The sequence below is a fragment of the Geotrypetes seraphini genome, chromosome 12 (genome assembly GCF_902459505.1).
Source record: "Geotrypetes seraphini chromosome 12, aGeoSer1.1, whole genome shotgun sequence".
NCBI classification, from domain to species: domain Eukaryota; kingdom Metazoa; phylum Chordata; class Amphibia; order Gymnophiona; family Dermophiidae; genus Geotrypetes; species Geotrypetes seraphini.
In genome coordinates this window covers 4222155-4272651 of record NC_047095.1, presented here as the reverse complement: position 1 = coordinate 4272651, position 50497 = coordinate 4222155, and the positions used below count along the sequence as shown (strand labels likewise).

At 41.9% G+C, this 50497-nt stretch overlaps 1 protein-coding gene across 7 annotated transcripts; it reads right to left on the bottom strand.

Annotated features, from left to right (window-relative positions):
• Nucleotides 1-2069: 2069 nt before the first annotated feature.
• On the bottom strand, nucleotides 2070-49875 carry LHX9 (LIM homeobox 9). 7 transcript variants are annotated; one of them, XM_033917133.1, is made up of 6 exons: nucleotides 45684-45948; nucleotides 44075-44378; nucleotides 42328-42530; nucleotides 38849-39207; nucleotides 9883-10079; nucleotides 2070-4587 (listed from the first exon to the last, which is right to left on the bottom strand). In XM_033917133.1, exons 2-6 carry the CDS (start codon nucleotides 44252-44254, stop codon nucleotides 4531-4533), a joined length of 996 nt encoding a protein of 331 aa, XP_033773024.1. In that variant the 5' UTR covers nucleotides 44255-44378; nucleotides 45684-45948; the 3' UTR covers nucleotides 2070-4530. The 7 variants fall into 7 exon arrangements, with proteins under 7 accessions (XP_033773024.1, XP_033773019.1, XP_033773022.1 ...); XM_033917128.1 differs by lacking the exons at nucleotides 2070-4587; nucleotides 45684-45948 and adding exons at nucleotides 7733-9191; nucleotides 49723-49875; XM_033917131.1 differs by lacking the exons at nucleotides 2070-4587; nucleotides 45684-45948 and adding exons at nucleotides 7733-9191; nucleotides 48501-48611.
• Between the last annotated feature and the right edge of the window lie 622 nt (nucleotides 49876-50497).

Here is a 50497-nt window from a genome sequence, read left to right as displayed (position 1 = left end):
CCTTCCCCATACCTTTTTAACTTCGGGATGAGCAGCCACCAACTTATTGCCCGTGTCAGCTTCGACGCTCACTCTGTCATTTCCTAGGTGCGGGCCCTGGAAGTGACGTCAGAGAGAGAACCGAAGTTGACGTGGGCAGCAAGTTATTGACTGCTCGTGCCAAAGTTTAAAAGGTATGGGAGAAGGGACATGCATGCAGCAGGGGGAGGAATGGGAAGGGGGTGGTGCCTCGAGCAAGATGGCACCCACGGTGGGCTGCCTCCCCTCGGCCCCCTCTTACTATGCCACAGGATCCAGTTGTGCAATAAACAAACAAAGGAGCAGGGATGGACCATGCACCTTCCAAATAGAAGAAACCCAGAGTGTAGTTAATAATTGTTTATTAAAAATCCACAACCAGGTCAAAGGGCCAATAATGAAACAACATACATATCCACCTGTTTCAGGACTGCATATATAGTTTCTAGTTCTAGTGTCTCTATTTTTGATATACCGTTTATCATACAGGTATCTAAACAGTTAACAATAAAATAGAATATAAAAATTGAAAAAATAAAATAAAAACATGGCTAACCTAAAAGGAGGGAAGCACTTACGCATTGACGTACATGATGCGAAAGCAAAACAATGGGGAGAGGAGAATTATTAAATACATCGAAATGGAAAATAAAGGGAGGCAAAATGGAAAGGGAAGTACATTTGGGTGGAGGGATCGCTACAAAAGAAGCATTTTGATTGTCAAAGAGGTTCTACAAAAGAGGAACAATTGTTGTGGAAATCAGGGGTTTACAAGGTTTAGGCGTCTTGAAAAAGGGAATGTTTTGAGTTTGATTTTACATTTATCTAAAGAGTTTTCTAAACGAAGGTCGACAGGAAGGGCATTCCACAAGGTGGGAGCTGTAATAGAGAAGATGGATTTGCAAGTAGTGTAGAAGAGTTCTCTTATCGAGGGGATGATAAGTAGATTTTGATTACTAGATCGAAGAGTCCTACAAGTGACTTCTAACTGTTTATGAATCCATTCAAACTTTATTTAGCTTTTTGTGACTCCAGAAGTCAGCGTTATTAGCTGAAACATGGATCTATGTTGTGTTTGTTCCTGTGACTCTTTGCCTTCTGGTGGGTATGTATGTTGTTTTATTACTGGCCCTTTGGCCTGGTTGAGGGTTTTTAATAAACTTCTTTTACTCATAGGCTCAGACACTCTGGCTTTCTTTTGTTGGGAAGGTGCCTGGTCCTGCCTGTTCCCTTTTGGTGTCCCCCTTAGACTAAGCCCCAGTAGAGGTTTCTACCACGGCCCGGAGCACTAAATGTTCTGACGCTGCTCCGACACTCATAGAATTCCTACAAGCGTCAGAGCAGTGTTGGAGCATGTAACGCCCCGGGCCACGGTAGAAACCTCTATCGCAGCATAGTAAAAGAGGGCCATTGTTTGTTTTGTCCCCTTTCAGGGTCACTTCTCCATTTTTTGCTATCCGTGGTCAACTTGTCACCCAAACACACTGACCCAAAGCATACTGACAACTAATGAGCTGACTGGAAAGGTCCAATGCCATTAAGTGCTGACATAGGATGGCATTGATAACAGCTGAAGTTTGGGGGTTTTTCTAATCAAGGTAATATAGTGAAGTGGGGGATTACATGTATACAGAAACCAATCAGAACGTTTGCAACTGTTCGAGGGGGTGCTGAAAAGTTATCTCAATCGAAAGGAGAATGGCATGGATATGGTTCAATCAATGATCTGAAACAATGTCAAAAAACACATCATTTCATTTCTGCAGACCGGCACTGAACGAAATAAGATAACACTCTTTTCAGCTACAGTGGCAAAATAACGCTCAAAATTTAGGAAGTTGGTTGGTTGGGCTGAGAACTTTTCAACAATCCCTGCACAGTGAGCTGGGAGCATGGAGAATTTTCTTTAGCTTTTGATCTAGTTTTAAAACAGCAGTTAAACATTTAAAAACCTTTGAAAGTAGGAACGTAGAGTATCCCAGGCTATAACGTGTATCTAAACATATACTATCTGGTTGCTACCATAACAAGAATAATGAAGAATCCATTTCTTCGCCAGCAGAAAATATGTTATTACTGATTGATCTTTATTTATCAAGGCCAACAAATGAAATTCTGTGAAACTCCTAAAGAGTCACACTGTACATGTAGAATATATGTAGGTGACATATTTATCATTCTTTTCCACAAATGCCATATATTTCAAACAGAGCTCGTTCTTATATTGTTAAATTATTTAAAAAATAATAATTTTACTGCAAGGATTTGCTGGAATGTGATAGAGAAAATCTTGTTGAACATAATGTTTTGGATGTATTGCTTATTGGGAATAATTTTCAAACACTTACCCTCCCCTTTGTACAAAGCCAAGGTAGCGGCTGCCGCATGGCAAACATTCCGACGCCCATTAAATTCCTATGGGCGTTGGAGCGATTACTGTAGCAGCAGCCGCTTTGCAAAATGAGTTAGAGGGGCATTTGCAATAGGATGTCTAGCCCAACTTTGGATGCTTCCACAACGACATCCAAAAGTCTGGTCAGTAAAGCGAGCATTTTCAAAACCACAAGACGCCTATCTTTTTTCTTTCTTGGGGGGGGGGAATTGCTCATCTAGATATTCTGGCCCTTAGGATGTCTATCTTTTTTTTTGGCCATTTTTAAAAATCAAAATGTACAAATTCAAAATGTCCAAAAGGATCCTACGTGGATGTGGGAGGGGCCAGCATTTTAATGGATAGGCCACATAGACATGCCAAAGGAGCAGTAGGGAAGCTAAGGGGGTTCTGCTGTGAAGTTCACTTAAAGGGTGCCAGGTACACATTCACCATAACCCCCTTATAATATATAGTGAGCCCTCCAAAACCTACTATGCCCACCTGACTTCCACCCCAATAGCCCTTATGGCTCCAGGTATCACCTATATTGCAGAACAGTAGCTTTTGGGTGGGTTTTTTGTGGGCTCACACTTTCCACCATAAATGTAATGGGTAGGGTGGGATATGGGCCTGGATCCCCCTCTCTATGGTTCACTACACCACCCTCCAGGCTACTCCAGACACCTGCTTGTGGCTCTACTAGGATTTCCTATAATATCTGAAGCTGTCATAGAGGCTGGTATGTACTGTTTCGCTTATATCTATCCAGTGGTTATCTAAGGTTGGTTACCTTTTTTGACCCTTATGCACTTTTAAAACAGGCCTAATAGCACCCTGGATGTCTTCAAAAAGGTTTAATTATCCCTGCAAGAAATTCAAGTCCTAAGGCTGCCCTAATCCCGCCCAAAACATACCTCTAACGTTCACCCCCCCCCCCCAAGATGTAGACATGCTGGAGGGAAAATCACCTGCAAGATGTCTAAGAAGCCAGTTTTGAAAATCTGCACTTGGATGTTTTGGCGATTAAAACATCCAAGCTCCACTTTATGCTGTTTTTTGGATGTCTTTCTGTTTTGACAATGAGCCCTTTAGCAAATATGTGCCTTGGCATTATGGTTAGATTCTATTACTTTTCTTCCCCTTTTCCACTTGTGTGGATTGTGCATTCTGTCTGAGTAGGCTGCTGTTTCAAAAATTTGCTTACTGCACGATGGATTTAGCATAAAGTCTGAGTTTATCAAGTGCAGTGAGAAGATTAAGGGGGTGTCACAGATATGGTTCCCATAGTCAAATCTTTTTACACATCAACTGCACATATAAATAAAAATGCAAAATGAAAGGAAACATTACAACCAGAGAAATCATATTTCAAACTGGGCAACACTACTGTTGCCAAATCATTTGAACCTTTTTTTTTTAATTAGCTTTGTGCACACTTGCTTTCTCAAGAGGTTTATGATTCCCAGTCAGTCTAATATTGTATAATATGTTCAGCAAATATAATGTTTATTAATGAAAGCTGTTTACTCTACAGGAAACATCAAGGAGAATTCATCATACAGAAATGTACACTATAGGGAAGAGATGGAAAAGTACATGCAGAAGTTTCTTCTGTTTAAAAATATTTTCTAAAAAACAGAAACAATAGTTCTAGAATCATTCGCTAACCATTTCTAGGGTCTTAATTATGAGTGACAAGTTCGCTGAAGTTACAAAAAAAATGCCATTGTACAGGAAAGACTAGAACACATCAGCAAGCAGGCGAAAGGAATGTATTTGGGCTTTACTTTACAAGAGTTTGTGTTTGACAAATGTGATTTATCTTTTCTTTATTTCATTTTAAATATAGATTGGGAAGATGCCAGGTTGCTCTGGTTTTTGGCACAGCTTTTCTCTAAATGCTGTTTGGTACTACACAGTTTAAGCTGTCACTTCAGTTTTCAATCGTACACGAGAAAGAACAAAACTGCATGGTTCAGTAAACATTCAGAAAAATAAAAAGAAATAAAGTTGTTGGTTTGTTTTTGCTAATTTTTGGTTCAATAGATTTTTTAAAGGTATGATTATCATAACCTAATAGTGTCTTTGTCTTCACTGCAGTAGGTTTCCGATCAAACTTTTCCCCGTCTTTAAATACTTTAGGGAATTTTCAAACGTCGGGATGTGTGGCTGTAATGCCCCAAGATTTGTTCTCCCTGAAAGAAATCATAGTGACAATTTATTAAACTACAGAGCAACCTGGCTTTTAGGGGTCTGCAATTTCTAATTGGTCTTACAATTATTCATCTGTGTTCTATAAATCTAGCATTAATTCTCGAGTCATTTCATGATCATTATTTCTTTTGTTTCCATGCAAATACTTTAAAGGCTGCTTTAGGACTCTCTCCTAGTACAAATCAATGGGGCATTACTTTTCAAAATCAAACCTAAACTGCATCGGGGGATCCTTTTACTAAGCAGTATAAGAGCATTTTACCAAAGGCCGGTGAGGTAAATGCTCCGACGCTCATTTGAATTCCCATGAGCGTCGGAGCATTTACCTCACTGGTATAATGCTCTTATGCTGCTTAGTAAAACCCAGCGTGTATGAGGTAAGGAGTAGAAGCCTATAAAGGAAAACAGATTTGAAATGAATTAGTTTTTTTTAAATGTGTGTTCTTGAAATACCATTCATTCATGTACTGTAAACAAAAAATACAATGATAGAAGGCAATTTGAATAAAAAGAAAAAGGTGGTGGGAAATAAAACGCCTTAGAATCAAAATGGTTTGTTCACACAAATTTAATAGGAATATGTCACAATTGTTTGGTCCATAAATATTTAGGGGAAATAGTTTCTATACAAAGAATTTATCAATAAACAAAGAAACATGGACAAGTTTTCTAGACTAAATACTGAACTATAAACACGAAGGTCAATCTAGAAGAATCTTGAATGTACCAGCTATACCTGAAAGAGTGCACAACTGCTTTCTATGACATGTTTGTCTTCCTCTAACAGAATACACCATAAAAAGAGTAGAAATTAGAAGAAAAACAGTACAAAACTATTGAGGTGTCAAAAGGGCTTAACGCTTAAATTAACAAATAACACATATATATCCTGATTTTTTTTTCACAAACATACTCCCAAGTTCATCTTATAAGGCACATATTAGAACTGAGTTTTTAATTAGTCTACTTCATAAAGTAGATCCATAGTACCATCTATTGTTCTGTCAAAGAACAAATGTGTTTGTCAACATTTATACCTGTAAAAGTGTATTACTGAGATGTCAAACTTAAGAAAGTTATTCTTGGTCTGGCAAGTGGTAAACAAGCGCCCATGATGTTGTAAACCAAAATCGGTCAGGATTTGTCTTGTTTTTAGATGATAGCGATATACTTGTAAATATATGATGGCAAATGCACCTTTTCCCAATTATGGTGCTAATGTTGATTGCGCTGTCCTTTTCTTAAAAAATAAGCTGCTTCTTCTGTGCTAATTTTCTATAAACCCTGAGCAAAAGTTACAATAATGCACTTCAAAATGGATAGCAAGCTCTCGTTGTGGGGTAAATTCTACAAATGGCGCCCAAATTTATGCGTCGGGAAAAAAGAAATTCATGGAAAGCACTATTCTATAATGGGCACTCTGGGCACAGCGCCCTTTCTAGAATAGAACTTCCGAGCATTAGGCACGATGACTTCCGCCTGCTGAAACCTGATATAAATCCTGGCATGCAAGTCGGGAGCGTGACCTCAGTATTCTTGATCAGTGTTTCTCAACTCGGTCCTGGAGTACCCCCTTGCCAGTCAGGATTTCAAGATAGCCACGATGAATATGCATGAAATAAATTTGCATATAACAGAGTCGGTGTATGCAAATCAAGTTTATGCAAATTCAGTGTGGAAATCCTGAAAACCTGACTGGCAAGGGGAGTACTCCAGGACCAAGTTGAGAAACGCTGTTCTACATCACTGTACCTAAATATTGGGAATGCCCCTGCTCCGCCCATGTCCCTCCCATGGCCACGCCACATTTGGGATTACATACGAGACATTTTGGGCATGCAGCATTAAAGGAGGGGCTGCTGAAAAGTTCTCAGTCCAACCAAGAAGAGAATGATGCAGAGCCACGAAACTTACAAGTTACACTTCTCCCTCCCCATTTGTGGTTTCGGCAATCGCGATTTCACATATTCACGATTTTTGGGGGAGGGAAAAAAAGAAAAAAAAAACCATAGTTTAGCCTTCCCCCTGGCATCCTGGGCTCACCTGGTGGTCTAGAAGGCTTTCGGGGCAGGAGCAATCTTCCTAAGCTCCTGCCCAGTGTAGATCGCCAATAGGAAATGGCTGCCGTGAGCTCCCGCCGTAGTCTCGAGAGACTACGGGAACTCACGGCAGCCATTTCCTATTGGTGATCTGTACAGGGCAGGAGCGTAGGAAGATCGCTCCTGTCCCGAAAGCCTGCTAGACCACCAGGTAAGGCTGGGATGCCGGGGGGAAGGTGGGGGTGGGTCAGAGCCGGACCAGAAGATATTCACGGAATTTTACCATTCGCAGTCTGGCTCTGCCCCTATCCCCCGCGAATCCAGGGGGAGAAGTGTATTCTACTCTTTTCTTGACAATTTTTGTTTCAATGATATGAAATTAAACAAAAAGGACTCCTTTTACTAAGGTGCGCTAGCGGTTTTGGTGCACTAGCGGTTTTAGCGCGCACGCGCTAAACGCTAATGCCTCCATAGAGCGTGCATATTTTTCATTTAGCGCGTGCTAATCTTTAGCTCGCGCTAAAACGCTTGCGCACCTTAGTAAAAGGAGCCCAAAGTGTCAAGAAAAGTGTGGAATAACTTGTAAGTTTCATGGCTCTGCATCATTCTCTTTGTGGTTGGGCTGAGAACTTTTCTGTGGCCCCTCGTAGAAAAATGCATAGGTAGATGCACATGTAAACCCAAATTGATGCCAAGTAAGTACCAATTAACACCAATAATTGGGTATTAGCACCCAATTAACTAATTAGTTTACATATGCAACTGAGCTTCACACCCAAATTTGGTCAACCTATATAGAATCAAGGGATAACTGGCCACACGTGTTCAGGGACCCAAAAGAGGGAGATTTATGAGGTCTCAAGAAGTGGTATGTTTATGCAATTATCCTACACCAGGGATCTCAAAGTCCCTCCTTGATTTCCCCAATGAATATGCATTGAAAGCAGTGCATGCACACAGATCTCATGCATATTCATTGGGGAAATCCTGAAAACCCGACTGGATTGCGGCCCTCAAGGAGGGACTTTGAGACCCCTGTCCTACACCATTCACTTAAAAAACTGTTTTTGAAGCATTTCTTTGATTATATGAGTGTCCACAGTTCTACTGCTGGTTAATTGTTACTAAATTGTACAGATGATTATTCACCACTCCCCAGACCATTCAGATTTAAGACTAAATTTAAGGAAAAAAATGTTTTTCTAAAATAAGATATCTATTCAAATCAGCATCTGCAAGGCTTTTGAGTTTTGTTTGCTGCAAACTTCTAATTCATAATGAAAGTTATCTGAAACATATTTCTTTATTTAATTTTAAAAAAAGTGTTGTTTTTTTTAAAAAAACCTCATTATTAGAAACATTAAATAAAGGGCTAATGACTCGTATGGTAAACAAAATGCAGGATACAATCTCATTAAACATCTCTGGAAAATTCTGACTATAATGAATAAAATTTGCTAAACAAGAGTCTTGAATACCTTAATAAATTATATTTTCCTTATTTCCATCTGCCCTGAAAAAATATTTTATTTTATTTTTTTTTTTAGAAAAATAAGTCTATTATTCACAGGCACCAAAATAACTAAATACAGTTAGTGGTTGGAAAAAAGTAAAATCAAACTGTTGTACAGACATTAAACCCAAATCAGTTATATGTAGGTTTTTATACTGGTTCAGATCCAGTATATCTGATGGGCATGATTCAATATTCTCATTTTTAAGGGTTCAGTCTGCTATTTCTTTAAGTTTATTTTCAGGAGTTGTCCTTAACTAAAGTAAACAGTATAAATAATCAATCTCTTAACTATTTATAAAAATATAAAGTAAAAAAAAACAACAACCAAGGATTGTGAAAGAATAATAGATCCAATGCAGTGCAGATATGAAAGCATAAGATGAATTTATGTTGGCATTACCCCTGTATCCCAATTAGCATTCCAGTACTTGATTGGGTATATAGACATTTTAAAGCTAATTTTTTCAAGATTCTGGAAATAAGTAACATACAATTTTAAGAGGCACTTTTTAGAATGCTTTAGAGATCTATAACCTTCCACTGAATAATTTGGTGAATTATTGAATAAAAAAAAAAGTCTGAATACAATTTAAACACAATAAATGTTTATTTCTATACAGACATTACTGTAAACTCATTTACCAAGTGACTGCAGATGCTTTAAACCAAGATACTTCCTTTTCCAAATATGGTGCGGGTAAAAAAAAAAGACCTTGTAAGCAAGTGTAAAAATTAATAATAATAATATAATAAAAATAAATAAAATGAGATGTTAGAAAAGGTTCGTTAAGGTAGTTTGTGAGGGGCTCCCGGATTCGTGGCTGTCCATGTTAGAGGTCACAGCTGTCACTACAGTGATTGTGGGATTGGTCAGGTCTGTTAAAGTGGTCGCAGTGCCGGGTGGAGTGAGAGCGCCGCTGTCTGCCGAGGCGGAAGGCGGCAGGGACGTGCCATCAGCCTTATCAACTCCCCCATTCTCCTGCCGCAAAAGGTTCCGTCTGAATTTGGCTCTTGCGTTTTGGAACCAAACCTGCAAACCAATCCCAATTGAAATCCGATGTTTGCTTTGTTTGTACTAATAGATCATGCTAAGCACACTATAGCTGCATTACAAAGCGATCTTTTCTCTCTCTTTCAGTTTTCTATAATACAGGCCGAGGGCTCATAAGCAAATCATTTTGCACAGGAAACATGATGGAGCTAAGTGGTGCAGGTTGTGCCACTCACTCTGCCAGCCCTTACACCTCACCCACTATAATTTATTCCATGCTTCCTCCAAAGCTGTTGCAGTGGCTGTATCTAAAGTTCAAGATTAATTCAAAAAGTTTAAATGAAGAGCAAATTCAGCAAGTGAGTGATGTTGCTAAATTCGTGGCCATAATCAGTACTCATAGCTACAACAGAAACATGTGGCACCGTTTTAGCAGCCAGATTTCCTGAGATAGCTCTATCAGTGGCAAGGATTTACTAATTGATAAATTACGCCCGTTAAGACGGTTTTGCTTTGGACTCAGACTAAGGATCAATGTAACGGTCCTAAAGGCTTTCTAACACCCAGTGGTAAACCTAAACTTCAACAGAGAGTAATGAGGTACATTCAGCTTGATTTATTCCAGGAACTCATTCTTGCCCAGTGTTAAAACTAGCAAAAAGTACAGGACACAAAGGGGGGGGGGAGGGGTTATGAGAGATCAGTAAAGACAGACAGGGCTGACACCTACCTGCAGAACTCTCTTTGTTAGACCAGTTTTCTGAGCGAGCTGCTTTAAATCCTTGGCGTCCGGATTATGGTTGATGGCGAAGTAAGACTTCATGGTGCGGAGCTGGTGGTGCTTAAAGGAGGTGCGCATGCGCTTTGTCTTCTGGGAGGGAGGGTAAGACTGCTCTCTATCCAGTTCCGTTTCATTCTCGTTGCATCCTGCCAGAGAGCAAAAGAACAGTTTAGTCCCGTCTCTGGAAAATATAGAGACTTGTCCAGCTCTTTCTTATTTCACTCCACACTTAAGGAGGCTGTGCACAGGGCTCTGATCAGAATTATTATTAAGTTTCAAGTTTATTAAAATTTGATAAATCGCTTATTGCATACTAAGCGAGTAACAATTAATATTTAAGATAGATCAAGAATCCATTGTACATCATTAAGGAGGGTTAAAAACAAACAGACAAAACAAAGTAAGAGAGAACAGTTACAATTAGGCACAAACCATGTGTAAGGATTAGACTGCTGGACCCAAGTGAAGGAGCTTGCCCGATACTGGAGGTGTTCAGCGTTCACTGGCACCCACCGAGCTGACTCCTATGTCTCTTGACTGGATTTTTAGTGGTTGATATAGTCGGCTTTAAAAAATGAGCCAGATCCCTAACAATATCACAGGGAAAGATTCCAGTACCCCGCCCGGACACACCAGAGGTACCGGACTGAAACAGAGAGTGAACAATTCATCCAATCCACAAACTGGTTCAAACATGCTTTTTTCATAGACTGTTTAGTAAAAGGTGTTTCCTGAGCACACAACCTTGGAAGAAATGTTCTATACAATGAATAGTATAAGGCATTCTCTGGATTCATACTTAATCAAATATGTATTTGAAAGCTTTCTATAGAATAGAATGTTTTGCTTTTTTTTAATAAAATAATCTAGTTCCCAACCCTGTCCTGGAGGACCACCAGCCAGTCAGGTTTTTGGGAAAGCCCTAATAAATATGCATGATAGAGATCTGAATATAATGGAGGTGACAGGCATGCAAATCTGCCCCAGGCATATTCATTAGGGCTATCCTGAAAACCTGGCAGGTGATCCTCCAGGACAGGGTTGGGAACCAGTGATCTAGACAAATCTGTAGACACCAAGAATATCATATGCAACTTATTATATAAGGCTTTGTTTGTAAGACTACAGAACAATTTGGCCCTGATTTTTTTAAAATTTTGCCTAAAGTTAGGTGCCAATATTGGCACCGATTCTATAAAACCTAGACACCTAGTACAGAATCACACTTAAGTGGTGCTCAGCATCCTAACATTTAGGTAGCCTCAATTTATGCCAGGGCTTTCTTCACCTAAAGTTAGGCACCAATATCAGAGCCTAATGGAACATTACTAGAAAACACATCCATGACCCGCCCCCTAACCACGCCCACATTTAGTGTAGGCGCTGTAGGCTAGGTGCCTCCTTTGTACAGAATCGTTTTTCAAGTTAGGTGCCTAACTTTCAATTAAGTCCAACTAAAGTTGATTCTGAGGAGTTGAGTGCCAATATCGGCAACGATTAAGCAGTATTGGTCTTTGAGTGTTGGTATGTTTTTTTAGGATGACTGTAGAGTTCTATCCTATTTTTAATGGCGTTCAGTTACTATTTTATTGAGTTATTTTATTGTAAACCGCAATGAATTGTGCTGCAACTAAGGCGGTACATCAAGTTTCATAAACGATAAACGGTATTGATAAACGCGCCTAACTTTAGGTGGACTTTATAGAATCAGAGCCTTTGGGCTCCTTTTTACAAAGCCGCGCTGGGGTCTTAACGCGGGGAACAGCGTGCTAACGTGCCACGCGCGCTAGCCGCTACCGCCTCCTTTTGAGCAGGCGGTAGATGTCCGGCTAGTGCGTGCTATAGCGCGCGCTAATCCGGTGCGTGCGATTAAACCGCTAGCGCGGCTTTGTAAAATGAACCCTATGCGTTTCTGGAAAGGTGAATTCTGAATGGAATAAACCAAATTGAACTGTTAAATGAAATCTACATTATGAGCACTGGGTATTGTTGCTGTAGACTTCGGATGGCCACAGAAAGTGTTCCATATCAGATAGAATTAAAATTTCACTAAAAATCATATACCTATGTTACTCAGACAAGGAAAGCATACATGCCCCTTCCTCACATAAACTAGACAGGTCAGCTAGTCTGGGACAGATTCTTACAAGGCTTTTGCAGTGCACATGCATCTGAGAGACATCATGAAATATATATAACATTATCAGATGTTTTCATGCATTCATTAGGAGACAAAAAGCAAACATCTATATTGCTGCTAATATATACCAAATAGAGGACTACATTATGCACATGCTTTTGTGCTAACATTTAGCCCATCATCCAGGCACAAATGGGGAGCTAAATGTAGACCATCCTTCCCTACCTTACCTGATGCTAAACATGTGATGAACAGATTAAAGGCCAGGCCAGGCATATACTCTCTGCTGATATTTTCAGCTCTCTTCAGTGGTAATCAAATCTGTCAGCTGATTGTGGGATTTATTATCAGATGCAGAAATCAAAACTTAGTACAAGGTGACTGCTGGGAAACTGGCAGAAATCTTATTCCTCTTCTACAGTCAAAAGTTGCAGAGTGTAGTAGAAAATATCTAAACTGTACGGGTTGATTTTTTTTTTTAGTTCTGTTGGTTTTGACCCTAATGATCGATACCAGCAGTGCTCAAAGGGCCTGTTAGGCTCCTCCCTAGCAGTCAGTCCAGATTTCAGGCTCTCCCTAATGAATATGCATGACGTGCACATTAGCATGAATTGGATGCACTGAATGAAATACAGTATCTGGTTTACATGTACTGAGGGCCGTATTCTATATATGGTGCCCCAAAAATCAGTGCCAACTAGAATGGTGCTTGGTGCAATTCTATAAAACGTACACACATCTTATAGAATTGCACCAAGCATCAGTGGGTGTCATAACTTTTAGGTGCACCCATTTAGGCCAGGGGAAAACAGGCTTAAATACTTGCCTCTAAGTTGTACGCGAATCCTGCATATTCTCTATCAATGTGCTTAACGTTTAGGAACGCCCGCAATCCGCTCATGTTCCTCCTCTGGCCACTCCCCAATTTCAGATTCGTGCACTAGAACTGATGCTTACCATTTTATAGTGCCTACCAAGTTCTATGGGTAGCTTCTAATTAGTGTCAATTAGCATCAGTTATGAGGTAATTGGAAATTATTGGTGCGATTAGGCTTGTTAGACAATGAAGTTGTGCATGCAAATCAGCTGCGTGCACCAATTAAAAGGTGTCATATACAGAATTTGGGGTTAAGGGTATCCTGAAAAACCAACAGGCAGGCTCAGGAAGGGATGTGGAAGGCCAGGGCTGATTTGAGCACCTCTGACCCACAGTATATGTTAGGAAAGACAGAACAACTGTGCACATCTGGACTCAAATTGTTGGCAGATATTCTAATTGTAGGAATTGTACAAAATATATACTATACATGAAGAGTAAACATACAATTGAAGGAGAACCGGGCTCCCTTCCCCGCTCCCCTTTGGGATAATTGCTTGTTCACCAAAAGTTATGAAAAAAAAACTTGTCAAGTAAATAAATTTGTGTCATCAGAGGTTCTCTTTACAATTTTAACAGAGTAACTTTCCCAGTGATTAGAAAAGTTCTGAAGGAGAATTGATTGATTTGGGAACAGCTTGAAATTTACCACAGAAAAGCAAAATTGCTCAATTCCTTCCATCTCTATTTACAGCAGGAGTGTTCAAAATCTTATTGTAAACTGTCAGGCTTAATGAGATCTTTGATATGTTAGAAAACTTGGGCCCCGGTGCTCTAAAATCACAGTTAAAATCCTGTGGTTTGCTGTGGTGCTGGTAAATTGTCCAATTTGAAGACAGCGATCAATGTTCAAACAACTTCGCATACAAATAAGTTTTGCAGAGGTCTGCCATAATCCCATCAGATCGGTCATAGGAAAAAGCGATTGACACATGCGCAGAATAATGACATCATAGGGATGCATGAGTGTTAATCATAGACGTGTCTTTTTGTAGCGCATCATTGGCGCACATCATAAGAGAAGAGGGCAGAGAACTAACAACAAACCATGCAAATGTGAAAACGCAAGATATATGTATATGTTTCTTTTTAAACTTCTTCGGTAGGACATATGCAATCAGCAGCCCCAGAGCAGCCGATATATGCTTTTAACAGATAAGAACATAAAAATAGCCTTAATGGGTCAGCCCAATGGTCCATCAAGCCCAGTAGCCCATTTTCATGGTGGCCAATCCAGGTCACTAATACCTGGCCAAAACCCAAGGAGTAGCAATATTTCATGCTACCAATCCAGGGCAAGCAGTGGCTTCTCCCATGTCTTTCTCAATAACAGACTATGGACTTTTCTTCCAGGAACTTGTCCAAACCTTTCTTAAAACCAGCTACACTATCCGCTCTTAACCACGACCTCTGGCAACGCGTTCCAGAGCTTAACTATTCTCTGAGTGAAAAAATTTTCTCCTATTAGTTTTAAAAGTATTTCCCTGTAACTTCGAGTGTCCCCTAGTCTTTGTAATTTTTGACAGAGTGAAAAATCGATCCACTTGTACCCGTTCTACTCCACTCAGGATTTTGTAGACTTCAATCATATCTCCCCTCAGCTGTCTCTTTTCCAAACTGATGCATGAGACATGCCTTTAATACACACGCATGAGACACATGTGTATATTATATGGTCCCCAATCCCATAAAAAGTATTTTTATGAATTTCCATATGCAATCGTGGCCCAGACCTGCCAGTATTTGTAACACACATGTTTCAATGCTACCAGCACCTCCTGACCTGTCACTAATTTTGGATCAAAGACCAGCACTTCATTTTGTGCATCCTCTAGGCATCGGTCTGAGGGCTAGATGCACTAAAGTGTCTGATCGTCTAACGCTTATCGCTAAACTGGTTTGACTGGTAAAGCGACTGATTGTATTTGCCAACTCAATGCCCCAAACTGCTCACACCGTGGTTTTCCATTTGGTCCTACATTCTCCAATTCTGGAATGCAAATGAGGTTATTAATATTAAAACAAGATATCCAATCGATGCCAGAATCGGGTCATTAGGACCGACCCAGAAAAGCTAACAGGAAAAGCTAAAAGGTCGCCCATAGGAGGGGCCTTAGGCGCCTGGACCAATCAGGCCTTAGGCCCCTCCCCGGTGCATCCCACAATGCACCGGGAAGAGGCAGGCCCACCTCATTTCGACAGAGGTGGGCCTGCCGGATGGACGGTAGGAAGACGCGGTAGGCCGGCCAACATTTAAAGTTAGCGGGGGGGGGGGGGTCCGTGGAGGAGGGGTTGCAGGGTTTGTTTGGGGGGGTCCAGGGAGGGTGCGGGTGTTCCGGCATGAGGGATTGGGCACCGTCCTGCCAGTGATCTTCGGGGGGTGTTCTGGCAGGAGGGATTGGGCATCCCTCCTGCCGTATTCATTCAGGGAAGTGGGGGGACTGGTGGCCGCTATACTTATTGAAGCAATGAGATCTCTTGCCGCGATAAGTGTAGAGGCCGCGTCTACAATAACCTGATTGTCTAACCGGTGTCTGTAACATGGATGTCAGTTACAGAATCAGGTTTATTTTAGGCGGCCTTAGGCCCGATTCTATATAGGACATCCATCGGCTTCTGAGACCAGGCATCCTATACAGAATCTGGGCCTATCTGTATAACATGGGAACACCCATCTTTGCCCATGATACAACCCCTCCTAATAATGGCCTTCTTTCATCAAGCTGCATTATGGTTTTTCATTGCCGGCTGCTGCGGTAAAAGCTCTGATGCTCATAGAATTCCTATGAGTATTAGAACTTTTACCTCAGCAGCCGGTAATAAAATACCCTAACGTGGCTTGATAAAAGAGGGACAATATATTTTAAAATAGGTAACGTTATTTACACATACAAACAGGCAAATTACTTCACCATGAGCATTTCAACAAATTTATTTCATACACTGGTTTGTTTGTTTTTTTAAATGGAGTTAAATGAATATTATGAAAAATAAAATATATCCTGATAGATTGCTATATATGAGGGCTGATTGAAAAGTAATGAGACTGCCTCTCTTTCCAGGAAGTAGATTTGGCAACGTTGTGCTTGTTCTTGTGAAGCTCATATAACGACATTTCTGAACCTGCAGTTGAACTGCCGTAGTCTTCATTGTTGGGTCATAGTGAGAAGAACTTTTTACATTTCGTTGTGGCGGATGAGGTAGACGTGTCTGTGAAAGTATGCTAGAGGTATGTGATTAAATTTTGTATTAAACTTGGAAAGAGCGGTAATGAAACTCATGAAATGTTATGGCAAACATATAGTGGTGAAACAATTATCCATGCTGCAGTATTTCAGTTGTGGAAGCACTTCAAAGAGAGTAACATGCAAGTGACCAAAGCATGCTCTGGGAAGCAGTGGCGTAGTAAGGGTAGGAGGCGCCTGGAGCGGTGATGCCTGGCTGCGCTCCCCGCACCCTCTTCTCTGCACCCCCACTCCTGTGCCTCCCCCTGCTCCTCCCCCCCCCCCCATTCCACACTTACGCTCTCCCTCCCCCTCATACCTCTTAATCTTCGCCAGCACGTGTGGCTTCTGTAAGCATTCTCCTTGTGCCAGCATTGGATTCCCTCTGACATCACATCCTGGTCCCATGACCTGGAGGTGATTCAGAGGGGAACCTGGCTGGCATGAGCAACAGGCAGAAGTTGATCGCGCTAGCGAAGATAATACAGAGCTATGGGGTGCAGGAAGGGATGGCACAAAGGTGGCACGGTGTGACATGGTGGGGCAGAGAGGTACCAGCACCCCCTCCAACTTGGCACCCAGGGCGGTCCGCACCCCCCATGCCCCCCTTGCCACTGCTAGGAGCTCATGCACTATGGTTACAGATGTCAATACTATCAGAGCTACAGAGATTTTGCAAAATGACAGAAGGCTAACTTTACGCAAACTTTTGGCTTCATTTGTTTATGTTTATTTGTATTTATATACCGCTCTTCGACTATAACATCAGTGTGGTGTACATCAATTTAAAAAGGAAAGGAACGCCAAATCATGAAACAAAGATAAAAAGAAAAAGAAAAAAAAATTAAATATAAATATAAGTAAATTAATAAATAATTTAGGGGTCCTTTTACTAAGGTGCACTAACCGATTTAGTGTGCGATAAATGCTAATGTACCTATAGAATAAAATGGGCACGTTAGCATTTAACGTGCACTAATCTTTAGCGCGCGCTAAATCGGTTAGCGCGCCTTAGTAAAACCAAATCATAAAAAAGAAATTAACACATACTTAAAACTAAAGTAAAAACAAATGAACTAAGAGGAAAATGCCAATCCAAATAAGTAGGTTTTTAGCTTGGCTCTAAATGTAATATAAGTAAGTTCACCACAAAGTTCATTAGGAAGTGAATTCCACAAGAAAGGTACTGATGCAAAAAAATGCAGAATTTTGAGTTAACCTAAGTTTAACCAGGTGAAATGGTGGCATTGTCAATCTATTTAAATTTGATGACCTCAGTGATCGCGCAGGTTTATATGGGACAAGAAGTTTCGCAAGATAGTCAGGTTTAACACTTTAAAGGCCAAGGCCAATGCTTTAAACATCATCCTGAATTTTATTGGTAGCCAGTGATATTCCTTAAACTTTGGGGTCACATGATCATATCTACGAGCGTTTGCAATAACTCTAATCGCAGTCGCAGTGTTCTGAACTGTCTGCAATTTTTTAATAGAAATTTGAGGGAGTCCTGTATACATGGTATTACAGTAATCTAGTTTCGATGTAACCAATGCATATAAGAGGGATTCACAACAAGGAGTGTCTATATATGATTGTATTGAACGTATCATACGCAAAGAGTAGAAGCAAGATCTGACTACCGAGACTAACTACGGATGAAAGGTCAAACTCATATTCAAATGGACTCCTAAATATTTTATAGATTTTTGAAGTTCTATAGTATGGGATCGCAAAAGTGGAGACTCAACCAGGGATTCCTTAAGAACCAGTAATCCATATACCAGTTGTTTTTTTGTGGATTTAGTATTAATTTGTTTTGTAGCATATTATTTGAATGGGTTCTACATATTGTGACATAGGAACTGAAAATGCATTGTGTGTGCACCAGGTGGGTACCTAGAAATCTCATAGAAGAGCTGATGCAATGACAAGTTAAAGTGAAAGACATTACAGCTGCAGCGCTAAAACCAATGTCGCAAAACAATCTACTGCCCGTCTTTAAATGTATTGAATGTGAAGGACGCTACTTTGGAATGAAAAATGTTCAGATCCTATGGAGCCATTTGATTCTAAATTTTAAAAAACAAATAGTCTTATTACTTTTCAGTCAGCCCTCGTATTTATTACTGCAATTAACATTTTCAGGGCAACTCTATAAATTGGTCTCTCAGTTTAGGCACCCCAATGCCATGCCATCTTTAAAGCTTCTCTTGTAGCAGAGGTTCTCACCCTAGTCCTCAGGACACACCAAGCCAGTCGGGTTCTCAGGATACTCACAATGAATATTCATGAGGGAAATTTGTATGCACTATCTCCATTGTATGGAAATCTAGCTCTTGCATATTCAAACATGCTCATTTCGTTCACATAAATGTATTGTCTTATAACTAAATCTTCATGAATTTGTAAAAGTATCCCAGAAATACTTACTATATTTTTGTTCACATAAATACATTGACAAATAACTGTGTCTTCAATACTAACATATGTTGGCATTGATACGCCATGTGTAGGTGTGCCCTCCTACTCCATGCCAATAGGATGGTATGCCTAAGTGTGCCAAGTGATGCATGTAATGTATAGTTCTCTATAAACTACCCATGTAACTATGAGACAGGCCCATGGCCTGTCCATGTTCCACCCACAGTCCACTCCCTTACAATTAGGCACTATGGCACATATAGAATAGTGCCTAGTGTACCTGTCAATCAGTAGCACTTTTGATATGCCTAAGTTGCATGTATCTCTAGCAGCCAGCTTATAGAATTGTTCAGTATGGTTTTCTATTTAAGGACTCATTCATTCAGGCGGAATTTTCCTTCATAAGGGGAATGAATGGGGAAAAAATCCTTAATGGGAAGGCTTGCTTAGCAAATATACATGAAATTCAATCTGTGGTCTGATTTTCTACTGCTTTTCATTCAAAACCAAAACATTTTGCCATTAGGGTCTAACATAAAAGTCTGTTCACATAGACCAGTTTGGGCTATCTTACAGAAGGGCAGAAAGTCTATATCATAGACCCATCCAATCTGCTCTTCCATACCATCCACCATTTCCTCCTCTCCCTAAGAGAGCCCACATGCCTATCCCAAGCTATCTTGAATTCATATACAATCTTCATCTCAACCACCTCCATTGGGAGACTATTCCTAGGGTTACCATATGGCTCCAGAAAAAGGAGGACAGCTTGAAACATCCGAGTTTTACTTCCATTGCTTTCAGTGGAAGTAAAATCCGGATGTCTCAATTTGTCCTCCATACTTCCACTGCTTTCATTGAATGTAAAACCTGGATGTCTCAATCCATCCTCCTTTTTCTGGAGCCATATGGTAACCCTGACTATTCCACACATCTACCACCCTTTCTGTAAAGAAATATTTTCTTACATTAATTCTGAGCCTATCAGTATTGTTTAAACCAGCCTCTCTGTGTTCCAAAGTTTCCTCTAGTTTAAGGATGGGAATTTTGTCCAGGATTTCAATATAGAAAAAACAAAATATGACAAGTTTGAGGTTTGCCCTCTCTTTCATTTGGTTCAAAAATAATTTATATGGTCTCCTGTCTCCTTCAAAATCAGGGAATACAAACTGCTGCCACTGTTTTGGGACTCATATTCCTGCAATTAATACTTCAGTAGTACTCCATTAATTTAAAAAAAAAAAAAAAAAACCTCACTGAGGAATAAAAGCAGGATTGAAGAAAACTCTTGCAGTAGGGGAAAAAAGTGACTAAATTGCAACAAAATCTTTTGGCAAAAAACTGATTATGGCCGGGTAACTTATCCAGCGTCTGTTAAACTTAGACTAGAAATTGAGGATATGTTACATATATATATATATATATATATATATATATATATATATATATATATATATATATATATATATATATATATAAAGGAAGGTGGTCTGATATGCAGTGTTTCACATCAGTGAGAAAAGGCCTTTACAGCTTTAGTCTACTCTTGGACTAGCTGTTCTTTGATACTGCCACTAGAGGTCACTGACATTCTTTTCTTAATGTTTTGTTAATTATCCATTTCTTTTGTAGTGATGTTTTTTGTTTGACATTTTGGTGCACAGATATATTCTTCTGAGTGACTATTCTACCTGTAAGCCATAAAATATATTTTATTCCACTTTCAATACAAATCCACTCTGCTTGTGGCAAAGGAAAGGGTATTCCTTTATATTCTAGAATATGTACATGAATTGCAATCAGTGGCGTAGTAATGGGGGTGCGGGGGTGGTCCACCCCAGGTGCGGTCGTCCTAAAGGCATGGCACCCCTCCTCCTCTCTGCCCCTCCCCCCCACTCCTCTCCTTGTCACACACGTGCGCACCCCTTGCCTTCCCCCATACCTTTTTTTCTTCCCCAGTGTTAGGTTGCTGCCCGCATTGGCATCGGCGCTCTCTCTGATGTCACTTCCAGAAAGTGATGTCAAAGGGCAAACAGACATGCTATTCACACCGGTGAAGTAAAAAAGGGTGACGGGACTAAAGCGCATGAGACAATTGCTTGCGGACAAATGAACTGAGATAAATGTGTGTAGGACGTCAGCGCACCAAATTAAAAGTTCAATTTAAAGTGCTCTGAGGGGTATTTGGGGGGGAATCCCACACACACTTTACTTAGAAGTGCTGGCACTGTTGTTGGGGGTGGGGGGAACCCCCCCACACACACACACACACTTACAGAGGAAACTAGTTTTTCCCTAAATCAACCCCCCTAAGAGCGCTTTAAATTTAACTTTTAATCCGGCTCAATGACGTCCTGCATGCATTTGTCTCAGCTCATTTGTCCACGCACGATTGTCCCACACGTTTTCATCTATGAACTGTTTAAAAGATATGGGGAAAGGAAAATGGCATGTGCGCACCAGGAAGAGGTGGAGAAGACGGCAGGGTGAAGTCCACCGCCACGGGCGCCGCTCACCCTTACTATGCCACTGATTGCAATCCTGACAGTGCTCTTACGTTTTTGTTTTTGTTTTTAAAAAAGTGTCTTTAAATATAAATAAATGGTCCTTTTACTAAGCTGTGCCAGTAAATACGCTCAACACAGGACTTTCCCATGTGCTATTCCCATTTCTAGCACAGCCATAAATTCAGCCATTTCCAATTATTTCTTTTTCTGGCCATGCACTAATGCTAGCATTAGCATGTGGTCACTTAACAAAGGGCTTCTGTGTTTAGTCAGTATGATTCAGTTAGCGTGTGCTAATGTTGGCATGCTAGTAGAATAGCTCTTCCATGCCCATCTGCCCCAGCACATCCCCTCTCCCAAATAAACAAATACCATGAAATTAGTATGCGCACCTGACAAAACTAATTTAAAATGCTTTAACGCATCCTGCATTAGGCCATTTTCCCATATTAGCCATGCATTAGCACGCAACGTATTTTAGTAAAAGGGCCCCTACGAAAATATGAATGTGTTCCAAAAATGCATCCTTGGGAAATTCTAAAACACGTGTTCCTTAAAACATCTGGATTAATTTCACGTTAAAAGAAAATCATGACAGCAAGGGCCTTCTGGTAGGTGTGAGTTGGGTATCGGTATGGAAATCAAGGCCAAACCTACTTTCTTTCAATGATCATTACAAAGTCTACTACTAATATTTATCATTTCTAAAATGCTGCTAGGCATACGCAGCACAGTACATTAAATCATGCAAGAGACATTTCCTGCTCAGTAGAGCTTACAATCTAATAAACAAACAAGCAGGACAAGTAGAGGGTTAGGGAGTTTCTCAGGCAGGCATGTGTGTGCTTTAAAAGCGAGTGGGGTCAGAAGTTAAAAGCAACCTCGAAGAAGTGAGCTTTTAGCCTGGATTTGAATACTGCCAGGGACGGAGTTTGACGTAATGACTCGGGCAGTTTGTTCCAGGCTTGTGGTGCTGTAAGCGAGTAAGAACGTAGTCTGGAGTTGGAAGTAGAGGAGAAGGGTACAGATAAGAGGGGTTTGCCCGCTGAACAGAGTTCGCATGGAGGAGTGTACGGTGGGATAAGAGAGGAGAGATTCTAAGGGATCCTGTTATTAAACTGTGGTAGAAAGTGGCCTTAGCATGTGGGTTTCTCCTACACGCTAAGAACAGTTTTACCGCATTTTAAAGACAATAAGGGCTCATGCGCTAAACCTGCACTAATCAATTAGCGTGTGGTAATTGATTAGTGCAGAAATGGCCACTCTCTGCCTCCAAATACCCCCTCGATGATAAAAGTTTACACTTTTACCGTGCAATTTGCGCAGACTGATCAGGGAATTACTACAGGATGTCTGACAGCACCCCGCAGTAAGCCCTTTTAAATGGCAATAAGCGCGCAGCGTAGTTAAAAGGACCCCTAAGTAATCTGTAAGTATACTGCCTTTGTCCAGTTAAACTGACTGTATACTATGGATGAATTTCTTCAGAAGGACATATAAATATACTATGGGGTCCTTTTATCAAGGCTCGGTAGGGGTTTAACGCACGGAATACCGTGCGTTAAACCGCCTGCCGCACTAGTCGCTAACGCCTCCATTGAGCAGGTGTTAGTATTTTTTTTAACTTGCCGCAGGGGTTAGCGCAGGATGAAATGTCCGACACGCTAACCCCACTAGCGCGGCTTGATAAAAGGACCCCTATATCTTAACATTTAAACTGAGTTCTGTAACTACCCAATTTTCTGTCCTTATAGTAAATAGATTTTTAAAGGGTCCAGGCAGTAAAATCCCTACCAACTTCCTTTTAGGAAAAGTCTTTATATTATAACAACCTAAATTGGCTTCAGTTTTTTCTAAATCCTAGATTTTCTTAAATTGTATTCTCTTTCTATTGTTCTTCCTAAGCATAAATATACAGCACATTAGCTGTCATCCACTGAACATATTCCCTACCAAGTCCCACCACACCAGGCCTACCTCTAGCTCAGCAGATACATTGTGGAGGCAGCGCAGTCATTGCCCTCTGATATGCTAACCTCCCTTTCAGTCCACACAGCTTCCAGAATCCTACATTCGCAGTGAGACTCAGGGACCATGCAAGGATGCTCCTGCGCACCCCACCAGTCACTGATAGTCAGACACCACTCAGCCCACGTTTACTGAAATGTGCTAAAGTTTTGCAGTTCACTTCTCTCTGCTCTGGGGGGGGGGGGAATAGGTTTGGGGGGATTGTTTTTGGAGGGGTTGCCTTGTTCATTTAGGTGCCCTGGAGTCATCAGAGTCCAGATCCTGGGGGGGAATTTGGTCTGTGGTTTTCTTATTCAAGCCCTTGCATTCCTCTCCATTTTGGGAAGGGGGAAGGGGGGGGACGGCGAGTGTGACTTGCGGGATGGGGGAACAAAAGGGGGGGGATCGGGGGTTTATGGGTGGATATAATTGACACGTTTTGTCATGCTGTACTTTGTTATGCAGATTTTTGCCTCTGTTCATTATGTTCTGTTACTTGTTGTTTTCTTTGTTCTGCTGGTGTTTTCATGTCAATAAAAATTGTTTACAATCTAAAAAAGGTTTGGATAATTACTTTTTGGAAAGTCTACTGCTTATTTCTAGGATAAGAAGCATAAAAATCTGCTTTACTGTTTTGAAATTTCCCCAGATACTTGTGACCTGGATCGGCCACTGTTGGAGACAGGATACTGGGCTTGCTGGATCTTAAGTCTGTCCCAGAATGACAACTTTTATATTCTTGTGTTCTTCGTATCACACAGTAGGGTCAATGCAGAAAACCATGCGTTAGAGTCAGCGAGGCCCTTATTCTATTTACTGCACTTTAAGTTAGGTGCCTAACTTAAGTGCAAAACACCATTTAAAAAAAAATAGTCTAGGAAAATGACCCACATCAGAAAGCTGTATATTTCTCCTATGCTTTGTTCCTTTAATAAACATATATATATAAAAAAAAAAAAAAAAATAGCATTTTTAAAAGTAGGCCCCTACCAGGGCCTAAAAATAAGGTCCTTGCATTGTGGCTACAGCGGCACTTTACGGGTTGCTAATGCCGGAAGTGGCATTAGACATTGTAAAGCGCCTTGGTAGCCACGAGTCACGTGTAAGGTAGGCACCGGAAATGTAGGCCTTGAAAGCCCTGGTCTAAATTTCTGGCGCCTACCTTTCTCAAAGCTGCAATTCTACAAACAGTGCCAGTGAATGACTGACACATGAACGGCAGCCATATTTTAGGCAGCTGCCGATACTGGCGCTGTTTGTAGAATCCAGGCCTGAGTGCATGGCTTCTGACATGAAATTCCCACAAAAAAACCCACCACCGAGATGTGGTAAGCAATGAACAGGCAAATTGCTGCTGCATTAAAAAGTGTGTGCCATCCCAGAAAATGGTGAATACTATAGCAGTGATGTCCCGCATTTATACACTGACAGAAAGAGAGGATTTTTTTTAACCTCTTGCATGCAAAGGGTCATTTCTACGCACCTCCCAAAAAATCCCCTCATCATCTTAATTCCCCCAACCCATCAAGATGCAGGAGCAATGCCCAGTCACTCCTACCTCTTTACCACCGTCTCAAAAAATGGCAGCGTAGCATCTGACCTTGTGCGATGCATCTTCAGTCTCACCATATGCAGTCAAATAAGGGAATGTTTCCATCCATTTGGCAGACTGACCCCCCATGTGATGCATCACAGGATGCACTGATTGGGGTCAGGGGCCACCATTTTCAATAACAGACATCAGAGAAGCAGGAGTGAATGGTGAATGTGTATCCCCGTACTTGTGTCTCTTCCTGAGGATATGTTGTGTGTGTGTTGGGAGGGGGTGTCAGGGAGTTAGCCAGGCACTAGAACAATTTTTGTGAAGGTTGGGGGATCAGAGAATTTTGTGGTAAAGAATCAGAGAATAGGAGGTTTATCAGGAGGGGTGTGGGATCCTGGGGGGCCCAGAAGGATCACGGGGTTGGGGATGTTAATAAACACCAAGGCTATTGGGGGGCTGGAAAAGTCAGAGGGATCAAAGGGTGAAGGAATCTACTAGACAACAGAGCTTTTTTTCTATATTTTGGAGGCTTAGGGACTGATCAGAAGTCATGGGGGGGAACAGAGGATTGGGGGTTCATCTCTGGGGAGACCCAGGGAGGCTATCAGCTTCTCTGACCCAATACAACTACTACAGAAAGGCAAACTAACCAATCTATCCCTCCTCAGACCTGCAAAGTCAGAACATCAGAACAGAATAGCTGATAAGTTCATTACCATTCATTTTAATATACTGTGTACCAATGTCTTTCCTGCAAATTGACTTCTGCACTGAGCTCCTTTCTGCATCATGGGCCCAGTAACATGCATGTGGACCGTTTGGTAATCATAAGCTTCTACCCATGTTAGCTTTCTGCATTGGCCCTAGTAAGAACCCAATAATTACATTACATTACATTAGAGATTTCTATTCCGCCATTACCTTGCGGTTCAAGGCGGATTACAAAAGAAATAAAAAACGGAGGGTTACAATGGAAGAATATTTGTCCTTTCTGGAGAGGTAAAGAGTAGATTATGTAGTTTCTATGTGGCAGGAAGAAGGAGGGGGGGAAGGACGGTAAGTTTGAAGTTAGGGCTGTTTCAAGAATTTCATGAAGAGTATAGTTTTATACATGCAGGAACTGCAAAACCTCCATTAACTATTGGGGTGTTCCTAGTATTTTGGGAAGTGCTATTGGGCAGTTAAGTTAGCAAAAAAAAAATTGCTACCCCAAACAGCACAGCCAATAAAACCAATGCAGTAAGCTAGACCTCATTAGGTGAGTCAACTGCTCTGTATGATCTGACAGGTTAGAAATTCATGCACGCTACCTATTTGCACAGTAACAGTAAAGAGCCCAATTCCTGTTCATGCTCTGCCCCAAAAATGTCATTTTCCATCTGAAGCATTTAATATGGCAGTTAGTGCATGCTAACAATTATCGAACTGTGCTGTTAAAGGGACACTTTTTCTAAATCTTAGCATCACATGGGCTAACAGAATTCACATTCGCTAAGTGTTATGAATCCCATTTTATACCTATGGGCTTCTTAGCATTTAGTGCATGCTAATTCCATTAGCACACACTTAGTAAAAGGGCCCCAGAGTGTGCTAACGGCCATATTATACAGCTAAGACAGCTTAGTAAATAGGCCCCTTAGATTTATTAGAAGACAGAAAGATGTTAATTTCCTGTTGTCCGCTCTCAAAGTCTATATAATTGAATAGAAATTTATTTTTTCTTCTTTTTCCTTTGGAAATGATTGATCTGATTCAAGTTGTTATATATTATACTTGACTGTTAATAAGAAATGTGATAAACAAAGAGATACAAAAAAAAAAGACAGAAAGATGTGTATATAGTTTACCAAAATAATTTGTTAAAATTATTCTGTTTTATTATTGTTTAATGACTAGAAACATCAGCACACAATAATATTGCTTATATTTTTTTCCTTCAAGCATTGCACCTTGAAAGCTGTGAGGGGTATTTTCAATATAACGTCTAAATCCAATTTTGGATGTTTTGCAGAAAACATCCAAAATTCCAGTGGCAACAGTGGCATAGTACGGGACTCTCTCCTCTTCTCTGCCCCTCTACATACCTCTTTAACCCCCTCCTTTACAAAGCCGCACTAGTATTTTTAGCACCGGCTGTGGCAGTAACAGCTTAGACACTCATAGGAATTCTGTGAGCATCAGAGCTGTTACCGCAGTGGCATGGCGCTAAAAGCTAGAGCGGCTTTGTAAAGGAGGGGTTAAATGTTCACTGGCATGAGCAGCATCTTCCACTTGCTGCTTGCACCAGCATCAGCTCCCTTCTGACATCACTTCCTGGCCGCCGGACCAGGACGTGACATCAGAAGGGAGCCGATGCCAGTGCGAGCAGAGGGTGGAAGATGCTGCTTGCACTGGTGAACATTTCAAGAGATACGTAGGGGGTGGCGACACCCAAGTGGTGGAGAAGAGTGGGGAGCGCATGGTGTGGCGATGCTGGGAGCCACCTTCCCGGGCTCCCACCTCCCTCCCTATACCACCTGAGTGACAAACATGGTATTTTCAAACCAGAAAAATGTCCCTGTTTCGGTTCAAAACTCATCTTGTTTTAGATGTTTTTGTTCTCAGTGGGCCATTTTCAAACAAAAACTGTCCAAGGGAAAAACACATAAAAACATGCCATTGGGATATCTGGAGGCCAGAAATCTTACTAGAGTGGCCATATAGACGTCCCAGCAGAGCAGTGGGGCAGCCTAGAGGGCACTGCAATGAACTTCACTTAAAGGGTCCTAGGTACACATCGCATCATAACCCCCTGATATTGTATGGTGAGCCCTCCAGGAATAGCAAAATATGTACTGTACACCACTGCAATAGTTCTAATGCCTGCAGCTGTCACATATATGTGGGTTCAGCAGGTATTTTGTGGGGTTTTGGGGCACTCACACTTTCCACCACAAATGTACCAGTTAAAGTGGGATATGAGTCTGGCTCCCCTTCTCTATATTCCATTGCACCAACCACTAGGCTACTCCAGGGACCTGCTCGATGTTTTAAGAAGAATGCGCATTATATTTGCCGCTGTCATAGTGCCTGGTACGTACTGTCATTTTCACCTCTTACGGGGTATTCTGCCCCCCCCCCCAGCAGCCCTGTACTAGTTTTATGACTCAGAAGAAACATGGGTTTTCTATGGCTCTTATGGGAGACCCGCATTTCCAAATGCCTGTTGCTTTGGCACTGTTGCTCTCGTTCAGCATCAAGTTACGTAAAGCAGCCGTTTCACCATCTGCCAATTGAAGGGTTAGTGCTATTCCCGTTTATGGAACCTTAATGCTACACGCACTTCCTTTATCCCTCCGAGGATCATGGGATCAATTTGGGCACCTTTTTGGCACTTACTGGGGAATTCTATAAACAGCAACTACATTGGGTATCACCAGGCACCCTGATTGCAGCTGCCTAGCAATGCCTAAGTTCGGGATCTGCACCCAGTTTTTTTAATTGGCTTAATCAGCGTGGTAATTGACCATGCCAGTTTTCAACCAATCCCCCTCCAAAAATACATTAATCAATTTAATAGTCTGGTGCCAAACTCTTAGGACGCCTAGTGACACCAAAGTGGAGGCACTGGCGTAGTAGGGGGGAGGGGATGTCTGCCCCAAGCATGGTCTTTGTAAAGGACGCAAGCACCCGTCCTTCTCTCTGGCCCTCTTCGCCCCTTCCCTCATGCCTCTTTAATTTTTCCTGCGCGAGCAGCATTCTGCCCGTGTCAGCGTCGCCTCTCTCCGACATCACTTCCGGGCCCCGGGCCTAGGAAGTGATGTCAGAGGGATAGCCGAAATAATGCGGGCAGCAAATTCATGCTGTTGCTCTTGCTTGGAAAATTAAAACGGTATGGGGGAAGGGAAGGGGCGGGAAGGAGCGGGGCGGGGAGAAGAGGGCGGGGATGGGGCACCACTTTCCCTCACTACACCACTGAGTGAGGCACCCTCCCATTGCTAAGGATGCCTGATGCCCATGTTTAAAAGTAGGCGTGGTTATGGACGGAGACTAGACGTGGTTGACATAGGCGTCATTAGGCATCCAACATAGGCACTGCCAAATTAGATGAGTGAAAAGCTGGCCTAATGAAGCGGAGCTTAAGTCTAGGATGCCTAGTAGAGAATGACACGGTGAAAAAATTGGTCCCCGTCACCGCCCCGTCCCCGTCTCACCATCCTCTGCACCGCCCCGTCACCGCCATTCCCTTCACCGCCCCGTCACCGCCACTGCCACCCCATTCACCGCCCCGTCACCGCCACTGCAACCCCATTCACCGCCCCGTCACCCTCACCGCTGCATATATAAAAGCCTCAAACGGGTACGATTTTAAATACTTTTCTTTATTTACGTATAAAGGAAACATTCTTTAAAACTTTAAAACTTAGTTAAATATTAGTTAATAACTATACAAAAACAAACACAACATGTACTTTTAATGCTTACAATGTTAGCCTACATGGTAAGTAGACGCGGCCGCTGTACCTAATCGCGGCAAATCGTGTACCTAATCGTGTACCAAATCGTGTACCTAATCGCGGTCACTATGCTAATCGTGATTAGCATAGTGACCGCGGCTACGGCTGCAAGTCTCCCCTCCCCCCAGCGATCACGGCAGGAGGGCACCCAACCCCTCCTGTAGACCCCCCCCAACGGCCCTCCCGACAATCGCAGCAGAAGGGTACCCAACCCCTCCTGCCGGTCCTCCCAATGGCCTCCCCTAAGATCGCCGGCAGGAGGGTACCCAACCCCTCCTGCTGGACCCCCCCCAACGAACCCTCCCACCCCGGAACCCCCTTAGTCTTACTTTCCAAGTTGGACCGGACGGCTCCTCACACGTATGGCCAGCAGGCTTGCCTCCGTCCAAATGAGGCGGGCCCGCCCCTACCCTGCCCAACCCACAGGATCCTAGGGCCTGATTGGTCTAGGCACCTAAAGCCACTCCCGCTATAGGAGGGGCCTTAGGTGCTTGGGCCAATCAGGCCCTAGGATCCTGTGGGTTAGGCAGGGGAGGGGAGGGGCGGGCCCGCCTCATTTGGACGGAGGCAGGCCTGCTGGCCAGACGAGCGAGGAGCTGTCCGGTCCAACTTGGAAAGTAAGACTAAGGGTGGTGTTTCGGGATGGCGGGGTTTGTTGGGGGAGGGTCCGGCAAGAGGGGTTGGGCACCCTCCTATTGGCGATATAGGGGGCCGTTGGGGGGGCCGGCAGGAGGGGTTGGGCACCCTCCTACCAGTGATCATAGGGGGGCTGTTGGGGAGCTGGCAGGAGGGGTTGGATATCCTCCTGCTGCGATCGTCGGGAGGGCCGTGGGGGGGGTTGGGGTTGGCAGGAGGGGATGGGTACCCTCCTGCCACGATCGTTGGGGAGGGCTGGTTCTGTCGGCATGAAGGGCTGAGCACCTTCCTGCCGGCGATCGTCGGGGGGGGCGGGTTCTATTGGCAGGAAGGGTTGATCTGACAAATGAGGAGCCAGTATATTGGGGGGCGGAGTCAATGCGGCAACGTGCAGGTGAAACACAGGTAAATAGCGGTTCCTAGAAGGGGGGACATTGGCCTGCGGGGACAAATCTATTCACCGTTTTTGCGGGCGGTGAAAGGATTTGTCCCCGCGTCTGCGGCGATTTGCTAATGAGGTCACCATAATCCGCAGCCAAACCGCAGCCACGCAGCGGTTCGCTGCGGGGATCGCTCCCCGTGTCATTCTCTAATGCCTAGCAACACCTAAGTCCACTTAGGTGCCGCTAGGTGTCATTCTATAAACAGGACTGTTGGTTTTTTTTTATTAACAACTGTGCCAAGTGGCATCTACAATGTAGGCACCTCTCAGCGCCATTTATAGAATCTGACCCTTAGTCGTTATTGAAATAGGTCTAGCTCAAAATGTCCTATTTTTTTGCCCTGGACATTTTTACAATGTTTCATTATTGCAAAAAACTGTCCACATCATATGTCCTCCCTAGTCCTAGACAAAACATCACCCCAATATACCCCCATTGTGATTTAGATAAATTGCAGAGAAAAAGGTCTTTAAAATGAATTTTGAACATAGTGAACTGGACATTTGTATAAAAGAAATCCATTTACTATTTTACTGCTTTCTGCCATTTTGGGGGATGTTTTTCAAAAATGAGCCCCTTTATGGCATATCAACTTGTTTAATAGAGATCCCTAAATCATAGCAAAATCTTGAATTAACACATCCTAATGCAAGGCTTTCCCACTTGCTAAGCATTAAAATAGGGCTTTTTCATTTTTTGTATTTTATTTGCAGGTCATATGCTAATCTTATCATTATCATGAAGCAACTAATTAGTGTGGGAGTCCTTCTTTACTGCCTCCTATTTAGGAGGTGCTGAATACTACCACATTAAGCCAGTGTTAACCAGTTAATGTGCAGAAATATGAATGTGCATAGCTGGTTAGCATTTATATGCCCATTCTCTACCTATAATACGTTTCTTCAAAAAATGTTCTAGAAACTGTTTACATATGATTATGGCTCACTACTACTATTTATCATTTCTGTAGCACTGAAAGGTGTACTCAGCACTGTACAGTCAACATGTAATAGACAGTCCCTCTCAGAAGAGCTTACAATCAAACAGGGAGGAGTTGCCGTACAGTGAGAGATTAGAGAAACTGGGCCTCTTCTCCCTTGAAAAGAAGAGACTGAGAGGGGACATGATTGAAACATTCAAAATACTGAAGGGAATAGACTTAGCAGATAAAGACAGATTGTTCACCCTCTCCAAGGTAGGGAGAACGAGAGGGCACTCTCTAAAGTTTGAAAGGGGATAAATTCCATACAAATGTAAGGAAATTCTTCTTCACCTAGAGAGTGGTAGAAAATTGGAACGCTCTTACGGAGTCTGTTATAGGGGAAAACACCCTCTAGGGATTCAAGACAAAGTTGGACAAGTTCCTGCTAAACTGGAACGTACGTAGGTGAGGCTGGACTCATTTAGAGCACTGGTCTTTGATCTGGGGGCCGCCGCGTGAGCGGACTGCTGGGCACGATGGACCAATGGTCTGACCCAGCAGCGGCAATTCTTATGTTCCTAGGGAAATTCCTGTAAGACATTTTAATGTGTCCTGTAGTAAGCATGCTAAGCCCATTCAGTGGCTTAGGAAGGGGGGAACGGGGAGTATGGACCACTCTGGGTTCCACCTGTTCAAAATTTCATCAATGTGAGCAGCATCTCCTACCTGCTGCTCACACCAGCCTCAGCTCTGTGTTTGACACCACTTCCTGGTCACGGGACCAGGAAGTGACATCAGAGGATGAACTGAGGCCGATGTAAGCATCAGGTAGAAGATACTGCTTGCTGCCAGAGAAGATTTTATGGAAGGAAGGAGCGCAGTGGGTGCACGATGCACTGATGCTGGGCGCCACCACCTCAGGTGCTTACGTCCCTTGATACACCATTGAGCCCATGTTAGATAGGTTTACCAGATTTTACATATGTAAAATCCAGACCCCTAGACCCCCCCCAGGCCCATCCAGTTCCACCCATCCCCACCCCCTTATGCCCACGTCACACCCCAGCTTCACCCCTCAGCCTGCTTGTCTCAGTCAGGAGGGCATCTACGAATGCCCCTCCCAATGCAATTTGCTTTTCAAAACCCGTACACACTACTGGGTTTTGAAAACCCATCCGGACACCCAGACATGCCCTCTAAAAAGAGAACATGTCCAGGTACCCAGACTTCTGAACAACAGACTCAAGCTAAAATATTCATTGGAAAAAAATTGTTAGCAATGCAATGGGAAAAAAAATAGCTAAAGGTTGTTCTCTGGCTACCGACATTGCCCTTCTTCAAAACTGCTTTGGCTTTCCTGCCTGATTATATACCACTAATGGGAGCAAGAGATTCCAATGTCAAGTCCTATTAAAAAAGAACAATCCAAGTGAGGGCTTGCCTGGCTCTGAGGGTCTTGGCCTCCCAAAAAACTAGGGAGGACAGTCACAGGCTGCTGCACAAGCACTGGCCTAAGATTTGCCAAAAGGAGGCACCTAAGGCCTTTCTTCAGACAACTCTATAGAAGAACACCAAGTCACAATTTTGGTTTGTTTCCCTCAAATTTTAACTATGACCCCGATTCTCAAATTAGCAGTTGCCTTAAAAGTGGCCATCATGCATCAGCACCGGTTTCAGACTCATGCCAACGTGAAAGATAGGCACCAGAAATGTAGACCAGGGTTTTCCAGGCCTACATTGCACCTATGTAGGCGCTTTAGGCTGCCTAACACCGCTTCCAGCGTTGGCCATGCCTACTTTGGTGTTGGACAGCCTAAAGCACCTACATAGGCACGATTCTGGCGTTCATTAATTCCCTATAGACGTTGGAGCAATTACTGCAGCCACTAGCATAGCTTTGTAAAAGAAGGGGGTAAATGTTTTAATATAGTGTAAATATCTCCAAACCTTTGGGAATTATGTAACATACAGTGATCCTCCTGTTTTACAGATAGATAGATAGATACACATATTTCATGATAGTGGTGACATTTTTAACAATAGGAAAACATTAGTGTTATGAATAGAAAGCGTTTTCGTCTGATTGAAGCTTTAAAAGTACCTGTTCCCTTCTAAACTTATTATTGAGGAGAGGACTGTTTCCTCTTCCTTGTTCCACGTGGGAACAAATGATGTCAACAGGAGAAATTACAGCAGGACTACGCTAATTGAACAGTTCAAGATCCTAGGAAGGAAACTGAAGCTGAGGACACAGAAGATAGCATTCTCAGAGATTCTGCCAGTACCGAGGGCAGACGTGAAGAGGCAGACCGAGCTACAAGCAATAAACGCTTGGTTGAGGAGATGGTGCGAAGAAGAAGGATTCCTTTTTGTAAGAAACTGGACAACTTTTTGGGGGAAGAACAAGCTCTTCAGGAGGGACGGACTACACCTGAGCAAGGCAGGAACGAGACTGCTAGCAAACAACGTCAAGAGAGGAATTGAGCAGGCTTTAAACTGAGAAGAAGGGGAAAGCCGATAATCGACCTGACGTCGACGGTTCGGACAAGAGTATCCAAAGAAGATACTGAGCGGGAAAAATGCTGGGAACAGGCAAGAGACGAACAACAGAAGCTGTTGACCAACAAAAAGGGCAAACAGATAAAATTAGAGGAACAGGAGAGATCAGGAAATCAGGTTGCAGATAATAAAGATACACCAAAACATGAGGAAGAAAAGATCAGAAAAGATACACCAAAAAATGAGGAAGAAAGGAACAGAAATGAGGGACTGGCAGCCCAACTAGGGGATGGTAAGAGGAGCAAAACACATGTAAAACCAGCAGAGAAAAGAAAAGACCAGGACTTAAATTGCTTGTACGCTAATGCAAGGAGCCTAAAGACCAAAATGGGAGAATTAGAAGTCATAGCCAAAAAAGAAAACCTAGACATCATTGGAATCACGGAAACATGGTGGAATGAAGATAACCAGTGGGACGTAGTGCTGCCAGGGTACAAACTCTATAGAAGAGACAGGACCCACAAGAAGGGTGGAGGAATAGCACTATACATAAAAGACACCATTCCCTCGTCCAGAGTGGATATAGAACCAAAGGCGGAAGGACTGGAGTCATTATGGGTAAAATTACCAGGAAAAAGTGGCCTTGACATAAGATTGGGTCTATACTATCGTCCACCTGGACAAACGGAAGCAAACGACAAAGATCTGGCAGCAGAACTGAGGCGGGAAGGCAACAACAGGAATGTGACAGTAATGGGAGACTTTAACTACCCCGGGATAAACTGGAATATTGGAAACTCAAACTGTGCGAGGGAAACAGAATTCTTAGAGGCTGTGAGGGACTGCTTTATGGAGCAGCTTGTCAAGGAACCAACAAGAGGATATGCCACTCTTGACCTAATCCTAAACGGAATAGGGGGACCTGCAAAAGAAGTGGAAGTAGTAGGACCACTAGGAAACAGCGATCACAACATGATCCAGTACAAATTAGGAGTAAGTACAGCAAAAGGGAAGAGAACCACAGTGACAACGTTCAACTTCAAGAAAGGAAACTATGATGCTATGAGAGCAATGGTTAAAAAAAAACTTAGAAACAGCTCAAGGAAAACAGAAACTGTAGAGCAAGCCTGGTCTCTATTCAAGGGCACAGTGCAAGAAGCACAACATATGTACATCCCCAGATTTAGAAAAGGGTGCAAAAAAAACCGAACAAAAAACCCCGCATGGATAAACGACGAGGTGAAGAAAGCGATAGGAGACAAGAAAAAATCATTCCGGAAATGGAAAAAGGACCAAACTGGGGAAAACTGGAATGAACACAGGAAACACCAAAGAGAATGTCATCAAGTGGTTAGGAGAGCGAAAAGAGAATACGAAGAGAAACTGGCCAGGGAGGCAAAAAACTTCAAATCATTCTTCAGATATGTTAAGGGGAAGAAACCAGCGAGGGAGGAAGTAGGACCGTTGGATGATGGAGACGAAAAGGGAGTGATAAAGGAGCAAAAAGAGGTAGCCGACAGGTTAAACAAATTCTTCTCGTCAGTCTTCACAAGCGAGGACACATCCAGTGTACCGGAACCCGACGTGATCTTCCATGGTGACCAAGAAGAAAAACTGTCAGCAATAGAGGTGAGCCATGAGGATGTCCTCCAACAGATAGATAGATTGAAAAGTGACAAATCACCAGGCCCGGACGGAATCCACCCTAGGGTACTAAAAGAACTAAGAAATGAGATAGCGGAAATACTCCAAATAGTTTGCAACCTATCCCTGAAAACTGGAGAGATTCCGGAGGACTGGAAGATAGCAAATGTTACACCTATCTTTAAAAAGGGGTCAAGAGGAGACCCGGGAAACTATAGGCCGGTAAGTTTGACATCGGTTCCAGGCAAGATGGTAGAAGCACTGATAAAGGATAGCATCTGTGAGCACATCGAAAAAAATGGGCTGATGAAAGCGAGCCAACATGGCTTCTGCAAGGGAAGATCGTGCCAAACAAACTTACTGCACTTCTTTGAGGGGGTAAACAGCCAGTTGGACAAAGGGGAACCTGTAGACATCATTTACCTTGACTTCCAAAAGGCCTTTGACAAAGTACCCCATGAGCGGCTGCTTAGGAAGCTATGGAACCACGGGGTGGAAGGGGACGTATACAGATGGATTAAACACTGGTTGGCAGGCAGGAGACAGAGGGTTGGAGTGAAGGGTCACTACTCGGGCTGGAGGAAAGTCACGAGCGGAGTTCCGCAGGGGTCTGTACTTGGACCGCTGCTGTTCAATATATTTATAAATGACCTGGAAACGGGGACGAAATGTGAAGTTATAAAATTTGCGGACGACACTAAACTCTGTAGAAGGGTTAGAACTACGGAAGAGTGTGAGGACCTACAAAGGGACCTAAACAAACTGGAGGAGTGGGCGAATAAATGGCAGATGAAATTCAATGTAGGGAAATGCAAGGTCATGCATATAGGGAGAAAAAACCCGATGTTCAGCTACCAAATGGGGGGATTAGTATTAGAGGGAAGTAACCTTGAAAGAGATTTGGGTGTATTGGTGGATACAACAATGAAGTCAACGGCGCAATGCGCAGCAGCCGCGAAGAAGGCAAACAGAATGTTGGGTATTATTAAAAATGGTATTACGACCAGAACAAAAGAAGTCATCCTGCCGTTGTATCGGGCAATGGTGCGCCCGCACCTGGAGTACTGTGTTCAGTATTGGTCACCGTACCTCAAGAAGGATATGGCAATACTTGAGAGGGTCCAGAGAAGAGCGACACGAATGATTAAGGGCATGGAAAACCTTTCATACACTGAAAGACTGGAGAGACTGGAGCTCTTCTCCCTGGAAAAGCGGAGACTCAGAGGAGACATGATAGAGACCTACAAGATCATGAAGGGCATAGAGAAAGTAGAGAGAGAGAGATTCTTCAAATTTTCAAAACATAAAAGAACAAGAGGGCACTCGGAAAAATTGGAAGGGGACAGATTCAAAACAAATGCTAGGAAGTTTTTCTTTACTCAGCGGGTGGTGGACACCTGGAATGCGCTTCCAGAGGACGTAATAGGGCAGAGTACGGTAATGGGGTTTAAGAAAGGATTGGACAATTTCCTGTTGGAAAAGGGGATAGAGGGGTATAGATAGAGGATTGCTGCACAGGTCCTGGACCTGTTGGGCCGCCGCGTGAGCGGACTGCTGGGCGCGATGGACCTCGGGTCTGACCCGGCAGAGGCATTGCTTATGTTCTTATGTTCTTATGATATGATTTATTGGTTTAAAAAAAAATATTTAAATTAGAGACCAGTTATTACAATATAATGACTAAGTTTCTGATTGGTAAGTGTGAACACAAATTATATCTGTAGGCTCACACTTTTTATCTCCCATACATTAACTCCCTTATCTTTCCTCACACTGCCAGTGTAATTTGGATGCATTTAGTCCAGGGCATAATTTTAAACAGAACTCTTACCCACCCTTCTTTTATGAATGCATAGCGCAGGTTTTAACAATGGCGGTAACTGTTCCGACGCTCATAGAATTCCTATGAGCATTGGAATAGTTACCGCTGCTGCCACTGCTAAAACCCACGCTGTGCGTTCGTAATAGAGGGGGTTAACCCTTTCAGGACCATAAGGATCGTAGGCCAATTTTTGTTGTTTTGACGACATTTTTATGGTAAAAAGGGCTTGCAGATGCCAAAAAATTGATTTTTTTTTTGTGAAATATCATTATTTTTATTTAAAAAATCATACTTCTGGCTTATGGACAGTGTGGCAAGTGAATCTTCTCGTCAATCTGGCAACGACGCTAATGAATGAATGTCGGAACCAGTTTGTTTACATAAAGGCAGTATCATATGGAATCCGTACATATCAAATTTAGAACTGTAGACTATCCCAATCAAAATTTATAGGATTTTAAAGTTATGGGACAAATATGTCCCTTGGTCCTGAAAGGGTTAAATACAAACTATGTTAAATATTTGTTGGATAATTAGTAAGCAAGAATATTTATTAATATTACAGGTAGTAACATTGGGAGAGGGGTAGTTTTGATTTCAACAAATTCCTTTCCCTCCTCCGTCCCCTTCCCTGCACAAATCCACTACATCACCAAAACCTGCCATTTCTTTCTCTATAATATTGCCAAAATCCAACCCTTCCTCTCTGAGCACACTTCCAAAACCTTCTATTTATTCAATTTTCTATACCATTCTCCCAAGGGAGCTCAGAATTACATGAATTTATTGAGGTACTTTATCCATATGCCTAGATTACCGCACCCTGCTTCTCACTGATCTCCCGCTTAACCATCTCTCTCCCCTTCAATCCGTTCAAAATCCTAAGGAACGACTTATATTCTGCTGGCGTTAGTTCTAGCGCAGGTTTAGCGCACGCTAAAAGTCGGCATGCGCTAAAAACGCTATCGCAGCTTAGTAAAAGGAGCCCTAAATCTTTGCCAGCAACTTTTCTCTGAAATCACTTTCTGGTCGCAGGACCAGGAAGTGGCATCAGAGGGAAATCCAGCGTCGGCGGGAGCAGCAGGCCAGAAAAGCTGCACACGCTGGTGAAGATTTAAAGAGGTACGCCAATGGGAGGGCATGAATATGGCATGGTGGGTGAGGAAGGAGCTAGGGGGCAGAGAAGAGGGCATGGGGTGCCACCACCCCAGGCACCTCCTACCCTCACTACGCCGCATCCCGCCTATTCCCCCTCCCATGGCCATGCCCCCCTTTTCAGATCCACGCATTAGAATTTACATGCCCCACTTTATAGAATATGCTTAGAAAGTGGTGCACGTGCATTCTAATTAGTACCAATCAGTGCCCCCAACTGCATGTTAGTGGCCAGTTATTATCACCAATTTGCTCACTAAATAATGCAATGGAGTGCACAATTTGGCCACGTGACCAAAGTTGCACACACAACTTTAATCACCATGTATAGAATCCAGGGGACTCTTCAAAGAGCGTGCACCATTATCATCGGACAAAAAAGAAGAAATATGATATATTTTTTTTCTTCTTTAAAACCAAAAAAGGAAAGCAATTGACAGTCCATCCCTAATTATAGCTAATGTTGATTTTTCTAATAGAGCTAAGCACACGTTGATTGGCATGACTAGCAGAACCGTCTGTGTTTGGACAAATACCTCTCTTTAGGCAGAGAAAGTTATATTTGTGCAAGATTCCCACCTGAGTTGTAATTGACGATGTCCACTCCTAGGGCTGGACTCTTCCTTTTCCTTGGCCTCCCTTTCTGCACAGTGCCGGTGCCATTGAAGTAAGGCAGTGCGGCCAGCCCTCCACTTTTAGCGGTCAGCTCCGTGTAGCCCAGCTGTGGGTGAAACTCTCCTTGCAAGAGGCATTCGAAATGGACCCTGCAGTAAACAAGGTTGTCTTTCATGCCAAAGTGGTCGCCTGTGGTCAGAGTCTTGTTGCAGGTGGTGCAAGTGAAGCAGCTCAGGTGGTAAACGGATTCCCTGGCTCTCATGACCATTTCGGAGGCTGAGATCCCAAGGTGGCAGCGGGCACATCTCTGCACAGAGAACCTCCTGAAGACAAAAAGTGAGCTTGAGCAAGACATACAGAGTGGAAGGGGCTCTTTCTTCAAGCACTCAGTTCTGTGCTAACCCCCTTAGCATCACACTTTTTTTTTGTTGTTGTTTTATTAGCAACATGCAATTTTATTGGTTTAATTTTTCTAATTTACCATTCAGCTCTAACCCAGTCCTTAGATTGCCAAAGTGACAAACTGTTTTGCATCTGCCACGCTGGTATAAAAAGCAGGAATGGCCCAGGCTCTAAAACAGCCTAATGATTTCTACCAAAGGAATCTCCATTCTGAAGAACGGGTTTTGTTGGGGGAGGGGGAGGGTATGAGGGGAAATCTCTCACCTCTAATATCTAGGGACAAGCTGAAGAGCATCCATTTAACATGTTGTGTGACAATAATAAATCATCAATCAATCATGTCTGCCTGTGGTGAAAAATAAAGATATCAGCAATTGCTCTTTCTGGTTCAGCAAAATAACTTTTTTGTGGATTCATTGGTAACCTAATGAGAATCTACTTTTGAAATCAAGATGGAAGGAGGAGAGAGAAGGGGGCTCACTACACGATCTAGAGAGATGATACTTAAATGGGTAAAGCAGGTGAGAGAAGGGAAAGGATTTTTTTTTTTTAATAAGAACATAAGAACTGCCATCTCCGGATCAGACCTTCGGTCCATCAAGTCCGGCGATCTGCACACGTGGAGGCCCTGCCAGGTGTACACCTGTCGTAATTTATAGTCCACCATAATTTATAATTTATAATTTATAGTCATACCATAACCGTGGATTGAAGACAAAGTTTTATTTTATTTTTCTTTCCAGCTTATGATTTATCTTTAATCTTATATATTGTTTTGCCTTTTGTCTTTGTTTTGTTCTATTTCTATCATTTAAATTTCTCCAGAATTCTACTGTTCAACGGCTCCCCCTTCTGCTTCTATTCCTTTCTCTCCTCTCTTCTACCTTCCAAAGTATTTAGATCAATGCTGTCTTGTTAAAATGTTTATTTTATTTTTATTTTTCCTCTAACTCTACTTTTCACTTCTCTATTACCCTCCAGGTACTTTAGTTAGATTGTGAGCCTTCGGGACAGTAAGGGAATTTTTCAAGTACCTTTCTTATTTCTAATCTTAATGTATATTTTCTGTAAACCGCTTAGAACCTAACGGATGTAGCGGTATATAAGAAATAAATTACATTACATTACATTACATGCCTCTCTTAAGGAGATATGCATCTAGTTTGCTCTTGAAGCCTAGGACGGTCGTTTCCGCAATAATCTCATCTGGGAGGGCATTCCAGGTGTCCACCACTCTTATAATGAAGTCTTATAACATTTGACTAGAAGTATATAACTGGTTGCTTATTCAATCTAAAACATTTATTTATTTAATTTTCTATACTGTTCTCCCAAGGGACTTCAGAGCAGTTGACATGAATTTATTCAGGTACTCAAGCATTTTGCCCTGTCTGTCCTGGCATTCTATCTAATGTACTTGGGGCAATGGGAGGGATTAAGTGACTTGCCCAGGGTCACAGGGAGCTGTAGCTTTAACCACTGCGCCACACACTCCCTGTCTGACATTCTTGTTGGACAGACATTAGTACAGGGCCATGAATTCCTGTATTGTACTACTGAAAGAAGTGCTTCAGAAAGTGCCTTTCTAACATTAGTTTTATTTGTTTCTGAAAACTGGATTTATGCAATTCTAATTTTGTATCGACCCTGAAATTGCCCCATGCTGCACCACTGCACCAAGCTAGCACTGGCAGATGAGCTTCATTCTGCATTAAATTAGGTCTACACAGGACAGGGCAATTTTTGGCTGCCAATGGCATAATTGAAGTCACAAGCATAAATCTATCCCTCCCCCTCCCCCTGCTGTATAGTTTAATACCAAGAATACTGAATGCCCACAGTTTACGCCATCGTCCCGTGTTCCAAAGATTTTGTCACACTAGAAATCTGGGATATTAAAGGGCAGTGGCAGGAATTTAGCAGTAAGTGAGTAGGTGTTTATGGAAAAGTATTAGGCTGAAGATACTGTTCAGTTCGCAAAGGGGTCCTTTTACTAAGGCGTGGCATAGAATATAATGGGCGCTCTACCATTTAGGGCACGCTAATCGTTAGCGCACGCTAAATCGGTTAGTGCACCTTAATACAAGGACCCCAATATGTTTTAAACTTCAGATATTGATACACAAGGGAGAAAGAGTTTATTCTGAAAATCTCATTAAGATGCAGCAAATAAGATTCCAATATAGATGCGGCCGGAGCATTGGTCTAATTTCTGCAGGTAAGTTCTGAATGCACACCCACTCCTTTCTCAAAGATGCATAAATGAAGATAAAGGAAACTGAACTATTAATAAGGACTTGGGTAGCAGACCTTGATAAATCAGGCCTTAAGCCGTTTTGTTGTCCCTTTTGATTTCAGCTATTAGAAAAACGGGCCTACTGCAGAACTCTGAAAGCAGAATGAACAAAAAAGCGAGACTCTACATCCGAAGAGACAAAATTTAAAAGACAGAGATTCAGCACCTTATCAGTGTGATTACTTTAAAAACTAGTAATTTAATCCAAACAAAGGTGCCATCAGATGTAAGATGGTGCCAGGGTGCTCAGTGCCTGGAACGAAGGTATCAAAATAATGAAAGAAGGGGAAGGATCACCTTGTTAACATTTTCAGGGGCGACAAGTGTAAGGATTGTGTTGACCTTGTTTGTTGTCATGTTCAGGTGTATGGACAGCCCCTTGGGTGCCATCCTTATACCTGAACCATTTTTGTTTAATAAATATAAGATTTTTATTTTTTTTTTTAATCTGATGCGAGGCAGCTCTTAAGCAGAAAATAAAGTCATTTCTCTACAGCCACAACTGTGCATTCAGGGCTTTCCAGAACTCCTTAAGTGTTTTGTTATTTTGCCCAGAGTTCTGCACAGTTTTTGAAATAGAAGGGGAAAGAGTAAAAAAAAAAAAAAAAAAATTAAGTTAAGTTAAGTTTAAAAAAAAAAAATCTTCAGCAAGTGTTATTACTTCCAAATATCCATTTTCTATCATACATCTTGTTTCTGGATTAACAATTTCTGGACAGCGTAATATGTATAACTATATATGTACCTGTAATAATCCTCCTTGCAGTAAATGCTACCATCCTTGGCAAAACAGGTGAGTTCCGACTCCAAAGCCAGTTTACATTCACAGCATTTAAGACACCGGAGGTGCCACTGTTTGTCCACAGCAAGCAGGTAGTATCTGTCTGAAATCTTCCCTCCACAACCAGCACATAAAGCAGGCTTTTCAGGGCTCATGGGGGGCAAACTCTGTGAAACAACAACAGGGGAGTGCAGAATAAATAAAGGGAGAGGAAAGGACACTTTCTGGTTCACCCCATCATAATTATTGATGCCTAGTGCAGAGCAAAACTTTTCTGCGGAAAGTCGGATTTAAGACCTAGTAGCTTCTGTTGTAGATGTGGCCTTCAAATATAGGTCTAAATAAAATATCCCAGCATGATTTTTTTCCTTGAAGATTCTAGGACAATGTGTGCATAAATTATGTGCATAATATGCCATTAACCGCCCTCCACTTTGAAAATCAAATTCACCTATTTCAGAGCCATTCTGGTTGACTTGTGAACCCCTGTACAAGGCACGGGCACTTAAACAATATGTTTGGGGAGGGGGGTTTATATCAAAACTTATAATATTGATAATACCATGGGAATCTCGGAAAACAAAATATAGCCTCCCACCCCCCAGATAATTTGTTCCGTTAGATTTTCCCAAGATACTGGGTTTCACCTCAATGTTCAAGCTTTTGTTAGACACAAAGTTAAACTTAATTGCAGAAGTTGGGTGGTGAATGGGATTTCCCGCTACTCGCAAGATCTCTATGGCCTGACGCCTTGCAAGATTTCTGATCGCTTCCATTTTATCAAATTTAATTAAGTAGGATATTTTAGTTTCATAGAGGTGAGAATTTTCAGATGTTGAACTTCATGGGCCCTTAAATTGTGTAAATCCTTTCTGTGTGAAACAAATTTTAAAAATGCATGAAAAATGAGACTATGAAAATAGGATAGCAAATTATCTCAGAATATATATATATATATATATATATATATATATATTAGCATCCTCTAAACTTTACAGTTAAAATATTTTGTGAATTGGTATTAGGAAAAATGGTTCTGTCTTGTATTCCCAACCTTTAAGCCCTAAATAAACTGCAGATAGGCTGATAATTAATTATCTGCCTATAAGCTTAGTTTTACAAAATGCTATTCGTTAAGAATTTGTCTGGTTCGGTTTGGAACATTTTGAGACTGTGATACTTAGTTTAAATAATAATAATAATAATTTGATAGGAACAGAGACTTTCCCCTTTTTTTCCACTTTCAAAACCTTTAACATTTTCCACATAGATTTTATTTCTTTAATACTGACGTGGACCTTTGAGAAAATAATTAAATTCTGAAGGGGAGAAAATCAAAGGAAGACATCGCTTTCAGAAAAACAGTTTTAAACATAGCAGAATCTAGTCAGCTCTCGCCCAGTTTCCTTCCCCCCACCCCAATTGGTTTCTACTCGGTTTACCACCTAAAACTAAATACAAACCCGAGGAGATTTCACATTCTTGACACAAGAGCAACATCTCTAGAGGTCTAAGTTAAAGGTTAACAAGCTTTAGATGGAATAACCCGGCCCTCTCCACCTTTAGCTACTTGTGGATTTTCTGAACTGAATTAAAACTGCAAAATGGAGATCTCTATGGTCCTCTCTCCAAGCAGGAGGTGAGAAAGGGCAAAACCAAATGAGCTGATGAGTTTACATGACTTCTTGGATTCTTTTTTTTTTTTCCTTACCGTTTCTCTCCCGTTCATCTGCACCCCCTTAACCTGCAAGCGAGTCTCCGCAGTCTTCGATCTCCTCTCCATCTCCTCCATGATCCCTTGGATGTGGCCCCCGGAGATGCCGTGGAAAAGCATGACTGCCGGACGGAAAGCACACGGGGGTTCTTCCGCTCTGCACCCCACTATTTCCATATACAGAACCCCCGGCGTTCTTTAGTCCAAATCCACCAGGTCTCTGCCAACCGCACGGCGCTTTGTGAAAGGCCGCCCCCCCGGCACCCACAAAAGGGGGGGGAAGCGCGCCCCGAAGAGTGTCCTAGAGATATGCAAGAAAGCAAACAAATTATGGACAAGAAAAAGTTCTAGATCTACAGTCTGATCGGACAGAGGCAAATGAAATGGCAAAAAAAAACCATAGATACTGCTTGGGCCTGCAGATGACGTTTTTTCTTTTTAAGAGCTAGAGAAGAGACCAAATTCTGCAGGACCTCCCTGGCTGTGTTACAGCTTCCAGCGTCTGGAGGTTGGAATTGGGAATACTGGCTCTGGAGTGGTGTCCAATTTGTTGAGACTAAAGCCAGCCCTTTTTTTTTTTTTTTTCTCAATAATGTTGTAGGAGGAGTTCCCTCCCTGGAACTGCCACTGATTTTTATTCAGACAACAAAGACCTGTCATGCTTTTCTTAACCCCCAGCGATAAGCAAGCACTGACAAACATTGGGATTGGGGGAAGTTTAGATCCGAACCTTCTTCATCCCCCACCCCTCCCACCCATATACATACACGAACCAGCACCATCTCCCGCAGCCTTTACATCAGATAGTGGATTTTGTATTAAAAATTGAATAAAAAGTTATTGATTCTTTTTCCTATGCTAGGCTTTGTGATAGGTAACTTACACAGTTTAAAGCATACAGAGCAATGTTGTTGAGAGGATAGGAAGAGTGCGTTTCTGAAAAAGCCATAGAAATAAATACTTTCTTTTTTTTTTTTTTTTTTAATCTTTATTGATTTTCCATTACTAACAAAAAGTGCAACGCAATATTCATATCAGTAACAATAAAAAAAGTACTTTCATTAAAATAGGTTTGGGCCATGTAAAAAAATTTTCTGTTTCTAAACCCGATAACAACATGGAATCCAAAATTGCAAAATATCATACTAGGTACCAGTTCGTTCTGGATCTTACCCATCAGGTCTTACACTTCCAGTTTGAGAGAGAGATTTTTATTTAATAGTTTTATAATAATCCTAAAGTACCATAAAACTATATCAAAGTAGCAAAAGGTACAGAGGAAGATGGAGTACCCCAATTTTTTATTTTTATTTTCAGACTGTCGTCTTTCACGGAATAAGAGTAGATTTGGGCTTCACAAAATTCATGTAAATGGTGCATTTGCCCGAATAATCCTAAAAATCACCTCCGAAATCTTTAAAATTACTCATCCTCCTAAACGTTATTGCGCTATCTAAAAGGAGAATTTATTATGCTTTGGGGGGAAAAAACAGCATGTTTAATTTCAACATTAGGATATAATATAATTTCTTTCTGTCTTTTTTTTTTTTTTTACTTTTCACACTAGGTGTTGCCAGCTACCAATTGTTTCCTGACACCTCGGTACCTTCGGAAGAATCTTCCTGGCGGCAGAACTGTTCCTTGGGGACTCCCACACGACCCAGCAGCACAGGTCGCGGAAACGCACACCAAAAAAAAAAATTAAAAAAAAAATCAACCAAGCAAAGCCCTGTTTCCTTTCCAGAGTCTTCGAATGGCTCCTCCCGAGGGGGCGGGAGTGCAATCTGCAGTCACCTCTTGCCACGGGCCCATCCCAGGACATGGGCTGCCTTTCTCCTCTCCATGCAAAGCAGCGGAAATTGACGTTATTTGCAGAGTGTCAGAATACCGCTCATTTAAAAAAAAAAAAAACATTTTCAAGAAAAAAAAAAAAAAAAAATTGAAGTTAATCAACTGAAATAAACCGGATTTTTTCCCCCCTCTTGGCATATTAGATCTTTGACAGCGGGGCTGCTATTTACAGTAAGTAATGGAATTAGTCCTTTGAGTGTAAATCTTTTTTTTCGTTGTTTTTTTTTTTCTTCCAAAAGATAACGCAGCAATAGATAGGCAGAAGGCAAGACACAGTCACGGAAAATCTTTTCTTTGGGAAAGGTAAGAAGGCAGTCTTCTGGCAAGTAAACCAATAAACAGGTTTCAGTAAATAAAGGCGGGGTGTCCTTAGAGAAAACAAGTCTATCAGCCCGACTAATACACGGGGAAAAGAGGAACAGAGGCCTGTTAGCAGCCTCCCTTCTGTTTTCCAGTCTCAATATAATTCACATAATATGGAGTAAAAAAAAACAAATTTTTAAAAAAAAACTAATAATAATTAATGGGGAGGAGGGGGGGAATCATAATATTTCGGATGTAGCTGATAGTATAGAAAGACCAAAGCAAAAACCGAGGAAACCTCCTTTAGGACAATATGGATTCCGTTTAGTGACCTCTCTACACCTGCTGACATCTGAGGTCCAAACTGGGTGTCTTAGAGATAATTTGATTCGAATTCAAGTTAGGATTCTGTGGCCACTAGTTGAGATGAGAATTCCTTCAGGGTTTCTTTTCTTTGTATGTTAAGTGTTTCCCCCTCACCCTCTTTACAAATATACGGGAATAGATGCCATTCTGTTATTCTCACTGATTTGTCTGTTTATTTTTCTAACCTCTCATGAGTCTCTTTATAGAAATACACGGGCTGGATTGACAAATCCGGAGGAATACTTACTACAATAATTATGCCACTATTTCGTTCTCGTTTCTGTTTCGTTCTTTGCTTTCTGGTGTTAACCTTCCCACGTACAGGAATACTTGAAGAGTAACACGGTCGCGGACAGCCAGGCATGGTTTTTGAGCAAGCAAAGCCAAGAGCAAAACCAGAAGGGTCTGCTCTTGATCCAGTCCCGATTAAACATGCAGCTTTCCGTCGCATCCTATCCCCTTCTGTGATGTTACATCATTTTACTAACCCAAGAAAGGGGCTTCTCTGCTGTTTGCAATGGAGTGGCAACGAAAGAAACGCTGTTACCTGCATTGAATGAAATTGTACCCTGCAAGCTGGGGTATTCGCACTCTTTTTCTCGGGGAGGGGAGGGTGTCTGGCTGACCGTTTTCTCCCCCATTCAGCGCAAACATTCAGGTGCACCAACGCTTCTTTAAGCTTTCAGGTGGCTTGTAAAAAGTATTGTGACATTTCCATAATCTATGTTAGTTCAATGACTCTGTTATGAATAATTGGTTTGATCCAATAACAAAACTCAGAAAAGGCTAAATCCCCTTACCACTGGGTGCATGACTTTTGCTCCGTCAACTAATTGTTAAAGATACGAGGGGCCGCTGCGAAGTTCTCAGCCCAACCAAAAAGGGAAACTTACAAGTTATTCCACACTTGTCTTGACACTTTTCGTTTCAATGATATGAAATGAGACGAAAAGTGTCACGAAAAGTGCGAAATAACTTGTAAGTTTCTCTTTTTTGGTTGGGCTAAGAACTTCGCAGCGGGCCCTCATCCACTACAAGCGCTGGCTGCTGCAGAGCTGCGCCGAAACTCAGCCAATTCTAGGCGTTTTCTTATTAGAGCCCCAGGAGGTGGATGGAAAACCAGGTTACATTCCTGGAGCTGCGGGATCAAAAAGTTCGTTCCCAGCATCAAGCATGCGTTTCTATTTCCCAAAGGTTATAAAGACAATGGGGATTTGTTTCTGTTATTTCGCACTATGGCTCTTAGCAAGCGCTAGCACGTTTCCTTTAAGGAGCAGGCATTCGGTTCTATCCTTAGGACTTTTCGTAGAATAAATTTTAAAAAAATGAATACGGCAAGAATCTTCCACAACCAAATTAATCTAGAATCTAATCTCTCAGCGTTCTTTTAGCCATTATTAGCAACCAAACAAAATTGTTGTAGGAGGAGAAAAAAGATGATGTTATTCCTGTCTCTCATGGTGATGGAGTTTGTACAATTATAACGCGATATTTACCAAGTCCTTTTATTTATATATAGTTTAACTATTTTAAGCTAATGATAATAAGTAAAGCAGAAGAACGCTTGTACTGACGTAAATAGCCCGGATTAGCTAGACTAATTATAGATAGTTTTCCTGACTGTATACTTTCACTAAACAAACCAATAACGTGAAAATTCCTTTGCCTTTTCTTATTGTCATCGAAAGGTTATTGCACTAAACTCAATCTCAGCCTTTGCAGTTTACCTTTTCATGGGACAGTTCGCGTGTCATTTGCATATTTTTTTCTGCCCCAGGCTACAGGCTAAAGCCTATTGCAGCGTAAAGGGTAATTAGCAGGACTCAGGCCAAACACTGCTCCCATATTTCATGACTGTATAAGTGTAAGATAGCGCCTATACAATAAACGACTGCGTTTCTACCTTGAACGAAATGTGGCTTTAGCCCGAGGAAGAAGAAAAAGCGAGGGGTCTCTTCTATTAGACACGATCTGGAGTCTCATTATGGAGACGGTTCTCTGATATCATGGCATGATATTATATACTAATTGCTAACCGCAGGAACAATGCAGACCAGAGAGAGAACGGGATCCCGTTACCAGTTAACCTCCCAATTATTTGAGTGTTTTCTAGAAAAAGAAACTGTTTTTTTTTTCATCTGTATTAATTGCCTTTATTCCTTTTTCAATATTAAGATTTTTTTGTGCCGTATGCGCTATACTGGTAACGAAATGCACAAAAATAATCTTTACATTTTGTAGAAAAAAAAAAAAACAAAAACAAGAAAGTATGTTTTCCTGTGCTATAGCCATTGTACCAAAAGGTAAATTAAAAGACGAGAAAAGCAATCGATGACGTAGCAACTACCCAATTAAGAATATATTTGGTTTCAAACTCCAGCGCTCATCTGTTTACAATAATTTATGATTTCCTTTCTTGTTTCTGATGATTGTCTGACGCAATGAAATAGCAATAAAATATGGAAATTCAAAGTAATTTAACAAAGAATAGAAAAACAATTCTTTACACAACATATCAGTCTTATTAAAACGTTCCATAGCTAGAGAGAAATCACAAAGTGCGTCCAATAAAATCTCTAAAATTAAAATAATTAAAAAAAAAAAAAAAAAATATATATATATATATATATATATATATATATATATGACAACCCATGTAAGCTAGTGGCACTATTAAAAGAAGAACTGTGTGAAAATCTAGGAGATTAGAAGCGCACATGGAGACTCCAAATCGCACGAGAATGTAGACTTTAGACTTCTCATTAGACTTCCGAGCAGGGGAAGCAATATGCCACCGATCCTTAACATTTCACATTGTTATTTTCCAGTCAAGTGTACAGAAACGTTTTTCTGATTTCTCTAGGCTGCGTGAAGCGGGCTAACGCTGGCTTAGAGCAGACTTTAAACCCTAGCGCCAGTTAGAGAAACAGTAGGCTAAGCCTGGAGTTAATGCCCGCTTCCAAGGACGAGGGAACGCGATAGGCTTCTTTGATCGACAGAGGCAGAATATACCAAATGTGCAAGGTGAATGCACGAGGTCATTGGCCATTATCACTGTTAGTTTAAAAAAACGGAGGACATTATTATTAGCAGCCGTGAAACACAAAGAACCGAGCGCGTCTTACCTTGCGACTCCAGCAGCCTCTCCTTCAAAACTGTTGCCTTGTTGACGGAGGGGTGGGGGGTTTTAATGGTGGAGAGATGGCAATTCTCCTGCCAGTAGATGGGGGTTGTTCCTTCTCCCTCCAGAGAACCCCCAAGTTAATTAAAATAAATAAGCTGTGTGCTGCATAAATTCGTTCACCCCCCCACCCCCGCCTCCACTTCTCCCAAGCTCTAATATAGTATTGACTTAAAATGTTAAGCGAGCCTAACCTCTATTGCAAGACAGTTCTACCTGAATTCTTATTTTAAGGCTTGTCCTTCAAAACAAATAAAAAGAAGTAAATAGAAATATAAAGCAATTCCGTGTTGTTGTTTTTTTGTACAGCTGTTGGGTTTGTCTTCCTCCCCCCCCCCCCAATCAAACAACTCCTCAGTTGACGAGTTCATAGACAGTAGGTAACACCCAATACAACAAGAGGCAGATTCCGCAATGGGCGAATATTGATGGCATCGTTAGGAATGAAAGATTTCCCCCATGTGAATATTTTAACCTGAATGTTATTGAGGCTCTTAGGCTGCAGATCCACCGCTGCTCCTTGAAGGATGCATTTTAGCATTGCAACAGTAAAATTAGATAGGGTATGGTATGATACTGTCTGATATTATCTTATGGTAGACTGATGAATATGTAATAATTGCACTTGATGACCAATTCCGATTAAATTTGGAATTGTCGCACCGTGCAATTTTTCCTTAAAATACCAAAGCGGGGAATGTAATTTAACCCCCCCCCCC

Bases quoted from the DNA above. Each gene is read 5' to 3' on its own strand.
- LHX9 (XM_033917128.1), bottom strand. From the start codon at position 44,254: ATGGAAATAGTGGGGTGCAGAGCGGAAGAACCCCCGTGTGCTTTCCGT. The intron at 42,531-44,074 runs GTAAGGAAAAAA...GTTGTTTCACAG, and splicing joins AGATGAACGGGAGAGAAACG to AGTTTGCCCCCCATGAGCCC. The intron at 9,192-9,882 runs GTAGGTGTCAGC...ATTGGTTTGCAG, and splicing joins TAACAAAGAGAGTTCTGCAG to GTTTGGTTCCAAAACGCAAG.